Below are 72,089 nucleotides of genomic sequence, written 5' to 3'. Positions count from 1 at the left end.
TTTCCAATATGGTTCCTGCATTAAAGACAAGTTCAAAGAGGCTCTATTGTAATTGATCCATCTTCCACTATAATATAATTGTATCTATTAAAACACGTATATGAAACAGGTGAGTATATTAGATAGTGAGAAAATAGAACCTGTTAGGGCAAGTCAAACACTTCACTGCTAATGGTTAGATAACTGATATATTAAAGCTGTAATAACAACATGCAAAGAGTAGATATGTGAACCACACTACAATGACTCTTGACACAGTCGGTACTTAAAATAATCTATAATATTCAACAACCCAATAAACTGACCACGGGAATATGATAATGACCCTCTGTGACATTCATTTACTACCGCTTCTACGATAAATTAACCAATCAGCGTCATAGTTAAAAGAAGAAAACAAAATCAAAACAGTTTAGATATGGAAAGAAATGAAAAGTCGTTCACAATGAAACATTTCCAGATATCGAAATAAAAGTCGTCAGTGATGGTAACTTTTTAACGAGGTACACGGAGACGTCCCAGAACAGCAGACCCATACAGTTGTTGACCCCTGGCGGTACGTTCTACCAACACACACACACACACGAATAATTTATCGAAGGTTTCTAGTGATCAGCTTTAGAGTAGGACGGTCTGATCATTCCCCTCTCACCCTTACCCTCCACTTCCCCGTTTCCTCCCCCAAACCCCACCATCCCTCCCCCCTACCCTCCTCCCCCATACATGGAACACTCCGTTATATCTTTGTCTCGCTAATAAGGCTCATCTCGGTTACCTGACCCGGATAAAGCAAGAGTGATAAGGCTCATTTCTAATACATAACCCTAATATAAGACAATAATAAGGCTCTCCTCCAATACATAACCCGTATATAGCGATAATACCAGTACGAATCCTTTCTAATACATAACCCAGATAAGTTAATACGGTTCACCTGTAATGCATAACCCGTATAAAGGTAATAGAGTTCACCTCCAATATATAACCCGGGGATAAGGGATGAGCAGGAACTGATCAATAGGGCGTTACTAATGTGGTTTATAATACCTTTCTTAGAACCCAGACAACGTTACTTATTTTCCGGTGTGTGGGCAGACGGGAGGAGGGCAGGAGGAAGGGAGAGGTGGGTGGGAAGAAGAAATAATGGGAAAGAGAGAAAGATGGAAGGGAGGAAGACTGGAATAAGGAGTGAGGGAAGGGGAGGAAGATGGGAATAAAGATTACCTAAGAGGAAGGGAGAGGAAGAGGGAGTTGGGTGAGAATCTAAGAGGGAGGTTGTGTAAGAGTGTGTGTGTGTGTGTGTGTGTGTGTGTGTGTGTGTGTGTGTGTGTTCTATCCTTTGGTGACAGCTACACACCCTAACTCAAATAGTCTCTCTACTTGTGTCCAGAGCCTGAAAATTTCACCTATAATATTATCACCATTAAGTTAGGATATGAACAATTGAACACTTATAATTGGCGCATTAAAAATTGTACAGATATATGGCAACAAATTTGACGTCAACATGCCGCCGACACTCTACCGTAACTAGATGTACTGTAGCCATCATCAGAACACAAGATAAATTTGGCAAAAATCTAAGATACTTCAGGTGTAGCCCTCACAATGTCCAGGGCACCAGGCTGCTCCTACTATGATCTAAACAAAAATAAAACAAAAGTCAAAAAGCGTCTGTTAATGACTGAAGTCGTTCCATTATACAGTACGTGTTTGTAAAGGAAAAAAAGTAGTTTTTACGTAATCACTTGTTGGGTGATAAGGGCTTTATTGTCTTATAATCCATAAAAACACGTATTAAAGATCACCAGCTCCACTTTAATGAGTTCACATCATAATGGAAGCACCACAGACTCAATGGTGCGCGCCATAAAACACAACGCCAGCACCAGCAATCAACAGCGTCTGGCGTCCCTGTCACCCTGTTCACACACACACACACAAGCGTTCTTTCATGGTACAAAATGAAGTGCACTTATTAAAGAAGATAATATTTAGTTATTCTAGTTTACATTTACTAATAACACTTTAAAACTACCGGGTACCTCAGAGGACAATAAGGACCTCAAACTAGTACACGAGAATCTCTTACATGACCTGTCAAATGTGAACTTTCTAGACGTACAACGCAACGCAACACAGCACAGCGCAACACAATGCAACGCAAGAAAACGATAACTTATACGATAACTAAAACTATAACCTATTCGATAACTTACACGATAACCTACAGTAGGGTGAACTTCATTGAAGACCCCGTTATTATGAACTCACTTTGATCCCCGTCCCACGTGTTTGAAGGAAGATTTTTTTTACCTGAAATTAAGGAAAAAAATATACGAACCAAAGTTCTTTTTTTTTAGAGGAGGCGATTTAAGTCCGGGCACCTGCTTTATGAGGTAAACAGAGGCGCCTCCCACAATGCATCGGATAAAACAAGTGACGGTCTAGCAGGGAGTGTCGTCTGCTACATGACTCACCATCTGATGTGTCTAATTTATACATACATACATACATACATACATACATCCATACATACATACATACATACATACATACATACATACATACATACATACAGCCTGATAAGACTGTTGTAATATAATACTTTGATCACGTTAACCCAATCCACTTCACCTGAACATTGCAATTATAACACGAAAGGAATCCAAGCAAAATTACCTTCGTGTTCCTTACTGAGTTAAGTGCTGGAGATAAATAAGTTAAATTAATGATATAGTTTTAGGGATTTTATATGAAGGGATAACTGAAGCACCACTCGGGTATATGAAGAGAATTCTGTATATTTTTAAAACACCAAGAAGGAAATTTGGTCTTAATATTATCACAGACAGGTAAATGGACCACACCTGTACGAGTCACCTGAAGTCGTGTTAATTTCAGATCGTATTCGGGAAAGAATTCTGAAGAACTAACGCGAGTATAGGTGCAGGTATATATAATTAAGGTACACACACACACACACACACACACACACACACAGTACAACCAAGGTAATCTATACCAAAGCCGGGACTACTCAGCAGCCAGCCATCTCTCAGTGACGGTAATTCTTTAATAAGGTTACACTCCCCAGCCCACGACATCACTGCTCTCGTCATTTTTCATCTTCCTCTGCTGGGTGATTACCTTATTAACCTGCTTCTGCTTGCTTGCCTACCTCCCTCCCTCCCTCCCTGCCTCCCTGCCTGCCTGCCTACCAATTTAGCACGCGGGGGACTTGCGGAATTTGCCTGAATTTCTGGATTTCCGAACTGTACCCATTTTGGCGTAATGTACACTTATATACTGTACACTACATACCTATAACCCACCAGCTTCTGTGTCACAAATAATCCCTCCAGCGTTGTCAGCAGCGAATATAGAGAAAACCAAAAGAAATCATGTTTAATCTAAAAATGTCATAAAGTAAATAAACACAACTAGACGAGCAACAACTGTACGTGAAGGGAAGCAGTGTAGATGCTAGTGAGTGAGTGACTGTCATTGCCGAAACTTACTCCAATGTTTTATCGACGGCTTTACAATAGGAGTAAATATTAAGTCAATAACCAAGATGGCGTTGAAATTCCACTGAGACTTTACTGTAACTCGATGTGTTCTCAGTTAAAAATAATACAAAATCACGTGGATATATTTGAACATTCGTACCCAGACCTACAACAGAAACATACAGTATATGTGTGTATGTTAAGTCTCGTGTCATCGAACTGAGAGATAACAAAAGAATCAATATAGAACGAAGGTTTATGTTGATGTTATTGGTGGAGTCTCTGACGTGCAGTGTGACGTATAATGACGTCAAGAACGAAAATAGCCCATCAGAGGTGTATAAAAAAAATCTATACGCTGCACCTTTAGAAAGATTACCGGGAAAATGTTACATGTTCAGCTTTGATCCACCTCAAAAATAATTCTCGGTGGATTAGAAAAATAGTGTAGGAAAATATAGAGACTCAGCATATACCCAAACTCGTCCAACCACCTTGGGAGTTTGTTAAAGAAGGTGTGATAATTACTTTGGTCATCATGACAACCCCTATAGTGCTTGTCATCGTACTCAAGGGGTTAAGTGCACAATATTCAAGTAGTTAAGGATTTACAGGTTACATAATACATGACGTAAACTATGACAATTATCGTTAACGAGTTAGTTTATCATCGCCGTAGATAATTATTCGGGATTATCCTAAAACTATATCTAATCACTATTCTATAATTCAAACTAATTGGTATAATCGACTCAGATGATGACAGGGATGAGGGAATATGGCTCTTGTGATGATACGACCGAGGTACACCTATCTTAACGGGGTCTGTTAATACGTGACTACCTGTGATGTAAATTAATAGGTGGCGTATACAGGTAAGTTAATGGTCTTGCTGAGAGTTTGAGAGACACCCACACACACCCACACACACCCACATGCATAAACACAAACACAGACACACATACATAAACACAGACACACAAGCGGGAACAAGTGAGTGAGAATGAGGGGGAGGAGAGGAAGAACACTGAATAAAAACCACTACAAACTTCACCAATAGTTCTGACACATACTAAACATGTATAGTATTACCGAACACACATATAGACACACTTCCATCTAACACTGAACCCACTATAGGAGATACTATACTATATATTTGACGTCTATAACAAACTCGTAACACACACACACATGACCCAGGTAGTCTGAGTCTTCAAACCTTAACCTCGTCCTCAGTTACTCATTCAAGGACGACCTCAATTGAGACAGTATTATCTTCTCTGGATTGACCTTCTTCTTGTTTATCTTTCATTCAACTCCTACAGTTTCATCACGTTGTAAATACATTCCCCAGAAACATTGTTGCTCTTCTCTCTCTCTCTCCACCAATACCTACACACACACACACACACACACACACACACACGCACACACACACCACACACACACACACACACACGCACACACACACACACACACACACACACACACACACACACACACACACACACACTTTCATCGTGTGTATATCTCACTTTTCTTTCATGTTTGTTTCCTTGATATTTTTACCTACTGGAAACAATTGCTTTGATCTCTATGTATCTGTTTCTTAAACATTTAAAACAACTTGATGTAAACAGAGTCTTTACCCAAACACTGTGTGGTCTTGTATACTCCCTCACACCGCCACTACCATCACTATCCTCTCTGGTATATTAAAGTCCACTCATCCACTGTGATCAACTCTATATCAATGAAACAGTTACCACTTCCTAAAACTCTCTCTCTCTCTCTCTCTCTCTCTCTCTCACCATCCTCACCAACATTTGAGACGACATATACGACTCATTATTTAACTGAACTTCAATACATTTACAAACTGTTTAAGCCAAGACGACCACAAGACAGAAGTCATTCGTCGTGTTGAAGTAATTAAGTGTTAATCAGGACAAGTGTCTCGTGTCTCTAAAAAGTGTTACCAGGACAAGTGTCAATTGTCTCTCAGCAGTGTTAATCAAGACACGTGTCTCATGTCTCGTCATCTCACTCACAAGTTCTGATGGTGTTTACTAACAAGGAGGAGGTGTGTGCCTAACTCACTCTACGATGCTCAAATTTGCCTTTGCATGAAGCACGAGAGACGCTGTATAGTCTACCATAACAGCAAGGCCAAGAAATTTTCCCCTGTGTCAGATCTCACCATAAACCTTTTCGCTGTTGTTTATAGTTAAGTCTTAGCCAGAAACATCGAAACAACGTTCACAGTTTGCCAGGAACTTGTTTGCTGATGTCACTGATGCTCTGTGTTTGCTGGTAAGGATGAAGCGACATTAGAGTTGGCTATAAACTTGTTCGTGGCTCCTGAAGGTTAATCTTTGCCAGGAAGGCTAATGTGACGTCTTAATTTACCGGTGCTCATATTTACCTCAAACAGCAAGAGGAAAGAGACACTATTGTTTACCATAAAACCTTTCAATTGACTTTACATTATGAAAAAATAACAACATCATGGGCGGTGTTTATAAATAACGGGGCGTCATGTAAACACTCCACAACTTGAAAACAAAACCAAATAAACACGAAGGTAATCTACACACAAACACCTCTCCTGTGTGTGACGCTTCCTCCTCTCTCACTCCTGTCGGTACCAGAGACACAATGGTGTGTGTGTGTGTGTCACCTACGAAGAGAGAGGGAGGAAAGTTACTGAGGACTTATACTACATAATCAACCCTACACGTGTATACCTTCCCTACATAAACTGAGAGACACACTGTAGGAAGGGAGGAGGGAGGAGACAGGCGGAGTGTGTTTACCATGCCTGATCACCCTCCGTCGATCCTCGCTTGTGAACGGTAAACTTTAATGAACCTGTCTAGGTGAGAGACGGGGAGGTGGGGAGAGAGAGAGAGAGAGAGAGAGAGAGAGAGAGAGAGAGAGAGAGAGAGAGAGAGAGAGAGAGAGAGAGAGAGAGAGAGAGGAGACCAACAAACAATTGCCCATGATGACGTAGTTACAAAATATTCCCCTGACAACTGTTGGCCTGACTTAACCTATGTTGACCTGACCATACCTGTACTCACCTGTATTGTCCTGACCCTCTCTGTGCTGACCTGACTTGACCTTTGACCTGTGTTGACCTGTAATAGCCTGTCTGAGCCTGCTAAGAATTACGAGAGTCTGACCTGTAACAAACTGGAGGTCAGGGTCGGCCAAGATGTAATTACGTCCTATTCACCTCTCATTTTCTTCCTTCATTATGACCATTCACCTCTACAGTTAATCCTGCCTATTGCGGCCACCCCATTCCCTCTCATTCCCCTCTCCCTCTCATCCTCCTCTCCCTTCCCACCTCTCACTATCTTCCTCTCAACTTTGTCCTCTCTCGCCTCCTCCTCCTCCTCCTCCTCCCCTTCCTTTCACTATCTTCCTCTCATCCTTATCCTCCCTCTCTCTCCTCCACCTCTCCTTTCCATCTCTCATTATATCCCTCCTTCTTACCCCCTTCTTCACCTGGCCAGACCTCTTTCTTCTCTTCCCCATTCTGTCGGATCCTTCCTCTCACCCTTCATCCTCCATACCTCTTCCCTCCTTCCTACTCTCTCTCTCTCTCTCTCCTTCCCTTTACCTTGTCCATCCACCTCTGTTACCCCTTACAGGAGTTAGTTCCCCGTTCCAATCTCCTCTTCCCTCCCTTATATATCCTCTCTCCTCTTCTTCTTCCCTCTCCTTTCTCTCCTTTCCCTCCTCCCTCCTCTATCTCTGTCTCAGCTCTTCCTTCCTACTTCCCTTTTCACCTTCTCCTCTCCTCTCCTCTTCACCAGTATAAGGCACAAAACTGCTCCTTAAAGACTATGAATAATTCACCTGGACTAAATTAGTAAAGATCTGTGTGTGTGTGTGTGTGTGTGTGTGTAAAAGATAGATGCTGGAAGCAGAGAGAGAGAAAAGAGAACGAAAAGAGAAAGAGAGAGAGAGAGAGAGAGAGAGAGAGAGAGAGAGAGAGAGAGAGAGAGAGAGAGAGAGAGAGAGAGCGTTGCGTCGGTAAGAACATGAACTTTATTTTCTCAGCTGACTTGTGAAGAAGATGTTGCTATGGCGACTGTAATTTGTTGTGCTGGCAGTGAGCGTCTTACCTGGTGCTGGAGATGTTCCCTGCTGGTGATGCTGTTATTGGTCAACTAATGGATGTTATTGGTGATTTTGTGGATGTTGTTGATGTTGTGGGTGTTATTGGTGATTTTCTGGGCGTTATTGATGATTTTCTGGGTGTGGATGTTATTGGTGAAGTTGTAGAGGCTTTGGTGATTTTCTGTGTGTTATTATGACTTACCATACAAAACAAAAGACATATGATGCAAAACAAAAGACTTACGATACAAAACAAAATAGCAAATCAAGAATTTATATTCCTCGTCGCTTATAACAGCCAATACAGTGAAATACAGTACAGCTTGTTTATAAAGACTACAATGAAATAAGAAACTCTGTAATTCAATTAATAACTTGAAATACTGTACCCAGTTAATATATGTGTGTTGTGTTGTGTTGTGTTGTGTAGTGTTATGCTGTGCTTCCTTCTTGATGCTGTTGTTATTGCACACACACACACACACACACACACACACACACACACACATACGTCAGCCCTCAGTGAGATGAGACGTGCTTGTAGGCGCTCCTGATTGAGTTTTCGTTCGAGTCACACTGCTCCGTTGCCAATTCCACTGTGTGTGTTGGTGGGAGGTTCGGCGTAGTGACCTGTCGTTCAGGAAGGGCACAACAGACTATGCACGCTTCACCGCCAGTGTACCACGACCTTCTGCACGGAACTATACATCAACAGTATGACGTCACAGATGTACATAAACAGTATGGCGTCACAGAGGTACAGCAACAGTATGACGTCACAGAGGTACGTACAATGAGAGGAGATAAAATGAGAGAGAGAGAGAGAGAGAGAGAGAGAGAGAGAGAGAGAGAGAGAGAAGGAGGAGATTAAATGAGAGAGTGGGAGTAAGAGGGAGAGAGAAGTAATACCCTGACACCGACTCAAAATGTCCCCCTGTATGTTCTATTTGGTGATTCATCTCCGCAATAATTTTTGAGTGCGCGCCAAATCCGAGCTATTCAGGAAGATTCCCTCCTCACTTTCTCTGTTGTTCTGAGTTCGTGCCAAATCTGAGCCAATCAGAAAGCTTCCCGCCAAAACTTTATTTATTTTGAGTGTGCATGAAATCTAACCCTTTCAAGGAACTTTCTACCGTAATTCCTTTGGTATTTTGAGTACGCGACAACTCAGCCAATCAGGAGGCTTCCCGCCAACAAACACACATTATATATATATATATATATATATATATATATATATATATATATATATATATATATATATATATATATATATATATATATATATATATGTGTGTGTGTGTAATATTGCAATTGTAAGTATTTTCCTAACAACATGCATTCTATAACTATGTAATTGTAAGTATTCTTGAAATATGTATATATGTATGTATGTATGTATGTATGTATGTATGTATAAGTAATTTTTAGGCTTCAATCTATTATACACTCTACATTTGTTTGTTTTTTTCAGATTATACAGTGTAACAGTCTATAGGTGTTATTGTGAGTATTCAAGTACTTACTGTATACTTTACAGACACTCACTCACGTATAAGGTTATTCTTAGCCTGTCCTTCAATAGACGTGCATTTGGTCCACTTCTCCATAAGGGTATTTTTCGTGCTTTTCGCTAGATGTATGTTTGTGTTTCACCAACTGTTTGCTGGTACTGGTCTTGGCGTTTACTTTCCTGCGGCGTGTGTGTGTGTGTGTGTGTGTGTGTGTGTGTTGAGGAGCGGAGAGCTTTAGTTCAACACGTTCCAACATGATGGTCTAGTGTAAACAACCACAGAGGGCGCCACCGTCGACTCAACAAGCATCAACAAGCAGTCTTCACCAAGGGGAGGCACGAGGCTACGCACACAAACACACACACAAGTACAATCCCTATCCACGGTGAAGAACTGAAATTTACCCGAAAGGCGATGACAAGAAAGATGATGATGATGATGATGATGATGATGATGGCGACGATGAAGATAATTATGACGATGAAGATGATGATGACGACGATGAAGAAAAATAAAAACAAGACCTAGAACACACCTCAGGGAAGACGTCTTACCTCCTACAGTCATAAACCTGAGCTATTATATATTGACGTTTTTGAAGATGTGGACCACCTGAAGATTACCCCACCCCCCCTAAATTATCTCACCGGATGATTAAACACCCTATCGCTGCCAGGGGGGGGTAGGTTAGGTTAGGTTAGGTTAGGTTAGGTTAGGTTAGGTTAGGTTAGGTTAGCATAAAGGTTAGTCATCATAAGGTGAAATAAGCTTGGGAGATAATCTTCAGGTAATCATATTTTAACCATAATATAACCAGGTAAACGAAGAGCGTACACACAAGAAGTATCTTTAAAATGATGCGTTAAACAATATGACAAAACAAACGAAGAATTTTGACAACCCTACCGAGACAACAGGAGTCACAGTGTTCATCGGACCCCTCCGTGAAGAGACTTTTTTTGGAGTTTGTGTATCTATGTTTCGTCTGGCTGGTGTTGTGTGTTCGTTGATGACAATGACTCCATACACAGTTTGAATTTAGGACACACTAGGCATTATGTACTGGCTGGTCCATTACGGTGGTAGTAACAAGAACGGAGAAGCCAGGTTACATTTCTTTATAACTTGGACATGTTCGCCATTATTGTCAATACACTCTGGTAATCCGGTTACCCGGTGACGCTGCACTGTATAAAGCATCTGCCAGTATTTGAGAACGAGCTTGAAAACCGAATTACTAAAGCTTGTTCTCCAATTACTGCACATAACTTAGTGCTCAGTGTCCATGGAAACAAGATTACAAAAATGTATTGACAATAATAGTGAAGGTGTTGAATATATTGTTGAATATACTGTAAATAAATGCAAGTTGGTTTCTCACTTTACATTACTCCCTTTGATATGGTTGCACATAATGGACTAACCTGCACAGTATAATATTGACAATGTTAGTAAACACTCCCTCATTCCTTTATAGTCTTGTATTAATAAACAGTTTGCTATTAAAATTTACCCATCAATAAATAAATCAAAGAACGTTAAAAATAATATTAACAAAAACATATTATTTCTGTTCCTTAAGATTCTTTAAATCGTCCAAATCAGTAATTATTAAGACGCGATGAACTGTTTGCTACATCACACAATATTTTGGGACATTATCAAGTCGTTTATTTATATCCCCCCAAAAAATAATGAAGAAGTCATAAAAAAAAATAATTAATCACTCCGAAATAATTTAATATTAATTAAATTATACGAAGAAATTTAAATTCACTGATGAAAACCAGATAAATATATATTTGATTTTCATATAGAGCGCCGGGCAGGGAGGCAGGAGGGGAGGAGGACCAGAATCCCGAATATTTGGGGGAAAATGTTTAGTGGTGATGACGCAATGGAGGCGGAGACATAAGAGAGAGCGTTGAAAGGCAAGAAAGTTGTGGAGAAAGTGACGGAGAGAGAGAAAGGTGGGAGGAAAAACTGAAATGATGTCTGTGGGGAGGTTAGTGCAGTCTCAGTGAGTCTTGGGCTTACAATATTAACAGGAACAGAAGCTGGTCTTGCAACATTATTGTGAAGAAAGACTTACTGGGCTTCCAATGACTATATGAACACTGATTGAGCTTGCAATATCAGTGTATAGAAGCAGCGTGGCGGGGCTTACAATACCAGTGTGAATAATAATAGGTCTTTGCAGTTACAATACGATGTGACATGGCAGGGCTTGCAACGTGACACCGATGGTAATATCAGTATGACATGATGGTATTCAAAAACAACATAAACAACGTGACAAGGTTTGCAATAACAACGTTGGTGGGCCTGCAATAACATGTACAGCCACGTATTGTACATCACACACACACATACACACACACACACACACGTACCGTCTCTACATGCTACGACGACTTAGGTCACTTAGGACACCCACGCCAGAGCTGAGGACCATCTACAACGCCTTTATTCTCCCCAAACTAATGTATGCGTCACCAGCCTGGTCGTCTTCTCTCAACTCCACCCAACAACGTCAGCTAGAGAAGGTACAGAAAAGGGCCTGCAGAATCATGCTCGGCGCAGAATACTCCGGCTACACCAACGCTCTCTCCACCCTGGAAATCCAACCCTCAGTGACCTCCACCACCAAGCACTGGAAAGGTTTGGCAGCCAACTAATGCACCACCCTCGTCATCGCCACCTCCTGTCACCTGCAGCCCCCCACCCACCTCGCGCAGTCCAGCACTACAACAAAATTCAGCCCATAAAAGCCCACACCGATAGATATAAGAACAGCACCATCCCATCTTTTGTTAAAATAATAAACAACTCCTGATTTATGTACTGTACAGTCCTGTAAATATATTCAATGCATATTATATAATTATGTCTAAATCAAATGTAAGTCTGTAAATTTTTAGCCACCGGCTGCAACTCTATTAATAAACCGTTTATTATTATTATTTTACACACACACACACACACACAAGGTGAGAGAGGAGAGGAGCAAGCATACAAGGTGCAGTAAAAGGTAATTAGGAAAGAAAGAAAGAAAGAAAGAAAGAAAGAAAGAAAGAAAAAAAGAAAGAAAGAAAGAAAGAAAGAAAGGAAGGAAGGAAGGAAGGAAGGAAGGAAGGAAGGAAGGAAGGAAGAAAATTACGTAGGTAGGTAGGAAAGTAGGTAGGATGGGAGAGAGATAGAAAGGATGGGAGAGGGATAGAAAGGGAGCAAAGTAAAGAGGGAGGAAGAGAGGTAAGGAAGGGGGTGGAAGTAATGAGGGAGGAAGGAAGGGAGGGAGGCAAGTAATGAGGGAGGAAGGGAGAGGGGCAAGTAATGAGGGAGGGAGGAAGGAAGGGAAGCAAGTAATGAGGGAGGAAGGGAGGGAGGCAAGTAATGAGGGAGGGAGGAAGGAAGGGAAGCAAGTAATGAGGGAGGAAGGGAGGGAGGGAGAGAGGAAAGAGCGCTGGACCCCGCGTCAGGTGGGTCGGTAGCCACCACCTCGGCTTTAACACACGCCGGGGTAATGGTGGTGTTCTCATTATGACCCGGCCAGTGGGGGGTCGCGAGGAGCCTGTCGACACGCCATGGGCAGTTCTGTGGGTACCGTGGGTTCTAGAGTTCTGGGGGCACCGTGGGTTCTTAAGTTTTGGGAGTGCTAAAAATGACCTGAAACTATTAGAGGGACCTGGCAGAACCTGAAACCATTGAATTATTATTTTTTCTAATATTCCTTTGTCTCTCTACGAATTGGGATTTTTATTTTCTTTACATTATTTATTTTTTATTTAATGCTCTCTCTCTCTCTCTCTCTCTCTTTTAAACATCTTTTACCAAATCATCTTCTATTCTATTTCGTTTAATTATTCCTCCTTTACCTAATATTCTAGGATATAAAAATATAATCCTACGCTTCTTTAAGTTCCAAGTTAAAGTTATGTGGGCGAGGTAAAGTTAAGAGTGACACTAGGTTTTATAGCAGTAATTTCTGACTTAAGTTTCCACGTTTTTATCATACCGTTCAAGACACAAGAGAGTTTGGCGTCCGGAGTCACATAGCGTCGTAAGGTAGATTAATTTTGATCGTAAAACTGCTGATAAAAGAATATAATAAGCAATAGTAAAGTCTCAGAACACTTATGGCGCCATTTTAGTTGTCCTCTCCGTATTGTTGTTTTTAGTGAGTCAATTGGATACGTTGTCATACCACCAGTTAAGGGGAAAAAAATTACGTATAAACTTTTGAGAATCTGGAGCTCAAAGTGATTTCGAAAATTTATACTTGTTGTAGGAAAGTTTGGAGAACATTACAGAGTTTTAACATCTAAAATAAGAAAGTGTATTATATAGTAGGAGCATCTTTTGTGTGTAATATCTAGAATAAAGTCATAACTGTCTAAGTAAATTACACAGGTGGGATAATTCCTTCAACACGCAGGCCATTTAAATATTTAAAAAGAACTTACTTCCCGGTCGGTGTATCTGGGACGGGAGGTGAGATAATATTGGATCACTGAACACTGGAACAGCCCACCACCACCTGCTAGGCTCTCTAAATGTCTTCCTCCAGCGAGGCAAATCACTATTATTTACAAGGGAATATCAGGGGAATTTCTAATGGAAGTCTGACCACTAATTTTGTGTCGTATCTATGAAAATCTGAGACAAGAGAAGTCGGACTTCTAAAATTCGTTTCTGAAAAATTCCCCCCAGTGGACACCGAGAAATTATCTGAGTCACTGAATCACTCCAGCCATGAGGGTACAAAGATGCCAACGTCTGATATGGCATCAAAATTACACAGGGACTTTACCTCAAATAGAAACATCCTCTCGGTCTCTATTTACACAGGAAAAAAAAAACATCACAAAACATTGAAAATATGGAATCCCAGAGGACGATTCTCAAACATCCGTAGATAAACATTTCACCAATTAATATAAAGACGCATCATACTGACCCGGCATAAACACTGACTGGCGACCAAGATAACGCCTGAACCCTGAGACGCCATCACACCCAGACAAATGATCCGGGAAAATTTACCCTAAAAAAAAAATGCATCGTTCGTCAGGTGTTCGGGAGCAGAGTGTGGTCTTAATTGAGGCTCAGAAAGTCAGGGACATGGAGGAATGTTTAAAACCCTGTAACTTTGTCTTTCCCTTCAACAATTATTCGCCTCAACAAACAGCGCTGGATCATATTATTATTTCTCTTCATTACCGAGTCTAGAAGCTTGTGTGTGTGTGTGTGTGTGTGTGTGTGTGTGTGTGTAGTAATACTTGGTTGTATCTTGCAAACATTTCTATTAATCCCCTGAGTACGATGAATTAATCCCCTGAGTACGATGTCTTAACCTATTCCGTTGAGTACGATGAGACTGTACTTGGCTGTTCACGTCATAGAACTAAAGGAGTTAGGTCATCGTCTTTAAGGTGTTAAGGCCATAATAGCAGATGATAAATGATAATAATAAGTGGGAGTAAACTGGTGCGATATTACGCCGAGTCAGTGTAGATTAGTGAGTCAGTGTAGGTGAGTGAGTCAGTGTAGATTATTGAGTCAGTGGAGGTGAGTGAGTCAGTGTAGATTATTGAGTCAGTGTAGGTGAATGAGTCAGTGTAGATTATTGAGTCAGTGTAGGTGAGTGAGTCAGTGTAGATTATTGAGTCAGTGGAGGTGAGTGAGTCAGTGTAGATTATTGAGTCAGTGTAGGTGAATGAGTCAGTGTAGATTATTGAGTCAGTGTAGGTGAGTGAGTCAGTGTGGAGTCAGTGTAGGTGAGTGAGTCAGTGTAGGTGAGTGAGTCAGTGTAGATTATTGAGTCAGTGGAGGTGAGTGAGTCAGTGTAGATTATTGAGTCAGTGTAGGTGAATGAGTCAGTGTAGATTATTGAGTCAGTGTAGGTGAATGAGTCAGTGTAGATTATTGAGTCAGTGTAGGTGAGTGAGTCAGTGTAGATTATTGAGTCAGTGTAGGTGAGTGAGTCAGTGTAGGTGAGTTAGTCAGTGTAGGCGAGTGACTGAGAGTGAAGGTCATATATATAGCTGAATACTCATATAAATACTAATTACTTTTGGTTTACCTTGGTTAATTTTAGTAGATGAAGGTCGTTTTAAGTAGATTTCAATACGAGAATACCTTTAATCCATGTAATTTGCAGTGGTATATTTTTTTTTATTAGATATGCGACTGGCAGATCCCTCGGTGCCTTCTAACACTCTCTCTCTCAATAAGGGCGGCCTGGCTGGTATAGGCCTACCTTAACTTCGTCCCCCTTGATATGTGACCCCCCTCCCCTTGAATCGTCACCCTCCTTGTCATCACCCCAGAGACACCATCACCCCACATCTCCAGGTTGCTAAGTCACACCGGGCGAATTAACATTGATAAGTTTATTATTATTTTAAAAATATGAAAAAAATACATAATAAAATCGTAAAAAGTAGCAATGTACAATAGACTACAAAGTACTGTTAAAAAAAGTGGTAAAACTACTTATTGTGTTTATAAGTAACAAGGAAAATAGAACATGGACAATTAAGTAGGTCTTTTTTCTTCCCAGAACATTTAGGTAAAGACGTAAGTGGTCCTGGGAAGAAAAAAAGTGTTATTTTAAGGGGGGGTAAAAGAACAGATGGAAGCTGTCCTGGGAAAAATATATATATTTGAGTACTTACTAATAGTTCCCCATCGTCACGGGAGCGTCGACAGTCGTCCTGGGGAGAAAAAAAAATCAGCGTTATTCCCAGTATGTCAAAAGGTCTATGTTTGCTGTCCTGAAAAAAAAAGACATATGTTATTCCCAGGACATCAAAGCATACACGCAAGCTGTCCTGGGAAGAAAATATTGAGTGTTATTGTTGGGCATAAAATTGACGACACGCCGCCTCGATCCTGTAAGATTCTTGTGGTTTTGGAAGGTATATTATTTTTCCGCTTTATTTCTTGGTATTTTCTATTTCCGTTCAGAGATTGAGGGAGATAAAAACAAAGAGAGTGAAGAGAGAAGGAAAGAGACAGATAGACAGAGAGACAGGAAGACACAGACACTGACAGATAGACAGACAATGAGGGTTTTTATTTTCAATTAAAAATTATTTTATCAAATTTCGTTTCTCTACAAAATTTTTGTTTTGGTTTGCTTTTTAATTTGGAGATTCAGAAGGATGAGAGGAGACACACACACACACACACACACACACACACACACACACACACACACACACACACACACACACACACACACACACAAACACACAACACACACACACACACACACACACACACACACACACACACACACACACACACACACATCTACCAAGTTTAACAATTAACACAAGAGTTGGGTCTTTTGACAACCCTGGAGAAGTGAAGTAAAACAATCAAAACAAAAGATAATGAAGAAAAGAATTTAGACAAGTGGTTCATTATTCTCTCTCTATCAACCTTTCCTCCTCCACCGTACCTGGTAGTCTGCTGTGGGTGGGGAGGACTTAATTCTTCCTCACCTCTCCCCTGCCTCCCCTTAACTACCGAGAAAGAAGGTAAGGGAGTGATATACCCTTTTCTTATTGAGCCCCTTCCCCTGGCACGCTACAGGGCATGGAAGGGGCAAGAAAGGGCCTATCCCACAATATCCCTTCCTAAAAGAATTCCCACTTCCCTCCCAGGCCTAATACAGGGGGAGGGGAGGGGAGGGGAGGGGAGGGGGAGGGGGAGGGGAGGGGAGGGGAGGAGAGAGTTGATGAAGTGGAGGATAATTGGTTATTAATACTAGTTCACCATCATCTGTGTGTCAGTGTCTCCACTCCAGCCACCTCCACTCCACCCTGTCACTCCCACCTGCCCTGCCACTCCACCACCACCATCACCCACACCATCAAACCCCGGGAGGCTATTTTGGCTTGGTGGGAGTGTGTTATAGTGACGGGAGGAAGGAGGGGGGGAAGGAGTTGTGAGAAGGGGAAGAGGAGAGGGAAGGAGAGGGAGGAGGGAGGGGAGGGGGGATACAGAGGAGAGAGAGAGGGAGAGGAGGGAGGGAGAGGGAAAGAGAAAGAAGACATACAGATAATCGACCGAGAGTTCATCCTACCAGCTCAGCGGGAAGACCTGTGAGGAGAGGGGGAAGAGAAGAGGGAAATGGGCGGAGAGGAGAGGCGGAAGAGGACGGGTGAGGAGGAAGGGGAGGAGTGAGGGGAAAAGAGAAGGAGGTGGGCGGAGTAAGAGAGACGAATAAAGAGAGACAGAAAGTGTATGAGAATGTATAGAAAGAGAGAGGGAAGGTGAGACAGAGAGGAAGAGCGAAGGGAAGGTGAGAGAAGGAAAGAGACAATAAGGGGCAATAGAGAGAGAGAGAGAGAGAGAGAGAGAGAGAGAGAGAGAGAGAGAGAGAGAGTCAGGTCAGATAGTGTAAATATTGGGTAATACACGACTTTACGTCACAAACTCATCCCAGAATTCATCATTATAGATTTACACTGGCGAGGACAGACGGTGGAAGGAGGAGGGAGGGACAGACGGTGGGAGGGAGGGAGGGAGGGAGGGAGGGAGGGAGGGAGGGAGGAGGGAGGGAGGGAGTTCTTATGTGATTTAGGATGTTTAGTTTATGTGTGTGAGAGAGAGAGAGAGAGAGAGAGAGAGAGAGAGAGAGAGAGAGAGAGAGAGAGAGAGAGAGAGAGAGTCATTTTAAGTGTTTTGAGCCACTCGTAATTATCTTGAGTCACTTGTAAGTATCTTGAGTTATTTATAAGTATCCTAAATCACATATAACTGTCTGACTCATTTATAAGTAGCCTGAGTCACTTATAAACCGCCTGAGTCACTTATAGCAGCCCGAGTCACTTATAAACTATCTGGGTCACTATAGCCTGAGTCACTTATAAACCGCCTGAGTCACTTATAAGGTTGCCGTGACGGGGAGAAAGATGTGAGGAGCAAGGTAATCTTTTCCCTGTGAGTCAGATATTGGAAGCAAATTAACGAGAGAATTAGATCCACCATCAAAGTCAACCAAGTAATGTAATTATTAGCGGAAAAACTGTAATTGGTCGTCTAGGAAGGGAGGGAGAGAGGGAAAGGGGGGAGGGAAGGGAGAGGGAGTTTAGGAAAGAGGGGAGAGAAGGAGTTTGGGAGGGAGGGGAAAGAAAGAGGTTTGAAAAGAAGGTAGGAAGGGAGAGAAAAAGGAAGGTAGGGAGGGAAGGATAAAAGGGGGTAGGAAGGGAGAGAAAGAGGAAGGTAAGGAGGGAAGGATAAAAGGAGGTAGGAAGGGAGAGAATGTGTTTTGGAAAGGAAGGAGGGTTTAGAGGGGGAGAAGAAAGGTAGAGGGAAGGAGAGATGGGGGGGTAGTGTTGTATTAGAGAGAAAGAGAGAGAGAGACAGATAAGGAACAGGAGAGAAAGATAATTAAAAAAGCACAAGTATTAGATCATAGACATACATACATACATACATACATACATACATACATACATACATACATACACAGCCCTGTAAATGTATTCAATGCATATTATATCATTATGTCTAAATTAAATGTAAGTCTGTATATTTTCAGCCACCGGCTGCAACTCTATTAATAAACCGTTTATTATTATTATTATTATTATTACATACATACATACATACATACATACATACATATATACTCTCTCCTACTAACAAAAAAACCACATACCTAAAAAGTTTCAACCTCAAAATATTATTAATTATTATTATATTAACTCATCACTGTATGTCTGTAATCCCTCAGCCAATTGCAGTGAAGATAAAAGCCAACGTCATTCATGGATATAACTCAATCAGCCTATCAGAGCGATGGATAAGTAAAACGTCATTCATGTAAATAACGTCACTCATTTAAATAACCCAATCAGCCAATCAAAGCGATGAAAGAGGAAAACGTCTCTTTTCTATACAATTCCTTTAGCTAATTAGAGGATTTCGTCTCTCTTTAAATAATTCCAACCAATCAGGGGAATGGGTATGTAAATAGCTCCCTCAGCCAATCACAGCAACGAGAGAGGCTTCCGTGACACTTGTAGATAACTCAAGTCAATCAGCCAAGTGAAACGAACAAAGGCTCACCACGACAAACTTTCACACTACAGTACAGTACCTCCTTCAGCCAACTACAGTAACGAACAAAACTTACTTAAGACTTATAAACATTTATCTCAAACCAATCAGAGTAATAAGCGAGGCTTACGTCACACTTGTAAACATTTATCTCGACCAATTAGAGTAATGAGCCAGGTTTACATCACAATTTTTATCATCCCCTCAGCCAATTAGAGCCACCAGCGAGGTTTACGTCACACCTGCAAACACCTCCCTCAGCCAATTAGAGCAAAGAGCGAGGTTTACGTCACAGTGCGGTGCCTCATAACAGGTAATTATTGATCATCACATTGGTGAGGAAATTCACCCAACTGGACGGTCATTTAGTCCATTAAGTCTTCAGTAATAAGCTGTGTCCGGACTCTCACATATTCCCAAGTTATATTATTAATTTTACTGAGTTTAATTCAGAAATAGTGTTTACACTTGGAGGACGATGATTTAAACCTTTGAAAATTATGTTTTAACCCTTCTTAGATATGTTTAACCCTTTGAGAATGATGGTTTAACTCATTTAAACTATAATGCTCGAAGGGTTAAATCATCGACCATAAGTAAATTAATCATAGTCAATAGGTTTAAAATAATCATGGAAGTCTTAACCCATTATCCTCAAAATTTGAAATATCCTCAAAGAATTAAACCCAAATTCTCAAAGGGTTAAACCATCATCTTAAGCTTGGTGTTACTATTGATTCGAATAAGTAGAAGTCGACTCAATTGAACTCCGATTCAGAATCATTGTGAATCATTACTTCATTTTACTTTTTTATTCTACCAAAATAAAATTCAAGGTACAGGAATAACACAAGTACAGACAAACTCCAAACAACAACACTACACTACACTACACTACACTACACTACACAAGATCAATGTACAGTTCCAGACAAAATTCCCTGGACAGTATCTGGCATTTAAGTACTCGAGGTATTCCTTAGGTTAAGAAGAAGAGGAATTGGTATTTTATCATATATATATATATTTTTTTTTTCACATTGTTCTTTATAGCGTGACAAAATCTTATCAAACCTACACATTAATTGAGTTACAATCGAAATCATACAAAAAAATATTGACCATTTCTCAGATAGACGAAAAGAGAAAACGTTTAGGTTCGGTATTACGCTAAGTTTAATATCAACACGATTTTCTGAGCCAATTTTATCTCGTAAGTTAACGTAAACGAAACGATAAGGGGGAAAATTTATCTCACAACCGTCTGAGAATTCTAACCCTGGATGGTAGTCTAAATAAGGCAAGTTAACCAAATTCTCAAAGGCTCTTAGGTTACAGTTCCCCGTAAATTGTCTTCAAGTTTGTCTTGCTGTCTCACTTAACTGCAACATTAAGAAGATGGCGACCACAATGGTATCGGAAATACATCAAATTATTATGGTAATTGGATGTGTTCTTATACCCTTAATTAGGTGAGAGTGAGAGACGCACTTGATGATGGTTGAAAGATGGATGGATGGATGAGGGGTGAATGAGTAAGTGAATGAATGAATGATTGAAAGAGACTGAGCGCGCGTGTGTGTGTGTGTGTGTAAAAGAGAGAGAGAGAGTAAATGAAGGAGAGTGAACGAATGAATGAGAGAGAGAGAGAGAGACCACTTCCATTATCCACTCCTCCATTATAAGATCATCATCCTGAGACGAGGCACACAGTTACAGTTAATTGAGGTTCTCGAAGCCTTACCAGGAGTCACAGTGCCAGTGCGAGCGATCATCAGCCCCTGTCGTTCCTCACCACCCCCTTTAGTTCACGTTCACTGTATACAGGCTACACCTGACGAACGTTCTCCCGCCTTCTGCCTTTAATGGTGTTGTATAATGACCGGAAGGCAAGTTAGATGCATTGTAAGCGATGTTGTTATTCTTCTTCATCTTCTCTTTGTCTTTCACTCGTTTCTTCTTCCTGATATTTCCTCGTCTTCTCCTTCTTGTCATCATCTTCTTCTTCTTCATCTTCTTCTTCTTCTCCTTCCTGTCATCTTCTTCTTCTTCTTCTTCCTGTCATTTTCTTCTTCCTGTCTTCTTCTTACGAATGTTTTATTTTTGTAAGTAATGAAAAATGTCGACAATGACAAACACGACGCATTTCCCTTTACATACATACATACATACATACATACATACATACATACACACATGAATAACATTTTCACTATCAAGAGGTGAAGAAACTTGGAAGATCATCAGACATTGCTCTTAATATTTCCTAAAAAAATAAAATACTAAGAAAGAATTGAATTTGATAAAAAAAAATAGGGTAAAGGTTACAGGGAGGAGACAGACCATGGCGAGGGAAGGAAGGAAGGAAGGAATGAGGGAAGGAAAGAAGGAAGGAAGTGATTTTGTGTGTCCGGGAAAGATCCTGAACAAAGAACCCGTGACGTAGATAAAGGGAACGAAGGGGCGGGGATCACACACACACACACACACACACACACACACACACACACACAGGATTGTCAGAGGATCATAGGACTCCCCTCTCTCCAACTTCAGGATCAAAGAAGGATGGATACTTACTCGCCAAAGGGAACCTCTACCAATGCAATGACCTGAAGGATAATAAACGCATTGACCTCTTGACCTAGAATGACATATTGCACAGGAGACACACACCCACACAGACTAGCCTAATGGTGTAGGAAGTAATAGGCGTACAGATGAATTGAGAGAGAATGGGAAGAAGACAATAACTGGTGAGAGAGAGAGAGAGACAGAGAGAGAAAGTGAAGTGAGATAAACAGTACAAAACAGTAGTGAGTAAGAGATAAACAGGAATGGACAGTAATGAAAGTGAGACATAAACAGTAAAAGAAACAACAGTAAAAATGAGAGACAGAAACAGCAGAAGAGACAACAGGAAGAGGACAATTATACTTAAAGTCTCTCCTCTCTCTCTCTCCCTTGTCTCTCACCTGCCTCAAGTTCCCCATTTGTATAAACCCTAACGAGACTCTACATCGACGACTGACAAACACGATGATACTAAACACTGTACATGGAATAAATAAATAAATAAATAAGTAAATAAATAAATAAATAAACTGACACATGATGATGATGATGATGATAATGACGATACTAACCCTATTTACAAATTACCAGAACATTTGTATTTAAATAATGTTACCTCAATACTGGAAGACTTTTATTATTATTATTATTATTATTATTATTATTATTATTATTATTATTATTATTTGTAAAGCTACTCCATCCATCACATCAACTTGTGTGTCGTGAGAGTAATTATGTAACACAAAAACTCAGCGCTGTGTAAAATCTCCCTCACAGCCACCATGTTAACACTCACATTCGTCCCGGCAATGCACGAATCAAATATTTATAAACGACTGAATACCAAGTGGCCAGACTAACCCACTCAAGAGATTCTTCAGAATGTTTCAGTGTCGCATGTTGTTACACTTAAACACGAGCGTTCCTCAGTCTTCGAGTTCTTACACTTATACACGTTTCATGTAGATCCATAATGGAAACGTAGATAAGATAAGTCTTGATAAAATCACACAGGAAAAGGGGAAACAATGGAGCACCTTAGCTTTCGTTTGTGTACAGTCTTAGGTTTCTTACACTTATACACGTGTGTTGATATCTTTGGGTTCTAGCACTCACACTACCGTGTTTACAGTCGTTGGATTCTTGCACTTATACATGAACGTTTGAACGCTTTTAGTTGTCTTACAAAAAATAAGTACATTAAAAATATAAGAGCATAAATGACGAAAATAAGAGTTTCTGTATAATTAGACTTATAAGTTATAGAAAACAAAAAATCATTGAGCGGTTTAGTTTGGGAATTTAAGGAAAAAGAAATGAGAGGGAGTTTGAGACAATACCTGAGAATTATGAAGTATTTATTCTTTATCCTTGTCTATTCTCATCCTGTTACCCCCCTTCTCTCTCTCTCTCTCTCTCTCTCTCTCTCTCTCTCTCTCTCTCTCTCTTTGATTTTCTCATTTTGTATCTTTTTACATACAGTCACCCTTTATCTCTTCCATTCTATCTCATCTTGTATCCCTCATTTCTCTCTCCCTGAATCTCTCACACCCTATATATCTCACCTTGCATCTTTCTCACTCTCAAATCTCACATTCTCTCTCTCTCTCTTTTACCTCTCTCACATTCTCTCTCACTCTTATATATCTCATCTTCTCTCGCATCACATCTCTCACCCTGACTCTCTCACATCTTCCGTCTCATCGTCTCTCACCCCTGTATCTCTCATTTTCTCTCCCACACATCTCTCACTCTCACCCTCTCTCTCAGCCCCAAACTCTGAGGGAAAAAAGTCCAATATTTTACCCTACAGATAATTACAAGGTATAATTGGCCAATTAGGGGAGAGGGCAGGGTGAGGAGGATGAAGAGGGTAGGGTGAGGAGGATGAAGAGGGCAGGGTGAAGGGGACTATCTATCTACAGGTGATAGGAATGAAGATCTGGTTGTGATGGTCATAGTGGTAGTTGTGGTGGTGATGGTGGGAGTAGTGATGGTAAGGATGGTGGTGATGGTGGTGACGGTAGTGGTGGTGGTGATGGTGGTGACGGTAGTGGTGGTAAGGGTGGTGATAGTGGGAGTAATGATGGTAAGTGTGGTGTTGATGGTGGTGACGGTAGTGGTGATGGAGAGGACCGCTTGACAGATAGACGGTGGGGAGGATGAAGAAGAAGGAGGAGGAGGAGGGAATAAATATGAAAAAAGCGAATACGATTAATAATGGGATGAAAAATTAAGGAGAGGAGAGGAGAAGAATAAAAATGATGGAATAAAACTCAAGACAAACAAGGTGTGTCAATGTTACTTTAGAAGATAAGGAAAGTATCATCTTCAAGCTGCTGTTTACATGTAAATTTGTCCAGCTGGTGTACGGCCCAGACCAGACGCTGTGAGGACGACCAACACGGAAATCGGGAAAGTGATCTTGGTGGAGGGCGACAGTGTCATCTCCTTGTAACACTGGAGGCTCGGGGTTATTGCTAGGGGTGGTAACATTGGTGGGTGAGGGTCACTGCCAGGGGTGGTAACACTGGAGGGCATATAATATACATAGGGGCTATACAGTCTGGCCGTATGTTAAGGTATGATGATGTTCAATAAGCAGGTCGGCGGGATGGACATGTAATGCTAAGGTACTAAGATTTGTGTCTAGGGTGAACTACTGTACCATATTACACTTAATGTTCATAAATAATCTGTTTAACGATAACTCTACGTTCCTTGTAAATTTAAATTCCTGATTAAACAGAAAATGGAGAATTTCCGTGAAGGTGTTTAGTCTGCAGCAAGAAGAGCCCCTAAAATCGTCCGTAATCCCCCGGCCAAGTCTCGCAGATTAATGAGCCAGAGAGGCAGACTTGGGTCATTGCCGCGTTAAATCCCCCCAGACGAGGCGACCATTGCGTGTTGAGCCTTTGGTGTCGTAGAAGGAATCCTCGTAGGACCAACACCCGAATTCTTAAACGTCCTTAGGTTAATTTCCCTCCCTTGGCTGCAGCGTCAGGACGTAATCTATAATGAGTTCATAAGTCCACGAAAAAAATACTATAATGATCGAATCGTTGTTAAAACATCTTTATATGCCGTCACAATAGTACAGGTCCATTATCTTATCTCCACCACCTTCAGGAATATATTGAGGGATATATTACTACAGTTTGTGAGGATCTTGAAACACCACCACTGTCATAATATCGCTATTGGGAGGATCTGCCAGGATTATTACCCAGGTACGGGTATTGTCCTTATTATGCTAAGAAGAAGGTTGACAGACGTTAATGGGATGATTATAGTCTTGGCTATAAGTCTAAAGACGAAAGACGTATCTTCATCACTTAGTCTCATCGATTATATGTTACGATAACAATTCAATACAAGATTCTTTTTTCTATAACTCAGATCTTGCGCCCAACAGCCACCCATAGTTATAGTGTTGATGGCAGTGTGTGTGTGTGTGTGTGTGTGTGTGTGTGTGTGTGTGTGTGTATGTCCAGAAGACTGCGGGGGTGGTGTCAACATGTAATGCTTTCAATACTATAAATACCGAGTTAATTACTATTCAAATCCCCCAAAGTGGATTAATAGATAAATACTACGTTACGTAAATCCAGTTAAATCCCGTGATAAACCTCTGCGAGATAATATTACTTTGTTATGTTAATGTTAAATGCACGCTGGCTTATACAGTTCATTTATATTCATATGTGTTCGTAGAATATACTTGTCAGTGTTAATTTAATTCTAGTTACGGTAACACGAACATTTTCCGGCACAGTACTGTTTAAATCGATAATATGAGTACAAGTTTATTATGAGGGAAGACACGTGCTGAGGACATATTTATTATAAGGGAAGATTCGTGCTCATTCTGATAACAAAGTGACACATACTCATCTAAATAAACACATATTTTCGTTTATTCTTAGAACACATATTTACCCAAACTCATTCTAGAAACAACTATTAAAACATATTCATTCTAGTGACTCATACCTATTCTAGTAACACATACCTATTCTAGTAACACATACCTATTCTAGTAACACATACATATTCTAGTGACTCATACCTATTCTAGTAACACATACCTATTCTAGTAACACATACCTATTCTAGTAACACATACATATTCTAGTGACTCATACCTATTCTAGTAACACTAACACATAATGACACATACTTATTCCTCCAACACATATTCGATCTCATAATACTTGCCGACATACTAAATTTAATAACATACTAACATACCTATTCTGATAATACACGCATAAATACTCATTCTAATAACATATAATGAAACATACTCATTCTAGGTACTGTACATATACTCATTCTTTTCTTTTTTTTACATTCTTCAACATTGAAATCATATTAACACGTGCACTGTCAGTCGATCTTCACAAGCCCTATCAGGTGGAACATTCTAACACGCCCTATCATGTAAAACGTTCTAACACGCCCTATCATGTAAAACGTTCTAACACGCCCTCTCATGTAAAACATTCTTACACGCCCTGTCATGTAAAGCGTTCAAACACACCCTATCATGTAAAACGTTCTAACACGCCCTATCACGTAAAACATTCTAACACACCCTATCATGTAAAACGTTCTAACACGCCCTATCACGTAAAACATTCTAACACACCCTATCATGTAAAACGTTCTAACACGCCCTATCACATACTGTAAGCTACATCATCCCACCAGAACTCCTCCACAGCGCTGCAAGACGACACTAAAAACGGGAAATTGAATGTTATTATTATTCTCCTCTGCTCTGTGAAAATTCTCCTTCATTCCCTAGTTTTACGACGTTTGCGGGGAAAAAATTACTCGGGGAAATTTCTCTTTGTCAGCATTTTTCTGGTACATTTAATTCACCTGATGAAAAAGTTTCAGTGGGTGTTATGACTTTTTTTAAGACGTGAATAAAAACTGAGAGAGAGACACATTAAAAATATTGGAGCAGCGACCTTACGGAAGATTCTTTTTAGTGTAGCTGAGTTAGAGAGACTTAGCTGTAAGATGCCATCTGCAAACAACAACAAACTGGTCATAAAGTCGATAAATTTTCTGTTTACTTTGAATTATTTCTTTAATGTTAAAAGAAAATCCTTTTATTTTGCTAAACACTTAAAGTTAATAAAAAATAGCAATTTCGTTTGGTACTCGAAGTAATATATTGGGTCAAACACTCAGTATACCCCTTTCCACTCCCCTCCCCCCCGCCTTTACCGGTCCCTGTGATACAAAATTGTGTAGCATTATATAAGACCGGGTATTGTTTCATTACCAAACAGGTTTCTTTACACAGTAGTACACGGTACATCAGAAAAGAAAATTATCTATCTAACGGCGTTAAAGTTGTCAAAATACGACAAAAAAATCCGAATCATTTATGGACAGAATAATGTATCAATTTACTGCTTCGGGCTCACGAGGCTGTACATTTTCCATCAATATTACTTTCTCTTGTTTTTGTCTATCGCAACACAGATCGCTTCAGTTTTCCCGTTTATGATTTTATATGACATCAAATCAAGACGTGTAAGTCAGGAGGGGACAACACGCGACCTCGAGACTTTTGAGGAAATTTTAACAGCCATCATCACTACATCAGAATAACTTGACTGTAAGAGACAATAATTTGTGTTCATGCTCATGGCAGCGTCATGAAGTTTTGTTATTCTAAAATACAGTAAAACTATATAAGACGTAATTGCTATTCCGTGAGAATGTACTTACCAATATATACAGTACAACATACAAACCATACTTCCGACAGTTATTACTGTACACATATCTGGGTACTTGTTAAAACTAAATACCCTACAAAGTGTTTTAAGATCGTGTATTCGTTTTCTCCACTAACTTAACCTAACCTAACGTAGCATAACCTAACCTAGGGTATAGGTAAAGTTTGTCACATATTTTTTTTTGGCTGAGCTATAACGAAAAGTACCCGGATCTGCTATTAGTTTCATATAATATGAGCAGGTTTCCTCACGTTTTCAGACGCGGTTTAAATAATAAAACAATTTCAGATGGCAAAACTTAAATCTTTATGGGTACTAAATCGCTTATACTCTTCAAAACTTTAACGTTTGCAAAAACGTTTATATTTTCTGCAAATTTTTTATCACATGCCAGCGTGTTTATTGCGTAACTCTGCCGCTAAGATGAAAAGACGCAAAGAATAAATGTATCGTTTCAGTTCCACAAAATAGGCAAAAATTTAATAAAATACGCGTCTGATCAAATTTAACTTTGTAAAGGTAGGTTAGGTTAGTAATTTAACGATTCTGCGCTTACTGGATTTGCAAATTATTCTACGTTTTCATCCTCAGCGGGCGAGGCGAGTGGCGTCTGGTGTCAACACCCTATACTATTTCCACGCTAACATGACCTGTAAGCCACACCCCTCGTCTATACCTACAAATAGCTGATTGGTTTGTAGAAAATGCTCGTGTAACTGTCCATTTATTCAAACTAAATGTGTTCACAATTGATAAGAAGACGTTATTCTCTAAAATAATGTTAAATACATGGACTATCAAAATGCAATTGATTTCAATGCATTAGTACTTCAGAGAGAATGTTAGAAATGTTTTAATATTTATCATAAAAGGTCGAAGACAAAATGAAATTCGCTTTCGAATGAAGCCTTTTGCAGCTCATTAGCTGCAAAAGGCGTGTACGTACCATCAACTAAAAAACGACTATAGTATATATGATTCAATACAGAAGAGCAAAATGAGGGTAAAATTATTGTTAATATGAATGTAAATACTTACTAGCCAATGATACGCCACTTGTATCCTTAACGATTTCGTTTTCATTGTCAAGTTATCACCCGTCATTTTTCCACACAAGTAACTAACAAGTAAGTTAAACACCGATATAATAGTAACACCAGCACACAGTAACACTACACTCATCATCAAACACCAGCACTTTGGAAGTGTCACGTGTGTGTTGTAGAACTAGTAGTTTAGTGTATGAGTTTACTGAACGTCCTCCGTGCTGTGACGTACGGCTGATAGAAAATGGACGAGTGACTTCAGCAGAGGTTTGGTTAAACTTATAATTCTTCATAATCGAAGAAAAAAAATCGAGTTAGAATTATTAACTGTTCTTTTATACAAAAAGTCACGCTTACGAATATACTATACCACGTTTCATAAAATTTTAAATGTAAAATTAAACCCCCAAATTTCCAAAACTACGAGACTTTAATCCCCTGGTGGTTGTGCCTCAGTCACCTTGAGTTAACAAAACAAACTTGCTACCAGGTGGAGGTACACAGTGATGTGGCAACAATTATAGTAGTAGTAGTATCTTTTTAAATTGAAAGACAGAGAGAATGTTACCTTGCTTACAAACACCTTTATAAACACGCCCCCTGGTGTTCAAAGTTATAATCAACCTTAGTCATAGAATGTTGACAATTTTGCGCCGCCGACCAAGGATGAATACAGCCACTCCCCGACTCTAGCCTCGTCACGCCAAATTAAATTCTCCTTGAAAATGTAGGAACTATTTTCTAAAGTTTTATAAGAGTTCCGGCTGATGTGAGGCTGGGGGAAATTTGATTTATTCAGAGTTTTTTCTTCCTCAAGTTTCGTCCAGAGATCTTTAGGAATGTTGATATTGGTGAGTGTGTGTGTGTCGACGACCTTGCCGGTCCCTATCGGCCTCTCTAGTCACCTCAGAACTCACCAACGACAGCCTTAATAACTCATATCATGTTATCATAGCTGGATGATCGTTATACTTGATTCCGAATGACAGCAAAGTAGTAGTAATGTGTGGGAGGGGGGGGGGCGAGTGTGTTTGCATGTGATGGCTTACTCCTCGATTACATTGGTACGTGACTGATTCCCGTACATTCAACAATCAATGCCTGTGACGACTGGAACTAGTAGAATGTAAGAAAAATAATAACATCCAAGTCTCAATTCAATTCTGATGACATCTTGAACACTTTTTTTTTATCCTTGATCACGGGGAAATATTAAATTATTTTTTTAACCAGCGAAGATCTCAACATTCAGATATAATTGAGTATCGATTATGATTTAATTCACCAGTTATCACCTTACTACTAGCAATTCAAGCAATAAATTGATCCCTTTTATTACTTGATTATGAATTTTACTGCCCAGTGTTAATACAGGATACTGGATAACACCTTCCCAAGATAAATATTTTCAGGTTAATAGAAGCAATTAATCATAATATAAAAGTCATTAATCAATTTACAACACGTCCAATTCAAACACCCATTAACTTTTCTAATACAAATTAAAGTATATAACTCATTTAAATATATTTTAGGATATCAAAAATATTTTATCATAATATAAAAGCCATTAAAACAGTTTCTTAACAGCGATAAGTCCAATGCTCACATCGACAGTCCTCAACCCCAGTTTTTTTTCAACAAACTCAAGTGACAGAAAAGATCATACCATCATAATTATGGACAATTACCACGTTATTACCGCTTGTCAAATAGATAATGCATCTATGTATGTTCATTATAATGCCATTAACTTATTGATATAGTTTAATAAGAGTTAATGTCTTTTGTGAGTATTTTTGTCTCTGTATGTGTTGTTGACGGACTAGTTTTGTAACAATTTCTACCATTGTCAAATTTCTACCCATTTTCCCAACTTTATCAATAAAACGGAGGCAAATGCAAGTGACAGCTAGCAAGTCCATTCCTATTTTAAGATACACTGGTCCCTAGGTTAACGAACTCAATTCGTTCCATAAGGTCGTTCATTAACCGAAACCATTGTTTCAATGGGATTTTGGGTAATTGGTTTCAGCTCACAGAAAATTACATACAAACTAAAAATAAATGCAGTTAAGTACACTTACTTTGAGGTGTGCATGTAGAAGGCTCCTGGTTGATGATGATGATGATGGGAATTAGAATGGGGGTGGAGGAGAAGGGAGAAGAGAAGGCATTGGGGTGGAAAAGAAGTCACCCCATGCTGCCATTTCACCCATAAAATTTTAGTTCACTTGGTGTAATTCAAGATTATTTTCTTTAAATCAACATTGCACAGCATTATATATTGTCAATATGCAAAATAAACTTCAGAATGACCAATAATTGTATACTGTAAAATTGTAAAAATAGTTTATGTTCAAGAGTCTCAAGCAAGAAGCTTCCTCCACTGAGCAGGGACACCCACTGACGCCATTTTGGATGAGTCAAGTAGCTGTTTGGCACGCTAAAAACTAGTTCCCGTAATTCAATTATGTTAAATAAGTGTTAAAATAACTAAAAACCGATTACTGTATTTGCGGCCTGATACTACAGCTGGTGAGCAGGCGAAAACATGTTGGGAAAAATTCGTAAGAAATTCGTTAACCAAAATTTTTTCGTTAACTGAAATGAAGAATCTTATGGAAGGTAATTAGTTAACCGAAATTTCGTTAACCGAGGTATCACTGTATATATACTTATAGTCAACCAACAATAACTAAAAATCACCTACTGCCACTTGTAAGTCGATATTTTGAGCAGAGTTGGGAATGTTCTTTAATCTAACACCTGTTAACAGGCGCGGAAGCCGCAGAACGAATGTTTTCTGGTATTGTGCATGGCCGCGCATGTGCGGTATACACTCATTTGCCGTTTGGGCTCATTGGCGGAATATTAGCCAAAAACACTAAGAAATTGTGGCAAGAGTAAAAATTAATATAATACTAAAGAAACTAAACCATCTTATTTGTGTAAACTTGAAAGTAGATATCACATGCCTGACATCCCAGTGAAACTTGAGGTATGAATGAGGTAAGAGAAGTGCTCTAACAACTGGCAACTTTTTTCTTTAGCCATAAATAAGAATACTAAAGCACTATCATTTAAATATGTCCAAAGAATAACCATTTTTCTTTGTCACTGCATATACAAGTCTGGAGGAAAAATGTACACATATAGGTTATAATGAAGACGAGAGGTGCGGGGTATGTGGGCCTTACCTGCCTGTGTCAGCTCCAGCCAGTGAGTGAGGTTTGGTTTTTAAACAGTGTTAGTAGTGGCCTTAGATATGTGGGTTCAGAGTTCAGCGACTGAAGCTTCATTGAATCATTTGAAGCTTTGAACACGAATACTTATCATCAGTGTATTAGTCGCGTTTTCGTATATTTTGAAAAATTCTAATGGAGTACCTTACAAATATGAATAAGACGCCTATAGTGAAGAATTACTATATACCAATGCCTGTCACAGATAAAATAACGCCATGAAGGAAACTCATGTGAAGCATTTTGTATATGGATTCAGGACTAGTCGCGTTTCTACATGGATTCAGGACTAGTGGAGTTTGTTTATGGACTCAGGGCTATTAGCAATTCTACATGTGCTCAGGGGTAGTGGCGTTTCTACATAGGATCAAGGCTAGTGGCTTTTCTACAGGGATTCAGGGATAATGGCGCTTTTCTATGGACGGGCTAGTGACTTTAGTATACATTAAAACTGCAAGCTGATGTCTATGCAGGTGATGGTCGTTTCCCCCAAGGATGTAAGGTGTGGATGGGAGAGGGGTTGAAGGGGGGTGAAGTGGGTAGGGAGTGTTGTTGCCGGATCTGGGTTATATCACATTGGAGTCTGTGGGGTTTTTTGGGATTGCCAATACACTTATTCACTGCCCGAGTTGCCAGTAATTATGAGATTGGATTTTTGTTCTACAGGGGTATATTGTTGATGTGTAAGTGCAGGAGAAGTGGTCAGTTGTAGATTTAAGATGTATAGCAGCTGATGTTGGCACTGTCAGGGTCACTAGGAATTGCATTACGGAGGCACTGACACTGGGTTTATAACTATATTCCTTAAATATATTCCACTAATCAATAGTGTGTAACTGAGGTATGACTGACCAATCGTCCAACTAACTAGAGAGCTGACTAGTGATGAAGATAAAATAAAGTGAAACCTACAATAATAAATTTGTAAGCAGTCAGGGGCAGGACATCTTCCACGTTGGGATTTAAAGGTACTGAACATTTTCATTTGTTGTGATTATTATTATCAATGGTTAACATAAGGAGTTTCTGTTTATCATAAATGTAGTGACTTTGAGAATTGGTTGTGAGACAAATAGTTTCTAATGGAATCTTATGTTGGGTAACACACATGTAACCGTACTGTTCTTATTTTTATTTTATTTGTAATTAATCATGAAAATTTATATTGTTTTACATCTTTCTTCACTATGGTGTTATATAAAGTCGCTATATATCCCAACCCTACTGTACTAGATTTGGATTCTCTACTTAAAGGTACAATAAAGATTAACCTGTATACTTGTTCATTTATTTTCATGTGCAGTATAAAAGATTAAGATTACAGTATTAAAGAAATAAGCTGGTTTGTTATAAATATAAAACATACAGTACTAATAAGAAATGTGTACAGTATAAATATACAAACATAGCACTGGAATAACTGCATGTGTTTATTGTGAGATTATAGTAACAAAAAATAAAGAATATATCCGTATATCAAGATTTTTGTCTCCCAAGGGTTGTAGTGGACGTCTCCCCTACAAACTGCGTAGCTGCACACCACCTGCTACCGTCTTCCCTAGCAACCAAGCGTATCCGCATTCCAATGCCCGCCGTATCCTAGCAACCGAGCCAAAAGGCCGGCGACTTCTCGGGTTTTCCCAACATGACTCATAGCGGCTGCTGGGTATATAAGCTCTGTCTCTCCCTTGAGATTCATTCTGACCATTCTTCTTGAACAAGCAACACCTCCTCCTCCGCCGCTGCCTGGCTGCTGATCGCTTCTCCTCGCCTGCCTGGCGGCCCTCGCTCCCGCCAGCGAGCATGGCGACCCACCAGCTGTCCTCTGAGCTTCCTCACCAACCAACTCTCATTCTGCACCTCCAGCACCAGACTGTCTATCATATATCTCATAATATACAAGAAAACCACATTAGAGTTTCCTTCCATCCTGAGTGCTAGACAACATTAATATCTCGATACCCCTACAGGGTTCCACATTCATGTTCGTTTTTATCATAATTCTTTTCATTCATTAACAAAGAGAAAGATCCCAAGGTTCTATCACATGTGGTGCACAAGGACTATGAAATGACTGTAAAGTCATAATTTTTTTGACAACAGAAATATACATAGGCAAGGCATCTATAAAATTGCATATACGAGTAAACTGGAGATTCTTTATAGGACAGCATCCTTTGGGAATGGCAAATATAAATATGCTGGCTAGTACAGGACCCAAGTGGCAAACTATCAGCATTAAATTAGCTCTTTAGATGAAAGATAATTTAACACCCATTCTGATAAACCTGAATCTTAACCCCTGCAAATCACGATTTATTAACGAAAAGACTAAATGTTCTATAAATCATACTGTATTTAGTTTTCCAAAATTACAAAAAAATTTTAAAATAAGTTTGGAGCTTTACAATTCCTTGTACCCAATACATGTTATCTCAAAAGTTGTTCCAGTTACTAATAAATTAACTACAGGGTGTTCCTAAAAGATCCGAATGATTTGAATCTTCAATATTTTCCATACTAATTAAAATATAAAGCTAGAACAAAGTGTAAATGATACACTAACTATCGAAGTTTATTGTTAATTGGTTTGCTTGATTACTAACAGATTGATTGACAACTAATTTTATTGTTATCGTAATTTTTGCTTGTTTCAGGTAATGTCAGTGCATGGAATCCCAATTATGAAAATTGCACTGACGGCACAATGCGTCAAATGGATTATTGAATCCAAATCTGTTACCCAAACTCAGCGGAACTTCCGTACAACATACGTTAAGGATCCTCCATAAAAAAAATAGTACCCAAGACGGGTAAATATTTTTTAAAGAAACTGTAAGTGTCCTACACAAGAAAGGGTACGGTCGTTCAAGCATTGGTGGCAAGACAGAGCAATCAATTATACTTCTCGTATCAATTTAAAGAAAAGACAGGGATGTGAGCCACGTGATTTGAAGGTTGTCAATAGGAAATTCAACATCGAAACTTGAAGTTCAACTCCAGTCTTATCTTTTTCAACTGATACTGTAATTAATTACCATAAAACGAAATTGTTGCATAGTTTAGGCCCAACATCTCTCCAAGGGCTCAGCCTGACATCAGGAACAAAGAGGAGTTTTAAGTTGCATAAGTATGGTTGTAGGTCAAAATTATGTTTAAACAACTTTACACAGTAAATCTCTGGGAATTTTGCAATATCATATATTCTAATTTAACAATGATAACAATAAAATTACATGTTATTTACCTTAAGCATCACCCCATTAAAAGTGAATATCAAATGATCAATGACAATACCCGAGGGCTACCACCTCTATAGGTCTGACTTGGTATGGTGGATGTTAGGACAAATTTTCAAAATTTATGTTCACTGTACAGTATACGGAAAAATCTAGTGATCATAATTATTAATACAATATTAATATTTTTGTTAATTTAGTTAACAATTATGATCATCTTTAATGAATCAAATTGGTAAGACCATTATTTTTAAGATGATTTGTAATTGGCAGTCTTCTTTCCTTTAGTGACATCACTACCAAAAACCTATAGGTCTGACACTATTTGGAGAGCTGAAGTTTTAAGAGTGGTTGAATGCTTCAGGATTCTTAATTGGAGAGATGATATATCACTATTGGACTTAAAACCTGCGTGGGTCACTTACCAAAGCTAAAAACCATAACCAGTACAGTACAGCTTTAGCCTATGCACATAAAACCGAGTGAAGAAAGTTAGTAGTCAAGTCTGACTAGATTTCTTACACACAAAATGATGAGATCCTTTATACTGCATATAATATATTATATTGTAAAGCTGAGGGACAATTAACCTTCATTCATTCTAATGTAGCTGATATATTAAGCTTATGCTATATGCAATAGTTTTCTTAAGAGCACTTTTTACAGACCATAAAGTAAATATATATTAAAGTGTTACTCAGTGGCCGAGAGTTCACCTTACAAGTGAAAGATCATGGGATTAATTCCTAACCAGGGTGAAGGACTGGATTCTGTCTGTACAGTATACTGTACGTGTGCAATAAAATGATACTTGTACATCTGGGTACACTTGCTGATGGTGGAACAACCGTTCTATGGGCCATATGCAAGAACAGCCGGCATGTACACAATACTTTGGTATCCTGGCGGTCGTAATACAATGGAAGAAATGTTTAACGATTATTCAAGAAAGGCCGTGGCGGTAGTCAGGTGTAACAACTCACAGAAGATTGGGAGGTTGGTACACTGTGACCATCAAAACAATGCCCCTTCAAACAATTCCCTGGCAGGCACCAGCATAGCCAACTTAATACAAGGTAAGATGAACTCCATCTTCTTATTTTCTTGGATTAATTATAAGCCAATTTTGGGCATGAAATACAATCACATAGTGAATACAGTAGAGATAAATAAAGCTGTTCTGTGGATGATATGAAATACAATCACATACAGTGAATGTAGGTAAATAAAGCTGTTCTGTGGATAAGTCAGTAGAATTTACCAATGTATTAGGTATTATATACTATGACAGTTATGAACACAATGGACAGATGAATTGGGGTAAAATCTTGAAAAATATCAACATCTTTAAGTGTTGATTGTCTTTCAAAGAGGAATTTATCGTTGTACCAAAAGCAATAACTGTATTGTTAACTCGAATGTTTTGTCAAAGGTATGATACCTATCCCATGCATGGGCATAACAAAAATAATATCTGTAAAAGCTATTCTGACACCTTCACCAAACTAGACATGAATCAAGTTTTCATTGTATCCTTGTATTGCAGGCTGTACCTCTGTCAGAGTCACAGAGGCAGGACTTTGTTGCCCTGATTAAGGATAGGAAAGCCATCCTGGCATCCAAGGTATCAGACCCTCACCTGCCAGAAAACGAGGAAAGGTGTGGCAAGACATTGCCATCTTGTTCAATGCAAGCAACCCTGGGAAGAATCCCAAGACAGTTAAACAATTGAAAAGATGCTGGGAGCACATAAAGCAAAAGTATGTATGAAATAAATTTTTTTGTAGGATATGGGATTATAATGTGTCAGCAGCAGGGTCTGCCTGAGGGGGGATGAACAGGGACATCAACTGCACAGGTTCTAAGTCGAAAATGCTTAAATAATACATAGAAAATCTAAAATGGGTGTCTCTTTTTCTTCTCAGCACCACAAAACTCTCACTTTTAAGCTTGCCAGCCATTTTAAAGTGAATTACAAACAAAAATTTTCTGTGTACTGACGGGACTCGAAAATACGTAATTTGACAAAATTTTGGTACGACTGAGGCAGGTTGTAAGTGCGAGTGGTCATAAGTCGAGTAGGTCGTAAATCGGGGAGGAGCTGTATACTGTTAATGAATATGATGTATTTCTCTGTGTATGAACCTGTCCTGTGTGGCAGTGAGAATTGATACCACCCAGTGTCAAGGCCCGACTGAATACTCAGAATAGGCAAACTGTACTCCAGGCTTTGTCAATAAATTTGTTAAACCAAAAAAAAATCAAATAATAATCGGATCATATAAATAAAAATATTTACTAATTATTTAAATGGTCAGCAATAAGATCATTGGCAATTTTACAGAGGGCCAGCATTGTGCACGATGCCTATTAATTTTTTTTAACTACTTTATTTCTAAATTACTGTAGATCACACTGAAAGCTTAATATTCCTTTGCCTTAAGTATTTTTGCACCCATTATTTAATGATTTATAATAGATACTTTGTCAGATGCCACCTATAAAATTTAAGAAATTAAGTGAAGCCATAATTTAGATTCTTAATTAAGGCAACTAGCCAAACATAAACAGAAGGAAATAGGCAGTATATAGCCTGGTGGCCTAGTCAACAGACTGGTGTTATGTTCAGTAACTAATTAGTGACAGTAAACTGCCCATTAAAATCATGAATGATCAATAATGATGTGCTAAGTGAACTGAGAAGAAAATGTTTCAGTTTGTGCACGTTTACAGAGAAAAAACAATTCTCGGAAAGCTCAATTTCAATTTAAGTAAATATTTCTTGACTGCAAAATAATTTGAGGCAAGATATTTTAACTTTAGTATAGTTTCTTAGGTGTTTATAAAACCTTGACAACCCTTACTTAGAGAGAAGCCATATCCTACTTGATATTTGATTTGATAACTGATATGTGTGGGTGTTCTGCATGTCTCATCAGTGCAACCACGGTCCGCCACTGTACAAAATACACGTGAATTTATGTTATTTGTAACAAGTTGTGGTTCAACTGATGCACAAATGGAACACACAGCTGATGTGTTAGGGCCTAAGAATTACCTGGTACTGGTGACCTGGCATATTTGGACTTGTTAAAATATGAAATTTAGGCTACTAAATATTTATACTCATACAATATCTATTTTGGTAGTGTTGGCCATGTTAGGAGTATGTGGAGGATAAAAGCAGCGATGAGGCAAAAAGAAGCTGGCGGATGTCCCCACACAAACACGGAATTCTTTTAAAAAGAACAACAAAATTCTTCATAGGCTGTTCCATATGGAGGATATCTCATAAAATATTACTCCTTTGCAGATTTCTACAATTTATGTCCTGTACATCCACTTTTATTTCTTTTCATTTGGTTTCAAAACAGTTCCATCGTGGTGTGCATTGGGAAGGGGTGCGAGCACCACGGAAATCACCGACATTCCAATAATGAATCGCATTAATTTAATTTAATTTTTTTTAAAGCACCGAGTGATTCTTGCATAGCGCCCGTCGGGATACCAAAGCAAGATGTACGTGATGACTCTTCTTGCATATGGCCCTATGGACTAGCATCCTGCCAGGGTGAAAGAATAACCCACACGGTGCTAACTACAATGAATCGGCACTGGTCCAGCCATCCTGCATCACAGCAAAAGTCATGTAAGCAGAAAATAATAATAATCAATTAATCATAAGTACACATTTATAATAACACATTACGAAAGTCATTTAAGAAGCCCCAAATTCTCGCATCCAATTCTCATACTTCTCCAAGTCATCCAGAGACACAGATTTATTGCACTTCTGAATTGCCTCATGGAAATCTTGTTGTGTAACTGGTAGATCCAGTTCTTCTTTTGGCAAAGCACGGATTTCATCAGGCTTAAGTCCTGCTATTTTACGTCGCATTGACATCATGGAGGCATCCCTGAAATGTTTAATACAGAATAAATCTTCACTGTCACCCTCACTTGCATTCATAATTGGAGGATTCAGTAAAATTTTCCCAAAACAATCTGGTTGCCAAACTTATAAACACCTTTAAGTGTTGACTGACACCCATGAGTAATCCTAAAAATACCCAAAGAAGATTTTATATGCTCCGCTGGCTGATAAAGTGAAGCAACTCATTTGTTTGCACTAAAAATGTATAATAATAATAATAATAATAATAATAATAATAATAAAAACTCCCTTGATTTAGCTTGTTTACACAGGGAAGAACTAAAAAAGAAAAGAAAACACAAAGGGAGAAGTAAGAAATAACGAGTAATGTGATAAGAGTAACCCAAATTGTAAATAAAGTTTAAAGGCATAATGGTTTCGATTCACTGCCCACATTCATTACATAATTCTCCTTCAAAGACAAGGCCAAATCTGAACCTTGAGAAATTACTGAGCTATACCTCAGTACAGTACATCTCTACCCATATTCATCCCCTCTCTCAAATCTCTTCGTGTAATTCTTTTTGTCTCTAACTTTTCGTTTAACACGACACAATCATTTCATATGAAGTGGTCCACAAACAATCGAGGTTAAGTACCAAAAGGGGTGGAAATTGTTCAATTTGTAACAGTTCAGTGAACTTTATGAAAAAGGGATTGTGGGGGCAAACTTGTAAGGTACCTGTAATCCATGTACAGCACAATGAACAAATAAAAGACTTAGCTATGTCTTGGCCAAAAGATTTAATATTTCTACTCAGATTTAAGTGTTTATGCCACAATGTTACACTGGACTCCAGGGGAGTTAGTGCAGCTGGGCTGACAGCAAAGTTACAGCCCACTGCTTTCACAGATATGTCATTTAGACACCCATGCTCTTATTTTTTTTTAATTTTGTAGCCTTTTATTTTGATTGTTTTTTATCTTTAAGCATATTAGAGTACATTAAAGTTATTTTTCCACAACTTCTATAGCTTCATAACATGTAATAATGGCAACGAGAAAAAACCATCTCACAGTTGACAGGCGAGATGTCATGGGGTTATCGACAGGATTATTACTCACAAACACACACACACGAGCACACACACACACACATATGTACACACACGTGCACACACACATAAGGAGTCTGCAATAGGCCGGTTGGCCTGTGCATGGCAGCTCCTGTTGAGAGTTACTACCAATCTCTATTATTCATGAATCTATCTAGCCTCCTTTTAAAACTTTCCAGCATCCCAGCACTTACTACAAAGTTGCTAAGCTTGTTCCACTCGTCCACCACCCTATTTGTGAACCAATTCCTTCCTATCTCCCTCCTAAACCTAAACTTATCCAACTTAAATCTGCGCACGCGCACACACACACACACACTACATCCTTGACCACCGAAGGGTCAAGACGTACCTGGCGCTCCTCTCGGAGCAGCCAGGTCAACTGTTATGTTGACCCATACCAACTCCCTCCCCTGAACCCTCCTCCCCACCGGAATATCAACAAGTTCTCGCCAGAAGTTACAATTTCATTTAGGAAAGGAATGGAACCAGTGTTAAACAGAGGTTTTGAACAGTGGTGAACAGTGCTTAAGTCAGTGAGAACAACTCAACAGTAAGAGTCGTACCCAAGTTAACCTTCACACAGTGAAGTCCCAGGTACCCAGTGATAACGGCTCGTGAGACCCAACAACAACCAGCGATGTGTTAATCCGTCTACGATAGGAAGGCCTGGGACCACACCTCACTCATGTAACACCATCTGTGAGGGAATTACTACACCACGTCAGGCCCCTCATAACACCATATGCGAGGGAATTACTACACCACGTCAGGCCCCTCATAACACCATCTGTGAGGGAATTACTACACCACGTCAGGTCCCTCATATCACCATCTGTGAGGGAGTTACTACACCATGTGGGGCCCCTCATAACACCATCTGTGAGGGAGTTACTACACCACGTGAGGCCCCTCATAACACCTGTGAGGTAATTACTACACCACGTGAGGTCCCTCGTAACACCATCTGAGGGAACTACTACACCACACGAGGTTCCTCCTAACACCATCTGGGAGAGAGTTACTACACTACGTGTTAGCTGTTCAACACCTTCATTAATCTGTATGTTCCTTTACCTTTCTCTAATGAAGGCTTTTGTTAAACCACCAATGTATGTAATAAGTCATTTATGTCCAATGTATATTTTCAGCCTTCGGGCTGCAGAACTTTTTCAATAAACCGTTAATTATTATTATTATTATTATTACACACACACACACACACACACACACACACACACACGTGCACACACCTCTCTCTTCCACTGGTTTACTTGCTGCATTATTATGTTTATTATGTTCAGGATAGTATTAATAAAGTTTGCTGTTGTGTTATTATGTGTATCGGTTACATCATAGAGTCACGATTTTGTTGTACATTTACCTGTCTCCACTTACATAATGGAATTACCGGTACAGTATGAAGGTAAATTGGGTTCAATGCACAGAATTTCGATACAAGGCAAAATTTTATAGACCCTAATCCTTCCAAATATCAGGGGATGACTGTACTGTACATCCACTGTAAACTGTCTTGGGCAAGTCAATTATTGTCACATATCTACAGTACAGTATTAAATTCTAAAGGCAGATTGGCACACTTAAACCGAAGTAACCCTACAACTTGAAATTATTCTAACCTGCAAACATTTGTGATGTCAGCTCCAGAATATCCACTCAACATCATCGCTATTTGAGTCAAATCCACAGACTCATCTTGTTTAACCTCCCGCAGGTTGATGTTCAACAAAGCTTCCCTTCCTTCCACTGTACGGATAAAAAAATTCATGTTAGACACAGGGATAAGGCATAAGTTTAATTTGTCCATAAATTTAGAAAACAGCATAGGTACAAAATGACCAAACAACTGTAATCAATTGGAGTGGTATGGTTACATAACAATTCAGTGCCAAATTTAACTTTTATGCTGCAGCAGTGACACTGACCTGACTTCAATTTGGTACTCTACACTTCAAGAAATAATGAACATTCACAAAGTTTCATTATTACATGTGTATTAACCCTCTCGTGCATCAAGACACAAATCCCATCATAACATTGGGTAGCACTACAGGTATTTGAATTGATGACACAAATTGGGTCATTACACTTTTAAAATATGCCCACCCCCAAAATAAAAGTTTTCAAGATACCGCAATTGCGTCAAATTTTTGTGATCTTGCAAGGGAAGCTTCCAGAAAATACCAGAGCGTGGGTGGAGTTATGCTGTCCATCAGTTTTCTCCCATCAGCTGTGCTGGTAGGTTGTGTTTGTCCCTTTATGTCCTCTCTCATCCTCCGCACTACTAGGTGTATCAAAATTCCAAAGCCACCATTGGAAGGCTCTTAAAATTTCGCTTCTCTAACTATGATATACTTGGTAGGTTTGTAAGAAAATATCTGAGATATGATGCTGGGAACACAATTTTTTCTTCAGCTATTCAGAGTGAAAAAAATCATGCAAAAAAAAATTGTGGGATAAATTGGCTGCAATACAAAGATGACCAGACCTCACGTGAGTGGCCCCATGTAAATTTTGTTGTGGTCACGGAATCTTAAAATCTTATTGCGTGTGCAAGAGAGTTAATATAAAAGTTATACTCCAAGCAAGAAAAAGTTTACCAACACCCAGATGAACAGACATATCCATACCATAATATCATGATTTCAATACGAGTATAAAACATATCACATGTTCAACATACTGCATAATATTAGGTAACCATTAACAACTCTAGCTTCTCACTAGTCAGACAAATCAGTATTCCAGCACCCTCCAATTGTGAAAAAAGTTATCAATAATCCAAGAGTCCTCTCTGATAGTTTAGTACCTTGTATGTATTAGCTTAATATTCAGATCTCTCACCACTAAAAAGATGACTCACTATTGGGCAGTGGTATATAAATCCTCTTCTCTAAGCGTCTCCTAAGAGCTTCATCTATGTCCCAGGGGAAATTGGTGGCCGCTAAGACCATCACTACCTTTGGTTCTTCACAGCTGTTGGTTAAAAGCCTCTAATTACCCCTTAACAAATTTGCAATACAGCATTAAATCATCATCAGATTTTGAGAAGTCAGGCAACTAATAGACAAAGGAAATCATCTAAATCTGGAGGAAAAAACCCTGAGTTTTTGAACAATAAAAAAGTGTAAGAGTGCCTATAAATATGACGACCAATGTCTTCAAATTAGATTTTTTTTCTTTTCCAGTTAGTCACATACTAACCCTTAAGTCCCGGGTTAGGACGCTGCTAGCCGTAACACTCCCCCCCACCCCTGATAAATCAAGAAAAAATCAAGTTAAAAAAATAGTGGCGGGAAAGGCGGACGTTCTGGAACGTCACCCGGGGCGCGCTGGTCTGACATTCTGGAACGTCACCCGGGGCCTAAGGGTTAACAGTAAACAATATGAAATAGTTATTTATCATCAGAATTAATCAAGTAACCATTATCTTTCTATTCCATGTACTGTATATTTTCTTTACTATACTGTACTGTAGCAAGTACTGTACTGTATGCCAAACAAAGATTATCTTCTTAAACAAAATGCAATACAAAAACAAAATACAGTGTTATATACTGCACACTATCATGATTTTTAATATACCCTGTATCTCAATGTTCCAATGTTTCCTCTAGATGAAGCAACAACCTGCCATGTAAGATGAAATCATAACCTCTTATGTACAAGATGAAGCAACTAGATACCATGTGACAGATTAGCTGAGCTACAACTGAATATTGCAGTATTGTACTCAAGTTTGTACCTGAAGTGTTATCAAATAAAATATTTAATTTCAGCTTAACAGTTTTAAAAACAATGCTTACTCTGTGGATGACTGAATACCATCCATCTGCATGAGAAGTTCAGACTTGACACGTCTTGAAGCTTCATGTTCGGATTCTGTCCCTCTTCGAGAACAGAGAGAATCTATTTCATCTACAAAAATTGTGCTGGGTGCATAAAATCGGGCCTGTAAAAGAAATAAAATTAATACTATACCTGTATATTACAATACAGTATTACTGTATGTAACGTGATCAACTATTTCATGATACAAAATTATTCAATTGAATATCAGGATCACATACACTTACCATTTCAAATAAAAGTCTAACAAGCTTCTCTGACTCTCCACGATATTTTGAAGTAAGGGTAGAAGAGGAAACATTGAAGAAGGTTGTACCACACTCTGTCGCTACAGCCTTAGCAAGCATTGTTTTGCCTGTGCCTGGTGGCCCCACCATTAACACACCTTTCCAGGGTCGACGAATGCCCTGCCATGGCAAAGAAAATAATTAATTTAGAGCTTGGGTAAATTTAGTTTATAAATACTGGCTCAAATGGGATAAATTTACATTCTCTTAATACGGAGTTTAAAATTAAAGAAATCTATAATTACTATATAAAGAGGTGGGATATCATAGTGGGGAAGATGGAGAGGTCTACAACTGCATTAGTGGACAGCTGGATGCTGTATAAATTGTTGAAAGTGGATGCACTGGGTGGAACTCAATAGATTCCGTCCACAAAAGGTAGAAGTAAGATCAATAGTTAATGAAATGTTATAACAGTCACAGAGAAGGAAGTTATAAATTTGGAGACAAATGTAAAAAGGATTAATAACAAAAAGATACTGTATACACACAAAAGTAATGGCCAATGCCAGACAACTGTATAGACACAGTGGGGTCATTTTCATGATTTTGATTTGCTGGCTGTCAACTGCTCGATGTTCATTACAGCCGAAACAGACTGGAGTGATGGAAAAACAACATCGAGCCACGATTTAGGAGGGAGGGATGAATGTAGAGGCATGGAGGGGATTAGATTTTAGCTTTATCGTACACCTGGACACATGGTCAAGCGGTGTTACCAGACCTACTAGGGCGTAGTAACCTTACGGTGTATACGAATACATGTGGGTGACTGTGAATGAGTATTCCTATATCAAAATATTCAAATTTCATCAAAATTTAATACCTCTAAATTGCTAAGGTCATGATCATTTTCAGGATTACTAACCATCGTAACAAGATTGTTATTACTGTATATGATTACAGCAACATAATCCTGAGTACGTAAGCTTCAATTTGTTACAAGAATGACTGCGCTCTCACAATTAGTTCAAGATATAGTGAGTTCCATTTTCTAAAACTTTAACGTTTTCTGTTAGGGTTTTTTTGGCGCTTACAAAGTTATGGTCAGCATAGCCTTATATAATGTCCACAAAATCACCTGTATTTTAATTGTATTTACACTTAAATCACAATGCCAAGACCTATTTCACTAAGCATTATAAATAGGGATGCACCGGAACTTAGTTCCGGCCAAAACTTTAGAAAAATAACCGGCCGGAACCGGTACTTTTTATTGGGATATTGGCTTGGTAGAAAATCTTACCTCCTTGTGTCCACCCCAGCTGCTATTCATTGAGACACTGAGTCATGTGTGAGGCAGCTGGGTGAGCTGACTAGAGTGTTGAACTAAACAAGTACTCGATGCATCATCCTGATGGCTGTGTGTGACTGGTTGTGTCGTGAAACATCTGTCAAAGACCCGTGGCTTCCCATAGATCGATTTTTTTTACACGTTATTATTTTTCCATGTACTGTTCTTATAAAACAACTTAAATGCTAAACTTAATATATTTTAGGTGATATAACATACAGTTTTGGAAAAATACTATATACAAGGTGAATCTTACCTTTAAGCATTGTATTCCCATACAAAAAACCTTATTAAAAAGCAGTAAATCATATAACACAAAGTGGTCTACTTGAACTCCATTTCACGACTTTAATTTTAGAAATTAGTTTAAAAATGGAGACAAAGACCAATAATATCATATTAGCATTTCTGGGCGTCATGAAACTGATTTTTTTTTATTGTTGAAGAACTGATTTTTTTTTTCATTGTTTAAGCAACACTTAAAATTCCAGTTCCGACTGGATTTTTCTTTTAAGTTCTGGCAAGTTCTGGTTCCGGCCGGAACTTAATATTCTGGTTCCGGTGCATCCCTAATTATAAACCACACATGTTAAGGATTTAACATGATTTTTCATTGCCAAATATAATAGTTTCTGTCAAACAATTCAAAGACATCAGTTTAAGTAGTACATCTATAGGATATTCATCATCCCACTAACCTTGAAGAAATCAGGCATCAACATGGGCAAGACAACAGCTTCTTCCAAGAGCCTTTTCGCCTCATGCAGGTCTGCAATATCACTCCAACGAATACTGGGATTTTTCTGTACAATATCACGTTCCAACATGTCAACTAGATCTCTGTCATATCCACTAGGATCAAATTTCTTCTCGTCTTCATCTTCATTCCCACCACGTCCATCTGCACCCTTGTCACCACCCTGAGCATGAAAAATTTCCTTAATTGGTTTGTGCAGAACAGTAGTGAGCACATATATGAAATTATAAAAGTTACACTGCAGAATACCCAATCAATCACAAATTATTGTGAATAAATTACTGTACAGGGTACTGTAAATTTAAATTTCAAAGTGGGAATAGGGCATTATGTGTAGGATTCCAATAATTCAAATAATTATTAATATTGAATAAAAATATAAATAATAAAACAATAATATGCTATTATACTGTATATACATAGTAGTACTGGAGCTGTTGCCAAAGCTAGCATAGTTGCAAAGTCTGAAGTGGTAATAAGAAGTTAGGAAGCTATTCCTTCACTTGAAAGGAAACCTGTATGCGACCAGTTTGAGAAGTGTAAAGTGAAACATGGACACTCAAAGATGATGACACACACAAGCTTGAGTGCATTGAATTGACAATGGCTAGAAGGATGTGTAATGTGATGTTGAAAGGTAAGGAACCCTGTTCAGACCCCAGGAGGAGAATTGGGTAGATTTGAGAGCAATGGTGAAGTTTTGTGCAGAAGTATGCTGAAATAATTATGGCAATTGGAGAGAAAGGAAGAGACCAATTTGGTCAATAAACGCATAAGTTTGAATATGAAAGGAGAGGAGAACTAGGGGTTGGCCAACAATAATATGGGGAGAGGTTGTAAAAAAATGACTTCAGATAAAAGCACTTGACGAGAGAGGAAACAAGAACTCGTGTAGCTTGGAGAGCTGCCATCAGATAATCATGGCTAACTCATACAAGCACCAAAAAAAAAAAAAAAGGCGACAATAAATGAAATCATAGTAATGATGTTAATAAAATGGGTATTCTGCATAATTGTGTTTTAAACATATGAGCATATATACCTTTAATATTTAAAAAAAATTATAACTTGCCTTTTCATCTTTTTTGTCCGAATCCTTTCTCGCTTTACGGTCAGTTGACTTATCATCTCGCCCTCTCCCAGTCTTGGAATCAGTTCCCTTCTTGGAGCCTGGCTTTCCTGTACGTCCTGTATTTGCATTCTTACTAGAGTCCTGCCTCCTGGGACCTCGTGTTGGCTTCACCTGAGTGGACCTGGACAATCCAAAGGATCTTTTAGATAAAGAGAAAAAAATATATAAATTTTACATTTGTCTGATAACTTAAACTCTTCGAAAGTCTAGAACAGCAGAAGTCTGAAGTTGCAGGAGAATAAAGGAAATTTGAATCAAAATGCATTTCAAATACTGTACAGTAACACAGAGCTCAGGTAATGTTACAAACTGTGCTCCTTGCTATAAGAACATAATACTACTTGCATCACACTAGACACACAGCTGGGTTCCCAACGTCAATCCCAAACCCAACCTTAACCTCAAGACACAGTGGCCAACATAAATCCAGAACTCATCGTAGTCACTTCATTTGTTATGGTGCACTGATCAGCCGACATGGCCATTTTATTTTTTACCCAGGCCATCTTTTGGTTGAGTACGGTCTGTTTAAGCCTTATCTGTGCCTCTTTTTCACTAATATTACACCTCGGCTATCATCATAAAGTCTTTTAAAGAACCAGTAAGTGATTAAGGAAAAAATGTACAGCCACTCACCAATGTAAAATCAGGTATCAGTTATCCTAAGCATCTAAATTTGGAAGTGGAAACAAAGATTGTTGGCCAAGTAAACAAAAATAAAAGTTTCTTACTTCATTGCATATCAATATTTTATTGTACAGATCCATGTATTTGAATCAATTTTCTTTTCATATATACATATTTCATCAATAAACATGCGTCATACATACTGTAAGTACGTATCATCTTTTAGTATGAAAATCCAGTTATCATATCAAATGCGATCGTCTTTTTCTGTTATTATGAAAGTAACCAATTGGAAAACCTGGTAAATTCAGAAAACTAGCAGGAGCTAAGATCACATATTACTGAGATTACACTTTACTTTAAATGTTGTGTGGGTTGGGAGGTTTTTATTCACACAAGAAAAGAATGGAAAACTGACCACATGCATCATATGGTACAAACACTTGAAAATGTGACACATAATACATGAATATTCTACAGTACTGTACTTGTGGTCAGCTGGGGTCGGTGGTGGCCATACGTCAGGGTCACGTCCTGGTGGTGGGCCCCATACATCAGGGTCTCTAGTTGGCTCCTCAAAGGATGACATTCGCAAAGAGGTGCCTTTTTCAAAATAAAATCAGTTATACTAACTCGCTCCACACATGAAAAATATAAATTTAAAGCCAGAAAATATATGTACTGTACTACTATGAACTAACTCAATATATACAATGATTACAATCATCTCAATTCCATTCCTGGTGAACTAGCATTTATTATTTGCCAACATATATGTAGTCAACAAAAAAAAATTCTGCACCCCTGGGTCTGACAGCCTTCGCAACGATCACTGACTGAGGCCATGTTCATTTGGTAAGGTTGGTACGCAAGAGTGTTGTTCAGAATTCTTGGTCCGGTGTGTCATACTGGATATACAGAAACACCCTAAAGGTGCAGACAATTTTGTTGTTGACTGTAGATCACTGCTATAAAGGAGATAGTACTTTATCTTTAACTCAAAGGATTTATCAACTCACCTAGCGGTCTGTCTGAGAGGGCTGATGGGTTATCAGACTTGAATAAGGAGATGCAGTTCATAAGCTCTTTCAGGTTCTCATATTCTCCTGCAACCTGCTGCTGTACCTAACAAAAATAAAAGATAATAAAAGATATTTCACAAATTACCAGTAGTCATTCTGTGATGAAAAAAATTATAAGATTTCACCATGTTCGGTATTTATGAAATTTTATTACCATATCTAAGATAACAAACTGCCATTGCCACCACCCTCCCACCACTCACTCACCTCACCTTTGGCCATCAGTGAGTACAATATATCAAACTTAATATTAATTAAACATTATTGTAGTTTGTGTGTATTTACAATGCAAAATATACAGGTATTTACAATCATAATTGTAAAGCATGTTATGGGGTGAAGGGAGGTTTGGAATGTAACCTACTTATTTCATAAGTTTCTTATGGGAAAAATTTTATCCACTTACAAGAGCATAACCACAACGTTAACCGAGAACTTACTGTATTTTGAAGCTAAGTGCATGTTAACAGGAAAAAGCAAACTTAGTTACTCAAAAAATTTCCACCATTTTAACTGAACTTAGATAAATACCTGTACTGTATAAAAGAGAAAGTATATTTTATGAATTGCTGTATTATTACAGGATGATACACAGTAGCAATAATCGTGTCATCAACAAGTATTGTCAATTCTCAATTTTAGTCATTGGCAATGTCATTTTTTAATCATTTACGTACACATTCAAAACTCAAGAAGCTTCCAAAAAACCATAGTACAGGTACTTCATAAATTACCTAGTTCATGCAAATTCTAAGGATACTACAGTATATCATCTGATCATTGATCATAAAAAAAAAATCCCTAGGCTACCACGTGAAGGCACGCTCAGTAACACACAAAAAAGTACCTGCTGCCATTTTGTCTTGCGGTTAGGTTCCTGTATGGTAGCCAGCAGGCGATGAATTTGCTGCACCACACCCTGGTAGTACACAGCTGCTGTCTCATACTGGCTGGTGAGGGCCATTTCCCTTGCTAGTCTCATATTTTCACAAATATCCTGAACGTTCACCATCATGACAGGCTGTGAAAATTAAGAGGTAATTAGCAGAAGCACATACAGTACTGTACAGTCATGCACATGTATTTGTATACACTGTAAAGGTTATTACACCCATAATTGGTCTGAAAACACTGCTCAATCAAGCATCCAAGCATATGGTAAAGCTCAACTCTACTCCCCATGCCACCACATTCCTTCCTTCCTCCCTCTCTCCCTCCTAACCTGTGGCTCAGTGTTGTATTTGCGTCACCCCCCTGTGTTTCAGTGACAATGACCATCTCACAGTAGACAACCAGCAAATCAAAATGATGACGATGACCATTACTTTTATGTGAATATCTTATTACTAATCTTGCACTGGTAATGGATGAGTTGAAGGTTCTGAGTAAGAAATACACAGTCACGTTCGTAGAGTGATATGGTACATATAATCTGTAATAAAAGTTTAAAGTCCTTCTATAATAGCAGAGATAAGTTTATTTCTCTAGAAACAAGGCTGCCATTTGCAAGGACATCACAAGTTTCCCAGCAGACAAAGCTCTCTATCAAACTCACAGCTGCAGTCGGAGGTAGTACAAAGGTGGCCTCTTTAAACCCCAAATGACATGTTCAGGTAAGTTTTAAGGGTGTTTTTTAATGGTCTAAGTCATGGACATTTCGGAAGTGAAGAAAGGTGCCGTGAAGAGCTGCTTCAAACATAAGTTGGATGGATATATGAGTGATAGGGGTTGGGTGTAAATGGGACTGCCCAGTATGGGCCAATAGGCCCGCTGCAGTTTCCTCCATTCTTATGTTCTTATGGATTTAAATAACTCCCATGTTCACACCAGCTCAGCTATCATGTATTCTTACCTGGTAGACTTTCTCTATTTTTTTTTCAGTGCATTTACAGAGTATATCAGTACTAGATGGAGATACGAGTCAATTTAGAAGTAATGACATTGACTGGACTTTGTTTTGAGTGTGCCTGATGCTAGGTAAACCATGACAAAATAGTGCTGTTATTGTTTTGATGATTCACTATTGGGTAAATTTTAAGTTTTGGTCATCCCTGTACTTAGACATGCACACTGTTTTTTTTCTGATGGTTTGCGATGTGTTATGAACGATTTAGACCTTCATTTCTATCGTAAATCACTAGTTTTGAGTTACTACCCCCTCCCCCCTTTAGCGATGTATGTTAAGCTAACCTTACAACTCATCATACCCTAACCTAACCTATGACCAGTATTTTCTTATGCGCTCCCAAAGTTAGAATCTTAAAGTTCCTCGCCACAAAAGAGTTTGCATTAAATTCTAGGATATAGGGGATTAATTATGTGCAGATTGTTTTAAACTAAAAGCGTTGGTAAAGAGATTCTAATAAAGTTACCAATGGAAAATTCCTGGTTAATACAGTACTGTACAGTATTTAAAAAACACTGGCTTCTCGACCCAGCAACGAGACAAAGGTTTTCCACAGGCGTTTTGGTACTTATAGAACTGCATTAAAATTTCTAGAGAGATTATTTGCATGGCACTAAAGACGAAAATCAGTACGACAATGCATAAAATGTAACGAGACCTAACCTACCTAACCTGACTTAACTTCCTGTTTAGCCAAACACTGGAACAAAATGTCAGTTGAATGTCACTTCTCTACCGCATTTTGAACACTTACACGTCCTTCCAAGAAGTCCATGATCACATAAAGTCTTTAACAAGGCCTTCATCCTCAAGCAGCACTCATGGCTTGTGATAAATTATAGATTTCCCAGTAAATGACGTTATAATTGTGTTTAACTTTGAAATCAATCCTATAGAATAATAAAAAAAAACAGTAGACAATACATCCAATAATTACATATCCCCGAACAGATCCTTCACCGTTTCTTGTACATGTTGACAAAACCAGATTCACTACCTTATAACTTAGAATGGATCAGCATGACAGTCACCAGTGGAAACGTGACCCCCCCCCCCCATTTTTACAGTAAATAATTTTTTTTTTCACCTACAAAGTACTTGAGAGAATTTTTTACCGCCATAGCAGTTTTCTGCCGTGTTTTATGATCGAAGGATGGAGGAAAACAAATAATTTGGAAAAATACTTCAAATTATAACAAAAATAATAATTTTTATAACCATCTTTTATATACCATTTGTTGACAAATTAACCAAATCTATAAACTCCTTCTGGTGACAGCCATTTCCTCCATTATTACGATTTTTTTTATATCCAAGGGTGATAACCATTTCTTGTGCAAATGCTTTTATCCTTTTAGTAATGGCCCTTCACTTCCTTCAATATTAACATTCCACAAAGTTAGGTTAGGTTAGCTTGTTTCTTATTTTTTTAGGTTAGGTTCGGTTAGAAACACTGCGGCAATATTCCGTAGAGGTTAGACATTTGTAACAAAGCAGCCACTTGCCGAGAACAATAAAAGGATGGGACTACAACTCAAAAGAAGCATTTGCACAAGAAACAACTTATCATCAGTGCATAGAGCATAAAAAATGCTGTGGTTATTTGTCTGGTTCTTGGTTATGTAGAGTTTTTAGACTAACACCAAAATGAGTGATAGAATTGGATGGAACTTTGTTGAAATGTTAATTACAATCTATTAAATACGTAAATGGAAACTAGAATCCACCCAGTGTCGTTAGGTATGTTTTAAAAGGGTTTTCTGGTAAGTTAGGTTACTTTAGGTTCGATTAGTTAGGTCATTCTAATAGATTCTGTGCATTCTCATTTCCACAAAGCCTCGTGTTATTCTATTAACTCCTTCTGGTGTTAGTCTAAAAAAAACCTACCTAATCAACAACCGGACAAATAACCACAGACTAAAAAAAAAAAAAAGTGGAAAACCGTTGTGTTTTTGCTGGATCAAGAAGATGGTGTTTTCTATACAGAGTATTTACCCAATTCTTATTAGTATGCAGAGGCCCTTCAACAATTTTACCATTTGCTTATTTAACCCACTTATGCTGTGGCTCCCAGCTGTAAACATTTACCACAAATTCGTGACCCAAAACTTATATTAATAGGGTCAGCCACCATATTGCAAAGCAGAATCAGATTTAGTTTATAGGAGGTTTTAACAATATGAAATTCATAAATAGAGCCATATATGTGAATTAACACACCTTGACCCTCTCCACTTGTCCTGTGATCCACTTCCTGTCTCACCTGTCATCTTAACACACAAAATATGAAGACACGCTTTTTCCAATCACTATCAAATCCAACCTTTATAATCGCTATATGAGAAGGTGTCCTCTCGACTGCTAAATCAATATAAAAACAAGAGCAAGGAGTAAACCTGTTAATTGTTATCTTGTGAGAAATGTTTCCTTCCTATGTTGACGTCTGGAGGTGTCACACTGAGCTGTAACTCGGCCTTAACACTTTCCTCTCACCCAACAAAATGATATTAATTCCTCTACCGGCATCTCCAACTTAGTTACACATACGTTCAATAGATAGCACTTACAACAATATATTTTCAGAACCGTAAGCATAGTTCGGCTGGTACAGTATAAGAATCCTTTGTACTCTTGATAAAATTGTTACAGGGTTACATACAAATAAAAAAAAGTACAGTATATATTCATAGTATTGCCTACTTATATGAGTTTCGAATAAACAAACGGTGGAGTGCGAAGAGCCGTTTCTTAATTCGTTTGTTGAATTAGTTATAAAAATTACATTACAAGAAATGGTTCTCACCACAGCAGTTATCTATTACGGGTATAGAATAGAATATAGCTGGAGAGTCTAGACTGCACCTGACTTGGCGGTTATAGAAGGGTGAATAATCTCCCTATGTCTGGAGCCTAGAAGGTATTATATTCAAGATGAACAACCTAAACAAGGGTATAGAGTGCAGATAGTGAAACTTATCTGCACCCCATGAGTCGGATGCGCCGGCGAAATTCGGGTACAAATAAACTGCGATAGTTTTCTTGCTGTTTTATATGATTCTGACATTTATCTTTGGGGCAAATCACATTTTTTTTTTTTGTTATTCCCACCGTAACACTGTAGGGGGCCACGTTGGGAATGCGGGGCTTTGGGTGGGGGAGGGGGGGGGCTGAAAACGAGTGATTTTCACCAAAAATAATTGTCAGAATCATCCTAATCTGACCTGACCTAACCATAAAAAAAAATTTCGAATTGCCATTTATAATCCGTAACCAGAAATCCACATGGCCGGCTTTTCCTTCCTTTCTTAGGAACAAGAATTCTGTGTGTACAGTGCCACCGATGTATATCCTCTCGCTAATGACACTGTGAATTGCACTTGGGCAACACACATTAGTAGGTAAAACTCCGTAAGTTCGGAAAAACGCCAGTGCTTTGGAATTTCCTTGTAAAAGCGTTTAATAAAGTTCCAGTGAGCTTCTCTGCAACCAGTAATACACCCGCCATTGCTCAAGTAGAAAGGGGAAAACCGTCTCTGATTGGTTAACCCGGAAGCAGATATTAAAGGTCAACCATAATTGGTTCATTGTTTTCAAAATAGAAGCGACGGATGCGCAGAGTTATGTATTTTCCACCCACCCACGCAAAGATCCTCTACTTTGTACTCACGGACAGTGGCGGCTCGTGAAAAATAAAATGGAGGGACTGCAAGCCTCACACAACAGTAGGATACACAAATTTGACCTACCTCAGGTATGAGTTGTAGTTGATGTCCACGAATTCCCAGGGCAACGATAAATTAATCATGTTATTCATATGTTTGGCTGACTGCTCATGTTTCACTATTTTCTGTGGCAAATGCCTCAAGTCAGTCACACCACTTTTCGTCCATGCCGAGTCCCCATCAAACAATAAGCAGGGAAAGCAGAATAAAGTATTTGCCTCGTCACAACCACAGAGCCATAAACACTGATGTTAAACTGGCGTGTATATTCTTTGTTCCTGCTTGTACTGTTCTGTTGAATGGATAAAACTGGTGTAGGTCTTCCTCTTGCTTTGATTTCAGTCTTTTCATTTAATGTCAGCTGGTTAAAGTTGATGTTTTGCAAATACTTCACTCGATTTTCCATCGTCAAAGGGTAATTAAAGAAAGCACGATTTAACCACACCGTCCACACGTTGTACGAGACTGAGCTGCTTCAAGTGCGGCGGCGGCGGCAATTAATAACAGACATGAATCGTACAGCATTGACAGCAACTATGAAAGTAACTTAAATTTTGGCCTGATTTTAATGAAAATTCACTTAGCAACGTATTGAAAATAATTAAATAACATATAAAATGATATATTTGTTGGTAGTGTATTATTCAGCTGTCTCTCTAAAGGAATCATTCTCCTGGCAGTGAGTGTCTGGGGGGACTGCACGAGCCGCCACGGATCAAGGCGTGCTGACACACAACGAACGAACGAACATTAAATTGGGACTGAAAAAAAATCGTGATTTTTTCAATTAATAAATCGCGAATATCGCATTTATTTTTGGAATGCGCAGCTAAATTCAAGTACAGAATATTCTTTCGTTTCTCGGTGAGATCTATTAAATGGCAAAAAATAAATAAATAAATAAATCAATCAATAAATAAATAAAAAATAAATAAATCGTAATAAGGTGATGGGTGGATAGCGAAAAATGACCATTACTGCACCTATTTCCACCCGACAGTACCAAACATATCCAATGAAAGAAAATGAAAAAGTAGTGTACAATTATTCAACTTAGGAGTAAAAGAGACCAATGAAGTTATTTGCGCCGACTTTCTGTATTCGTCATTAATGTTAACAATGGAAATGTGAAAATTAAAATCCTCTCCCACATTAACTATTTTATTATCATATACTTTGATATCTGGTACAGATACTAAACTAACCCCCTATCCGGAGCCCCCGGACTCCCCGCCGTATTAAGCAGAAAGAACTTACTTCAGGGGCGGATCCAAGAATATCGAAGCTGAGGGAACATGGCGAGCACAGCGAGCCCCCAGAAAATTTTAGGCCATTTTGAAGCCATGTGCACTTGAGAGTAGGAGATATTCCGAGGTCAATAGTAATTACATTTTACTAAACAAAAACACCCGAGTATAGTATCGCATTAAAGAAGACTTATTGGAATTTTCTGATGAAAAGGAGTAGTCCGGACCCCCCCCAGGACACCCCCCCCCTGTACTTTGATATCTGGTACCTTACCAAAGAAACCTACCTAACCTTACCTATTGGTTTGTTTAAGAGATAGTGAAGGTTATTATTTTAGTTTCGGTCATCCGGAGAATCTTAGTTATTTAACTATTGGAATAAGTAGTTTAGACAATTCTATAAGACACCTTTCTTCCATGACGTTTCCCTCGCAAATGACGCATATAAAGGGGGGGGGGGGCTCAGTTAGAGGCGAGGTTAGGTCAAATGCGAGGGAAACACCATAAAAGAAAAGTACAGGTATCTTAGAATTAGTTAAACTACCGACTCCAATAGTTAAATTCCCAAGATTCCCCGGATGACCGAAAGTAAAACTTTACCATAGAGAAACTTCTGCACCCGAGTTTTGTCAGTGCAAAATTCTTCTAATATTCGCGCAATAGTGTTTAAATCTCGGGTTCAAATAATGGATTAACTATTAGCACCCAATTCTCGTCATCGAGGGGATCGGTTTGTCAGGTGTAAATACCGAAATCGTTATTTGCACTTACGGGTGCAAATACCCACTTCGAACAAAATGCTTTGGATGTCAACAAAATTACTGTCATGATTTCAGAGTTTAGACTAAAGGGCTGAATAGGAATAGTGTGTACTTCTCAGAATGAAAAAAAAATGTATGTGTATATATTCCTTTCAACTTCCTTATACTGTATTTTAATTGGTTCTGAGAAAAAAAATCATAGACGGGGGATTAAGAGCTCCTTTAAATTACCAATCTGTGATCGCAGTCTGCAGGGATCACCTCCTCACATACCTCGTTGAGCAGCTCCCTGTGTCTACACTCTTGACAGGTTACACTCATGTTAGGGTATCAGTCCAGGTTTTACTTTCAAACTTATCGCTTCGTTTCTCGGTGATTCAAAATAAACATGTGCTGTTGCTGGATGAAGATATCAAAACACCGACACAAGAACATGCAGTAGTATAGTGCCTGGAGTACAATAATCAGTCCCCGTAGATGACCAGATAATCCAGAATCCTGACTTCAGGGTCGATCTAAACTAGGGTGCACAGACTACAGTCCGGCAGATTTTGGGTACTACGACTGAGTGAAAACTGACAATGTCATTGACTGACAGTAACTGTGACTGTCTGTCACGTATTACACGTAGGTGTAAAACAAGAAATACAGAGAAAGGAACAATTACTCCTGCATATCAATGTAGATGCCTTTGAGTAAGTCGTATTAAATGTAGATGGCGCTAAGCCGACTAGTTTTTTGCTGCGTTTGTTTACAGTTAGGAAGAAGACTACGACATTTTCAACCTGTCAAATGTGTAAAAATAGTTCCGAAGACAGGTACAAATACCCATAAGGACTGTGTCATGTGTGGGAAAGACAAAGGGGAGTTACAATTATATGAAATTCCAGTGTTTTCTCAAAGATAAAATATATAAGTTAAGTTAATGGATAAGTGTTTGGTAGACATATAACCACATTGGGATGTTTCAGTGCTGGGTTAATATTCATTTTAGCACATGACCTTGAAATAAAGGTTTGACTACCACAAAAAAGTGAAATATTAACCTAACCAAGGAGATTTTATTTAATCTCCTTGAACATAATCTGTTACAGTGATTTACCCAATCAGTTTGATTTTCTATTTCCAAATATGCAATTAAAAATTATCTGAGACGGGAAAAAGGTTAGGATGAGCTCAATTATTTAAGACTTTTTTACGTACGAAATGGCAGTGCGGTCCGTGCAATCTACAGGTATCTAACAAAATATTAAGTATCATTAACTATAAACTGACGTGTTGAGACAGTGTGAGTTTGGTGCCAATCATATAACATCTTTGGTTTCAAGATTGAGTCTGATGTAACGCAAGTCGTGTCGTGCACCTTAAGAAATTGTCACCCAGAAATATTCATAAAAAAAAATGGACTTAGAAAAAACGAGAGATAAAAATGCAAGGGACAACTTAATGACATAGGAAGAGGAGGTCAGGGAGGGGAAGGATGGGGTGGAGTAGAGATAGAAAGGGATGAGAGGTAGGGATGAGAGGGAGGGAGGCACAGGTGTGTTGTTAGACCCTGCCCTAAAATGTCTCGGGCAACTTGTTTTATTTTATTCGTGGGGAAAATGTTTAAACCTTCATTATATATTCTTTTATTATTTGTTATTATTTATATTTTGTTACTGTTTATTGGTAACTGTTTTGTTTCTTTGCGTTTTGTTTAATATTTGTGTTTGTCATTGTTACTGCGGGAGTGCTCGTATTTGTTTACCTGTGTCTACCTGTGTTTGTTTACGATATCATCCGCCCCTCTCTCTCTCTCTCTCTCTCTCTCTCTCTCTCTCATTCACAAATTACAGGTGTGTAATCACTCACATAAGACCCATATTACCTGTGGCTACCCTTGTTAACTCTCACCTTTGTCTTGCCTGTGTCAATATTACTCTTCCTCCTATTGTTTACTTTATGATTGTTTGCACGTCGTGGCTTTGAGTTCCCGCGGTGGCGGCTGTGGTGGTGATGATGGTGATAGTGTTGGTGGTGGTGATGGTGGGGGTGGTGATGATGGTGGTTGTGGTGGTGGTGGTGATGGTGGTAGTGATGGTGATAATGATGGTGGTAGTGATGGTGATAATGGTGGTGGTGGTGTTCAGTTATAGCCACACCACACCTCTTCCTGGGCTGACGTCACTGGGGTATTGTAATATGGTCTTGGCTATGTATGATAACCAGGTAGGTCCCACAGGTTCTCCCCGGGAACATCATCATCAACGTTTGTCATCATCATCATCATCATCATCATCAATTATCAGTCATAAATCATCATCACCATCATCATCATCGTGCACCTCATCCGCATACTAACACTAACTCTCACCCATACAGTATTATATATTAACGCGCTAACAAGATAATGTAAAATTTTAGCCATTCTTATTTTTGTGGATTCGTTATAATAAATCATTAGAGCCTTTAAACTAATGAGTAAGTATGAGCTTTAGTGTGGTGGTGAGTTGGTGTGTAGTGGTGGTGAGTTGGTGTGTAGTGGTGGTGAGGTGGGGTGTAGTGGTGGTGAATTGGTGTGGTGAGGTGGTGAAGGTGGAGGTGGTGTGTAGTGGTGGTGAGGTGGTGTAGTGGTGGTGAGGGTGTAGTGGTGGTGAATTGGTGTGTATAGCAGTGATGAGGTGGCGTGTATAGCAGTGATGAGGTGGGGGTGTAGGGGTGACGAGGTGGGGTGTAGGGTGACGAGGTGGGGGTGTAGGGGGTGACGAGGTGACGAGGGGGGTGTAGGGGTGACGAGGTGGGGGTGTAGGGGTGGTACCATCACAAATCCTCTCCGTTGATAACATACCATAAACGGCCTCTTAACATGGCCGTGGGAATATCAATGTAGACATGACCTTAAGACAGCCTCTCTCTCTCTTGGTTTGTATCTCTTCTCTATTCCTACCTTTCGATATATTTTTATTTCTCTCGGCTCATCTTACTTAACATATAATTCTGGGTGAGCGGCCTGTGGAGTGTGTACGCTCACAGTAAGAACAGGGAGAGAGAGAGAGAGAGAGAGAGAGAGAGAGAGAGAGAGAGAGAGAGACCTGGATATATGCTGTGAGGGATGATCACCTTCAGTCACTGCCTTTAAGCTATTCTTTCCGAGTCATGTTAACAAATAAATCTTTAATAATAATAATAATAATAATAATAATAATAATAATAATAATAATAATGATAATAATAATAATAATAAACGTTTATTAATAGAGTTGCAGCTGGTGGCTGAAAATATACACTTAACATTTGATTTCGACATAATGATATAATATGCGTTGAATACATTTACAGGGCTGTACAGTACATAAATGAGGAGTGTGTGTGTGTGTGTGTGTGTGTGTGTGTGTGTGTGTGTTTAAAAAATTATCCACACACACAAAAAAAAATCGACCCAAAAACATCAACACCAATGTATACAGTAAAACACCTCTTCCACTTATCAACAAACAACACTGACCTTCATAACTATAAAAACAGATAGAGAAATATACAGCCACAGTCTACACATTGTTTTTACTCCGTCGTGAATTTTATGTGAATACGTGTTGGTATATCGTCGTGAACTGGCCACAACACCCATAAAAGGGATAATAGTATTTGTTGTATATGCTGAGTGAGGGAATGAGGCGCAACCCTTAGGTCAACAAGCTTCGTTTACCGGTACATACGTGGAGAAGTTTAAGGTAAAAATGTGAATAATCCCTGGTGTCTTATTCAGGGTTTCAGTGATCGTGTTTAAGAATGCACTAACTCAAAATTTAGTTCATATTGAGTGTATCGTTTTATTTTAGGTTTTATTGAGTGCATTGTGTTAAAATTTTCGTTCATATTGAGTGCACTGACTCACTCCAAAAATTTCAGTAAATGTTATTCAGTTGTCGTCCCCTAGCTTGTTCGCCTCCTGTCAGTTCGCCCCTACCAGTTCGCCTACCTACCAGTTCGCCCCTACCAGTTCCTGTCAGCCCCTACCAGTTCGCCCCTACCAGTTCGCCCCTACCAGTTCGCCCCATAGCAAGTCTGTGCTCATAGTCCCTCCCCCGCTTCTGCCTCTTAATGCATGTAGATATTATGTTAGGTTAGGTTAGGTTATGTTAGGTTAAGTTAGGTTAGGTTAAGTTAGTTTAGTTTAGGTTAGGTTACATTACGTTACGTTAATGAAGTTAGTAAGTCTCCTCGGGGTATCAAAACGTATCTCTCTCTCTCTCTCTCTTTCTACACACACACACACACACACACATTAACAAGGTAGAATCTAAGCATGTCGCCTTCCCTTAACCTGCTTTAAAGGCCACGACACAAAAATTCGTGGTGGGCTGATACACAACCCCCACTTCTCTACAATCACTTTTATTACCCCTCGGTCCTACAAACACCAAGCGTTAATGTTTCCCGTCTAAAAGCAAGACCATACTGCTTAGGTGACATCATGACAAGTTTGGGGTAAGTAGACAGCCTTAACGGTGTCAACTTCGAGATGAAATGGAAAACTTGATATCATTAACTACTCACATATGCAACGTCCTTAATATTAATTATATCTCTCATCCACAAGGGAGACATATTAGTTTTACTTGTTCATGTTTAGTTTTATAGTATTTACAAAGTCACACATTCCTTCGTTCTTGGGTTTTAACACACGGTATCTGTGAACCTCAGTCGAGTGGTACCCAAACTTCTTTTTTCAGGTTATACTTCAATCCTCGTGTTATCTTAGAACATCAAGAGTCACACAGTACTAAAACGCAGACACTAGCCAACAGTCTCTTCATAATTTACATAAATACAAGAGGTCGGTGAATATTAAAGCCTTTAATGCTATAATATAAGTGAATAAATATGGTTCACGTTGCCGAGTGGATACAGTGCTCTCTTCCTGTCCTGAGGGTCACTTGTTCGCTCCTAAGGCATCCCCAGTTCACCCAGCAGTAAGTAGGCATCAAATTTTACAGATGGGGAGGTGAAGGTGATCGAGTGTAGTGCCGGCCAGACTGCCTCCTTGTGTACGGAAGGATTACTATAGAGTGTGTTCCGGCATTACATTTAATGGGTCGTAAGGCCTATGGGATCCATTTTCCCTTTGAGAGGATGATAGCATATTTGCATGGGACTCATGTCTGTCTATCAGTGTGTGGGTATGATTATAAACATGCAATTTTCTGTGTATGCGAGAGTGCGTAGACACAACCCTCAATAGTGCACATCTCTACCTCAACCCGCGTCTCCCTCCAACCCAACTTGGAAGGTGAGAAGAGTCTATCCCTTGTAGGGCGAATCTTAGAGGTCAGCCCAGACTACACGGACCTTGTAGAACCTTCCTCACTAGCACCTGACGTACCCTTAATGTTTTCATCTACAGTACAGAGACTTATGTCAAACCCTCAACCAGACTAATGTCAGCACAAAGGTATCATATTAAAGGTAAGATCAGGACAAATTATTATACCTGGCAGTGTGGAGGTGAATGTAGGGTAGTAGGTGAGGAGGAAGTGGTTGTACTTGTATCCTCCACACGTCCTACCCCTCACACACACACACACACACACACACACACACATACTGGATTTTAGTGTAATTATGAGCTCATTTCTAAAAGGTATCTGGTGCAGGTGACGTTTGTTAACTAGTTTGGAACAGCCAATCAATCTTATTCCATGATAGTGGTGGTGTTGGTAGTGGTGGTGTTTTTTTCGATTGTGGTAGTTTAGTGGTGGTGTTTTTAATGGTGGTGGTAGTGGTGATAGTTGTGGTGGTGGTGGTGATGTTCTTAATGGTAGTTGTGGTGGTGATGATGGTAGTTGTTAATGATAGTTATGGTGGTGGTAGTTGTGGTGGTAGTGGTGGTGTTGTTATTAGTGGTGGTAGTTGTGGTGTTGATGGTGGTAGTTGTGGTGCCTCGGTGTTAGGTCCTGACACGGGTGAAGACAAAACACAACTTATCAGGGATTGGAGATTGGAATTTATGGTAATGAATAGGTGTTGAGAGGTTGGCTAATAATAATATATTCATTGGATTCCTCCCCATCTTATCCTCCCAAATTTATTTCCCCAGCCCGGATATTTTTTTCTCTTCTTCCCCAATTTCACCCCCACCCTTGACATTCCCCATTTTTACCTCCTCCTGACATTCTCCAATTTCACCCCACCCCCCTCTTGACATTCTCCAATTTCACCCCCACCTTTGATATTCGCCGTTGGAGGCTCGTAACTTTCTCTATAACCTGATCTGTATTTACTTCCAAGTTGACATTACTAGTTACGGCAGAAGCTTGAACACCGCCCATGCCTCGTTCTCAGGTCAATGCCACATGCTTGTAAGGGGGCATGACTGTAGGAGGGAAGAGGGGGGGGGCTAAGTAAATGTTTGTTGAGGTTCGGGAGTCGGGAGGAGAGGGGAGAGGAGGGAGGAGGGAAGGAGAAAAAGAGGGAGGAGGGGAGAGGGGGGGGGGAGACGGGAGAAAGAGACGGGCAAGGATGAGATGGACTGGGTAGTGCTCAAACACTCTGTTTCTGGGTTGCAGCGACGGCGGGCAGGTCAGCTGGCGGGAGACTCACTCACTCACTACCTCTCTCATCCTCCCAGGCTCTTTACGCTACTCATCTGCAGGTTAGTGCTGGGTGGGCTGTCTCTATCATTATATTACACCTTATACCTTACGCCTGACTTGTGGTTCTTGGAATATATACATACAAAAATATAGAGAATGCTAATACATACAAGATAGATAAACCGCATGTCGAATGTGAGGTTCGGTTAATTCTTTAATTTCACACTTGACCTGCAGCTTCTACTGTAAGTTAATTGAGAATGTGTGTGGTTGTTGTAGCTGATTAAGTCTGATGACACAACTCATGTAATCTACATTCTTCGTTATAGTTAGGTTTAAGAGATGAATGTCGTGAAAATATATTAGTGAATAGTTTGAAAAAGTCAATTATGTAGCACAAAAGTCATGTAACGTAATGAGAGTCTAGGTCCTAGGTGGAGGGGAGGAGGGTGACAGTGACAGATCACTGAACATGCATCTAGGCGACTACTTTCCCCAGCGCGCTGTCTGGACACTGAGCTGAGCGTCACCTTCCACCGGTGTCCTCCGGTAACTCTGTATAGATTATTTATGTACGCTGTCCACAACTGTTTCCAGAACGGGTTTGCGGATTTGAACCAGACTTGGTAAAGGGTTTGATCAACACGCGACGAAGGTACCATATGATAAACTTTTAGTGCAATCACGCAAAAATGTACCAGTTTCGCCTTGGTAACGGTTCTCGCAATGACAACACGTTTTTCGGTAGGTAAAGAAAACGATGACATAATGTAACACAGTAAGTTATAAGTATGAAAACGATATATTTAGTAAAACAACCAGACCACAGTATTGTACATGGATGACGAGACTAAAAACCTTTTAGACAAGCAGTTGAATAGTTAAGAACTTCCCCATACTGATGGTGGGTGTTCATCTGTCTATGGTCTCTTTTGGGACAATCTATAACTTCCTGGACACAAACACTGGGTCTCTCAGATAAATGCACACACTCCACCTTACAGATTTCCGTAGTGAAGGCATTAATGTTCGTCCTACAACAGCAACATTATCCTCATTTGTTGGGATGCGAGGTCTCCATGAGTGAGGATAATGTTGCTGATATAATTCAAAGATTCGTGTGATCTCCACGAAAGTCTCTGAGGCAGTGTGTACACATGTTTCAGAGGGCAGTTTTTGTTCTCATTTACTTTCTAAAGGGAAATTTATGGCATTTATCGGTGCCAGAGTAAACAAGGGTATTAGTTTTGGGCAAGAATTGTTTACGGGAATATTTGACAGTAAATGAATTTTTGCCACAAATATCTGTTAGATCTTATTGGTGTCGACCTCGTTCAACATTTTTCTCTGAACGAGTTTTGTGTGACAATAAATGAGATATTAATTTTATATTTGACAACTCCTGTACGTCCAAACAGCGAGAGGATTATACGCGTAATTTTTTTTAGCTATTTAATTTGATACCGGAAGAGGAAGTGTATTGTTGTGCAGTAGCTACAATATTATTATTATATTATTAAAATTATTATTATTATTAGTAGTAGTAGTGGTAGTAGTAGTAGTAGTGGCAGTAGTGTTAGTAGTAGTAGTAGTAGTAGTAGTAGTGGTGGTAGTAGTAGTGGTAGTAGTAGTATTTATTAAGCATATTAGTAAGTTTCACAGTCAACATATCCACTACACGTTGAGTCATCCAAGTGAAGGTCTACTACATGTTACACCTGGTAATAAGAACATGCTTGTTTCTGCTCCCACACCTAACATAACGTAACGTAAACTAACCAGCACGACTGAGGCTCAATCCTAGATGGTTAGGTTTAGTTAGGTTACATAACACAGGTGATCAAGGTTACCTGCAGACAACACTTCAGATTTTTTTCATCAAATAATTTTCACTAAATGTTTACATACTTGAGTAGGACGGACGCGGGGAGGGACGGGTGAATGTGGTGTCCTGCCAACATCAACAGAGGACATAGAAAAATAATATGAAGATTTATTTACGTATTTGACGACTGACGTGAAATGACAGAGGGAAAAAATAGATTTCCAATTGTTTAAAGTTTTAAAAAGTAAAATTTTCCACTGAGACAGAGATCAGTGACACAACCACGACACTTAATAAAACACGGCAGACAAAGGTAACAGAGACGGGGAACTAACACCTCTTACTTATGGTCATATTACCCATTAATTTTACTCAGTTACTGCATTACACATTATGGCGGTGCTTGACACATTATATAACTTGTTCCTTGTCACTAAAATATTAAACGTTTACTTACAATATGAAGAAACTACAGTATGTTACCAGCCATATTATAGATATTAACTGTCACCTACACGTAATTATGGGTACAGTGGTCGAGTGGATATATTGTTTGCACATGATAGTTCGGGAAGTGAAGGCTGTCGGGTGCGGTGTTGGCCAAATTGCCTCCTTGTGTAATGAAGAAGGCTTTGGCTCCAGTATGTAATAGCCACACTGTCCTTATAGAGAGTCAACAGGCCTACGGGACCCCCTTCCTCTACCATACGTAAATAATTGTCAAAGCTGTGGGTTAAGTTAGAATTTATCTTGTCAAAAATGGTAAAAAGTTTAACGTAAGATGTCGTAGTCATGTGATATTTAAACAATGATGTGTGACTCTTTTCACCTAGAGACTAACATGCGATATATCCCTGAGCATCACCACCATACACCCAGGTCAGTGACTTAAGTCCAGGAGGCGTGCTGTTGATTGTTGCGGCGCCAAGTCAGGAGCGATTATACTGTTTATGGAAACTTCCTTCAAGAAAATTGGCCACCAAATCGTCAGTTTTAAGAATATCTTAACTAACTAACCTGTCCCATCCCTTAGGAGAATCAACGTCCCTGTCAATTTTCAGTAAAATCCTTAAACCTTCTTGAGAGTTTTCGCGTGTAAAGGACGGACCAGAGGCAATGAACTGTGTTGCCCGTCGTTCAATAAATTTCCTCAAACCTGTCCTGGGACACTGTACTGTACTTACTGACTAATAATATAGTGTGACCTGCGTTAAAAAGAGTCGCTCAGTGTAACCACAACGGAAGAACCAACATTAGATCCTATTATCATATCAGTTCTGGAAAGACATAAGATTTTACTAAACAAAATGAAACTTCAGAAGTGTAAAGTCTTTGATGGTGTTATAATATATCAATTAACTATTCTAATAAGGTATGTCTTGGTTTTCTATTTATACTTTGAAAACACTGGCGTTTACATAGAAATTAATTAATCATTAGCTCATTGACATCCGGTATCAAGAACTTGTTTTGAGTGATTGTCGCTGCCTGAAAGTGGCGCTGTTGCTGTGATTTTTCATATTATACTTTACCCGTCGATATCATTTAACAATCACCTGAGTATAACCCTAAATCAACATATAACCCATCGGGAAATACATTAACAAACTGTGTGAATGTAGCTTAAGGGATTATATTAATTAATTTCAATATATTACTCCACAGTCCATCACTCTTCACCCTACCCTTCTTCCCTGATCATTCTCTCGCCCACTGTTTAGGTTGTCAATCTTTCCCTCTCTCTCACCATTCTCTATTCCACTGTCTTGAGAAAGTGTCAGAGTTATGAGATATTTTACCATGTGTATCATCGACAGCAGAACATCAGAACTCAGAACATCAACATTATTTTCAAAGACCGTTCATGAGAATTACAGGAAATTTCTTTATGGATTTCTTTATGATCTCCACAATGTAGTGTCTCCCTATTTTCCAAAGACGCGTCAAAAGTCTCGATAAATGATGTTCCAACACTACAATATACTGAAGTAAACAGCGTCGACCGGCAAACACTGACAGGATAATTATAGCGCCTTTCTTTAATGAGCCAATATTTATGGAGTGAAAAACATAAAGAGAATAAACAATATTTCCCATGATAGGATCTGCTGTTAATGGCCCACCGTCACCCGGGTCGGTTATGATGTGAATGACTTGAGTTCATTAGATATGGAAATAAGAACTTATCAATCTCTAACTCACCATTAATAATTGATTTTACACTTAGTTGGATACAGATAATTAAGAACAAGTTGTGGTGTGTATAACCGTGTGGTCAGTGTTTACCGCCTCGCACTTTAAGCACGACAATTGGATGGCTCGGGGCGGTGTACAATATGAGTCAAAAGATATAGAAAAATACGTTTCTCCTTAAGTACTTGGTCTCTTACCTTCATTTTCATCTCTTAATATCTTTACCATTATGTTCTCATCATACAGTATTAGGAAGGGTGCCTAATGCCTTTCCTCGCCAGACATAGCAATGAGATAAAGGAGGGAGGGGGGGGGGGCGGGACAGGGGCACTATGGTAAAGCACTCAGCCCCTCTTACGTTTTCTTTATTCTTAATAATAATAATAATAATAATAATAATAATAATAATAATAATAATAATGTGTCTAACAACGTTCATTAATATAAGATTATTTTCACATGATAATTAAAATTCCTTATGCAAAATAAACACATAACGAGAGAGTCATTTTCGTGAATGAGTCACCACTATATTCCCTACGCCTTACCTCAGCGTGAACAAAGGGGTTGTTGCCTCAGGTTCACAGTCACGTAAGGTCAGGTGCAGTTCACTAACACGGCCACAACACAGTTCCTCCCGCTTAATGTGGACACGGATAATCGTGACTTTTGCCTAAAGTGACCACGAAGTTGGAAAACCGATTTACCTTAAAGAATTTTATGGAGACACGTTAATAAACAAGGAGGACAGGTGAGAGGCAGCAGCCCGCCATGGGGCCTTCCACACCTGTAACGTGTTCAGTGATCTCATGACTGGGTATGGCTGACGCAGCATTCTCCTGCCCACCGCCTCACCCACCCACGGCTGACCAATGACCAGACTGGTATCTTGAAGTGACCTTCCCCATAAAATGACCCTAAATACACTACTGCAGCTGTCGAGTGTTGACGTCAATGACCTAGGTCACCCAGTGACATCTTTTAGGAATCTGTCTTGACTCCATCTAAATTCCCTCATACCGTGACCTCTTGTTGTTAAGGAAGGTTGTTCTAATGATACCTGCCTTACGTCACCACCAGCCCCAAGAATAACACTGTTGGTTCGTCTGGTACAAGACGGGAGAGGGTGATGACCTTGATGAGGGACATAGCACCTCCTCCACCCACACAGGATCCTTCACCGCTGCTTGTTATTGTTACGTCATGCATAATAATACATCCGAATCACATGAAGATTAGACACCCCAGCTTATTTCATCCATTGATTAAATACCTTAACACTACTTGTGAAGGCTAGGTTAGATTAAGGTGGTTACTCTTTAGGTGAAATATACTCGGGTGCCTAATCTTCACGTGATCCATATCTTAATTGTAACTTATATATACTGTGACCAGAAGTACCATTATAACATCTTTCACTTTAGAGTAACAGTGCGACGAGCAACTACCAAACATAGCCTGACGCCTCACACCCACACACGAGGGCATCAGTACTGGAATTCGACCGCGTGACCTCCTCGTTCCCAGACAGGGAAGGTACTCTCTCCGCCAGCCAGCTCCACCAAAATGCCTCAAGCGAGATAATTTCGTTCGATCCCTAAAATTACACTTAAAATTAGTTATTCAGATAGCACATCATTGACCCGCTTGAGGAAATGCTTGTTACTAAAACCTGTCGTGTGCTTGTGCAATTATTTTAGTCTGGGGGAAAATATACCTCGTCAGGTCTGGGGAAATAATGTGATGCAGAGTTCTGAAAAAAATGTGAAGGAGGAAGGCTCTTGCGGCTCAACAGGGGAGACCTTGAATACATTAACATTAAAACACACACACACACACACACACACACACACACACACACACATTATGTTCGTCTTGTTCTTAGTAGATTTATATTAATAATTTAATTTGCATATACTATGAAGGACCGATTTAGACTTCGACCATTCTAATGTAGAGTTTCATTATTATTATTATTATTATTATTATTATTATTATTATTATTATTATTATTATTATTATTATTATTGAAGATGGTAAGGGTTAAAAAAAATTCACACGTAAATTCCTGATAAATCGATGATGAAATAGTCACACGAAAATTCATACTATAAGAACGGGAAGGTAGGAGGCGTGAGGCGGGTCTACGCCCTCAGCCTCACTTAGGTTTCCCGCCGCAGGAATGGATGACGTCACCCTCACAGTATTTCCGGCATCCGTCCACCTCAGGATGAACGGGAAATACTGGTCAGCGGAGACAACTGCCGGTGTGTTATTATACATTACTGGGGTGACCTTTGAGCGGAGAGGCTGTATCAAATATCCTGAACAATTATTAGTCTTATGAGCAAGCTCCTGATAATTTTTTTTACTCGTATTCTGACTTAAACCAAAATAATATAAGATAAAGTGAGATTAAAAGTGTTAGCCTCCCCACCCAGGAACCAAGACGCTCACACAATGTTAATGAGGGTCAGTGACCTTTATTGTGTAGCTTGACCTTGACACCTTTATAGATGACTGCTTATGACCAATGTGAAAAATATGACCTTCCAAGGATAGACATGATGGCTTTAGTGCTCCTGCTGACGATAATAGTAATAATAATAATGTTTCAGTTCGTCATACGGGATCACATATATTTAAAATCTAAGTAACAATATATCACACTTAGGAAATATATCCGTGTGTTTGAGTGTAATATAAACATTGAACGTCTCTTAATGTAACACTCTATAAATGTCGGGTCTTAAAATAACACAATGATAAGTAAACATTTGACTAAGGTGGGTGTTCTTTGCTGTACACCAAAGGTTATCTCATACACCTCATTTATCTTTCTCTTTATTTGTTATTTTGTGTTCTGTTTATTTTACCAGTTTGAATCTATTGTTATTTTATTTAATATTTATTGTTATTGTTACTTATATAATTTGTACATCACTGGAGATCAAATCTTTTTTTACGTAATTAAACACCATAAATGACTTTGTTTTTGTCGATATGTATCAAACTCTTTTATTTTACAGGACTACATAAACATTCTACTTTTAATAAACGAAATATCATATGATTTTTATATAAAGGTAAACATTTATTCTTCCACAGTTGGGATGTTTGATGAGGATAAATAACATTACTGTGAGAGACGTATAACAGGCGGTATGTTTGGTTACACCACCCTACCAGACAAGCGTGACTTTACCTGTCATGGCCAATGTAACTAAGTCACTCCAGGTGTTCTTGTAACTCTGATTTACAAAAAGAAACGTTTAATATTTCGTTTTTCTCATCTCTCTCGTATGTAAGAAAGTTCATAAATTCAGTGTCTGGGGCAGTCAAGTTTCCGAGATTTACACGCGTGGTCGTGGTTGTTGTGCCTTAACTTAACCCGGAAATAATCATACTCCATTTATGTAATAGATTAAATTCTTACTATCGTATCTAAATTTAAGATAGTGAATATAGATGTCGTTAATAATATTCCCTAAGAAATATTACATAGATTGATGGGTATATTAGTTGCAGTTTCTGTCCTGATAAAAGAGCTTGAGAGGGGTTGAAAGAGGACAGGATATGTTCACACTTACAAAAATCCCTGATCGTGATGGTGGTGAATAAAAGCATGTTTGGGCGGCGTGAGCATCAGTGTACTCCTGTGAGCTGTACGACGAGTCTCTGTCACAGGTGTTTAGTATAGGTCCACTGATACAACCAGTCTTTCTTAACTCCCTGTCCGTGTGTTTGTCTGTCACACACACACACACACACACACACACACACACAGTTAGATCATGTTGCATCATGCGGAGAGAATGTGTCAACAATGACGGGTAGCGAATGCAAGAACTCATCACTAGAGATTAAAACGCCGTTACTTCCCTCTCCTGCTGTGAGCGTCAACATTATTACGGTCCATGTAGTCACACTATCTCGTGATAAACTGGTGAAAAAAAAAAATCTATCTTTATCAGTGAATGAATGAATAGGTGAATGAGTTAGAGTAGTATTCAGTGAGAGAAATGAACAAGTTGAATGTAGTGAGTTCCAGTGGTGATCCGTGAGGTTGAGGGCAGGGCACTGACATGTCTGGAGCGACGGTAGGCAATGATGCGTTACACCCGCTACCTCCTTCATCCTTAACATACCACCACTGCCACCAATTTCACCACCACCACCACCATTACTACTACTACTACTACTTCTACTCCTACTACTACTACTACTACTATCAACACCTCTACTACACCTACCACCACCATCACATTCCCTATAGTTCCTATGGCCAACCAAACCTATAACCATTAGAAGTAAATCCCATTAAAGTTAAGTCGTGTTCGTATTGTTTAAGTTAACCTTCTTAACATAGTCTAGGGAAGTATACAACTGAGCTGCATCTTCTTAATGGTGTTTCTGTATCTGGGCGGTAGTCAGGGTTGTATTGTTTCACTCAAGTTAACGAGACGAGTAGCACATATCCCCTCTATGGTAAATGATCGAGGTATGAACCGTGTGTCGTCGGTATAGTCGATAGCCGCATGATTAGGTTCATTCGTCATGGCCTGAAGGAAGACATTAAACAGGCTGGGGTTCAGTACTCCTCCTTGTAGTAGACCAAACGAGGCAACAAAATGTGAGAGACAACATTAACAATATATGTGAGAGGCAACATTATATCCTTAAGTTACCACACATACACACACATATATATACAGG

The 72,089-nt window shown here is 39.0% G+C and overlaps 1 protein-coding gene across 4 annotated transcripts; it reads right to left on the bottom strand.

The window, feature by feature from the left end:
- Positions 1–37,148: 37,148 nt before the first annotated feature.
- LOC121855740 (katanin p60 ATPase-containing subunit A-like 1) lies at positions 37,149–53,541 on the bottom strand. 4 transcript variants are annotated; one of them, XR_006086836.1, is made up of 12 exons: positions 53,447–53,541; positions 49,992–50,165; positions 49,082–49,187; positions 48,551–48,665; positions 47,376–47,574; positions 46,245–46,466; positions 44,193–44,372; positions 43,923–44,068; positions 42,980–43,092; positions 41,736–41,862; positions 38,331–39,023; positions 37,149–37,473 (listed from the first exon to the last, which is right to left on the bottom strand). XR_006086836.1 is itself a non-coding variant. In XM_042350843.1 (11 exons), the coding sequence occupies exons 2-11, from the start codon at positions 50,157–50,159 to the stop codon at positions 38,825–38,827; spliced, it is 1,575 nt and encodes a 524-aa protein (XP_042206777.1). In that variant the 5' UTR covers positions 50,160–50,165; positions 53,447–53,541; the 3' UTR covers positions 37,789–38,824. The 4 variants fall into 4 exon arrangements, 3 of the variants coding, with proteins under 3 accessions (XP_042206777.1, XP_042206780.1, XP_042206778.1); XM_042350843.1 differs by lacking the exon at positions 37,149–37,473 and having other exon boundaries at positions 37,789–39,023; XM_042350846.1 differs by lacking the exon at positions 37,149–37,473 and having other exon boundaries at positions 37,789–39,023; positions 47,376–47,556.
- Between the last annotated feature and the right edge of the window lie 18,548 nt (positions 53,542–72,089).

This window comes from Homarus americanus, unplaced genomic scaffold (genome assembly GCF_018991925.1).
Source record: "Homarus americanus isolate GMGI-L3 unplaced genomic scaffold, GMGI_Hamer_2.0 scaffold15894, whole genome shotgun sequence".
Taxonomy (NCBI): domain Eukaryota; kingdom Metazoa; phylum Arthropoda; class Malacostraca; order Decapoda; family Nephropidae; genus Homarus; species Homarus americanus.
Note: the sequence above shows the minus strand (reverse complement) of the source record. Positions and strands in the feature narration are given on the sequence as shown.

Coding starts and splice junctions, on each gene's coding strand:
- LOC121855740 (XM_042350843.1), bottom strand. CDS start 50,159: ATGATGGTGAACGTTCAGGATATTTGTGAAAATATGAGACTAGCAAGG. Junction 49,188..49,991: donor GCAAGACAAAATGGCAGCAG/GTACTTTTTTGT, acceptor TATTTTTGTTAG/GTACAGCAGCAGGTTGCAGG. Junction 43,093..43,922: donor GGTATTCAGTCATCCACAGA/GTAAGCATTGTT, acceptor TTTAACCAACAG/CTGTGAAGAACCAAAGGTAG.